The 58,911-nt window shown below is 30.1% G+C and overlaps 5 protein-coding genes across 5 annotated transcripts; 1 reads left to right on the plus strand and 4 right to left on the minus strand.

The window, feature by feature from the left end:
• Positions 1-9,678: 9,678 nt before the first annotated feature.
• LOC100778775 (protein JINGUBANG) lies at positions 9,679-11,354 on the minus strand. The gene has a single exon (XM_003517696.5). It carries the CDS (start codon positions 11,153-11,155, stop codon positions 9,854-9,856), a length of 1,302 nt encoding a protein of 433 aa, XP_003517744.1. The 5' UTR covers positions 11,156-11,354; the 3' UTR covers positions 9,679-9,853.
• A 4,239-nt stretch (positions 11,355-15,593) lies between these two features.
• Positions 15,594-16,903, minus strand: MMP2 (matrix metalloproteinase MMP2). The gene has a single exon (NM_001250301.2). The coding sequence runs from the start codon at positions 16,849-16,851 to the stop codon at positions 15,778-15,780; it is 1,074 nt and encodes a 357-aa protein (NP_001237230.2). The 5' UTR covers positions 16,852-16,903; the 3' UTR covers positions 15,594-15,777.
• Positions 16,904-25,184: 8,281 nt separating this feature from the next.
• LOC100779298 (metalloendoproteinase 5-MMP) lies at positions 25,185-26,451 on the plus strand. Its single transcript, XM_006573885.3, has one exon. The coding sequence runs from the start codon at positions 25,311-25,313 to the stop codon at positions 26,331-26,333; it is 1,023 nt and encodes a 340-aa protein (XP_006573948.1). The 5' UTR covers positions 25,185-25,310; the 3' UTR covers positions 26,334-26,451.
• A 13,242-nt stretch (positions 26,452-39,693) lies between these two features.
• LOC100803218 (metalloendoproteinase 5-MMP) lies at positions 39,694-41,519 on the minus strand. Its single transcript, XM_003517814.4, has one exon. The coding sequence runs from the start codon at positions 41,032-41,034 to the stop codon at positions 39,895-39,897; it is 1,140 nt and encodes a 379-aa protein (XP_003517862.1). The 5' UTR covers positions 41,035-41,519; the 3' UTR covers positions 39,694-39,894.
• Positions 41,520-51,195: 9,676 nt separating this feature from the next.
• On the minus strand, positions 51,196-55,885 carry LOC100805887 (uncharacterized). Its single transcript, XM_003517817.5, has 7 exons — positions 55,399-55,885; positions 54,148-54,288; positions 53,682-54,047; positions 53,185-53,427; positions 52,601-52,693; positions 51,878-52,078; positions 51,196-51,793 (listed from the first exon to the last, which is right to left on the minus strand). The coding sequence occupies exons 1-7, from the start codon at positions 55,696-55,698 to the stop codon at positions 51,581-51,583; spliced, it is 1,557 nt and encodes a 518-aa protein (XP_003517865.1). The 5' UTR covers positions 55,699-55,885; the 3' UTR covers positions 51,196-51,580.
• Between the last annotated feature and the right edge of the window lie 3,026 nt (positions 55,886-58,911).

The raw sequence follows: 58,911 nt of genomic DNA on the forward strand, positions 1-58,911 counted from the left end.
CTTGCTGCATTGAGGACTGGAAATGCGTACTCTAAGCAGTCAATAGAGTGAGAATATCGCAAATAATACGATATCTTATTAGGGTTTAATATAGATTCTCTAGCTGTTGATAAAAGTCTTCCTCCTCTTATTTCATGGCAGATCACCACCATATAAATTTTATTATTTTTCAAGTGTCATCACTATTTTGAAGGTTTAAGGAGTCTTAGAAGAATAAAAAAAATTATGTATAGAGATAATATTCGCTTTATTTGTCAAGAGTCAACATTATTTAATCAAAGTTATGCATCATGATCTCCTGTTTTTACTTGTTTTTTTTTGCATGACCCACAATAACTACACAACTACTTCACTTGTATATTTTATGCCTACAAGTATATATAAATCTAAGCTCACTTATATATTTTTTATACTCACTAACTTTAACATCGGTCTTAAGAGTGTCTAAAATTCAAGCTGATCCACAATAAAAATTAAAAACACTTAAAAAATTAAAAAAACAAATCAAATCAATATTTTTTTATTTGTTGGATTGATTTTTGAATAAGTCGATCGGTTTGATTCGGATTGCCCTTAATTCATTTTTTTTTTTACATGTACAACATAAATATATACCATTGAATTATATAAAATTCATTTTAAGTATAATTTGAGCTTAATTATACTTGTGAGTATTGATTAGAGTATTAGTTTCTAGCTTCTATTTCATAAAATTTATATACAAGACGTCAAAACACATTATATTTTTAAATGTATATGAACCTATGAGCTGCTCTTGGACCATATTATCTAAATAAGAATTTGAATGTTTGACAAGGTTGGTGTCAATTTTTTATAATTAAATTAAATATTTTTAAAACCATATAATTATAAAATTAAAAATATTTTAAAGTAAAAATAGATCCAAACTAAATCACAAAAGACTGGCTTGAATTTAATATTATATTCAAACCAAATCAAAGCGTACCACACATTAATTTTTATATTTGATGTTGATGATTTTCTAATAAAAAAAATTGAATCAAACTATGCCGCAAACATCCCTAATCAAAGTGTTTATGAAGTTTTCACTCCTCATCAGAGACCACCGTGGCTTGCTGGAATCCTTATCAGAATCACCTACGCATCCATCATTCTCAGAAACACTATCAATGATGATAAATACATTAGTGTTTTTCACCCTTATTAAGCTATGCTTTTGCAAAACTTAACTAATCGATGATAAATACGATTTTAATAAAGTCCAACTCACAAAACTTTACATGTAACATATAAACAATAATAATACTGGCAAAGACGGGAAAGATTGTAGGAAAAGAAAAAGGAAATTCTTGCAATCATGTGGACCCGTTGCGTTATTTGGGGGAATGGGTCCCTATATTCATAACGAGGAATTTACGCAGGGACGAGAATGTTGGTTAAGGTTAGTAAGACGAAAACGTAGCGCAAGTATGATAAGTCAATGCACTTTAGTTGACTTATGCTACACATGTGCTTCCTTTTGTTATGTTGATATCTACTCTTATCTAATTGGGTTCTGCCTGGACCAACCCTGTGCAACCAATTAACATGTTAGCTTGGATTATTTAAAATGAAGTTCACGAAAAAATTATTTTTAATTAAATATATTTTCATAAATATATAATAATCTGAGAAAGATAAAAAGGGAATCTCATCAAGCCTACAACTCAATACATGCTTCCTCAAACAACCACAGGAAATTCATATGGATACTTACCAAGTTGCCCTTGTGAAATTCACCTTCAAAGTCTAACACCACCCTAAACAATTGGAGGATAGTCTTAGGGTGTGTTTGCATATCATTTTTAAAAATTGTTTTTAGTTTTCAAAAACTAAAAAACAGAAAAAGTTGTTTGATTGGTGACTTAAGCTTTTTAGTTAAGTTAGAATGGAAATAGCTACTGGTTTTCAATTGTGGCCTCCACAGCTTATACCTGTATAACCCTTTGTTTGAACAACCTTCCTGTCAATACCATTTTTCTTTCTTTGTATGTACTTTTATCTCCTACTTTTGCCTTGAGAACATAACGTGTTTGCTATTTTAACCAGTAAATGTATTAACCTATATGTTGCTATTGATAATCGAAAAGGAAAACTTCTTTAAGCTGTTTCTGTTTTTAGAAGACCTTTTTTTTAAAATAGATTTTAAAATTCAATAGATTTTAGATGATAAACGTATTGAGAAGTAAAGGAAAATTGTTTTGAAAACAGTTTTTGAAACAAAAAATGAAAAGTAAATCAAACAAAACAGTTTTTGAAACAAAAAAATGAAAAGTAAATCAAACAAGCTCCTACTAACCCAAAGGAAGCGTTTGTTTTATAGAATCTTATTGGTTTCCTGAAATTATGGAGATGAAAATATATATATATTTTCATGTTTGTTAGAAGGTAACTTAAAAAGATTCTCAAGTATGTTTTATTTTATAAGAAAATAAGACTCTCATGCTTACATTGATTTTATATTGGTTTTATTCTATGAAAGGAGGATGAGAATGTAAAATTCTGTGTAGTAATTAAGAATTGTATTCATTGTGTAAAAATTCTAATTTATAATTAAATCGGATTTCTCTTCGATACAAGTGTGTTAAGAGGGTATTTTAAAAAACTGTAAGTAGTTGGTGACGTGACATCATAGGTTTTGCCTATCACATAGCAACACATATGAAATTAACTCTTGCCTATAAAAAAATAATCGTTGTGTTGTGATGAGTTGGCACTATGCAAAAAATGCTACTTAACATCAGTTTTTTAACGTCCGTTTTTAAAATCGCCGTTAAATTCATTTAAAAATTGTATTTAGTGTCGGTTTTTAACGTTGGTTTCTAAAGTTATTGGCCATTCTCATTCTAACAATGCAATTGCTGTTTTGCTTTGCTCTGATTTTTATTTCTAATACAGTGTGCTACTCAATCTGGTGATGCGTGGAACGAAATTCCCTTGCTATCTCTGGTTGTTTTTCTAATAGTAATTTCACTTAAATTTTCATGGATTTGTGAAATTTCTAATTGAACCTCATATAGTGAACTTCAGAGTAAGAACTGCACTGCATTACGTATTGTTTTGCTCAATGTTTTGATTATTTTACATTTTCAAAATGAATTTGGCTAGTGGTTAGGAAATATGCTATGAAAAGCTTTAAATGAATAATAGTACAAGGTATAATTAATAGAAGTTTTAAATTTTAGCGAGATAAAGATAAGAAGGGGGACAAAATTTGCACATGCTCCACTATATCAGAAGCCGTGACTTGCTTGCCTTATTCCAACAAGTTTCATTTAAGTTATTTATAACAGTTGAAAAGTTTCATTTGAAGCAAAACTGAATTACTTATTCAAACGCAAATTTGAAGTTTTCTATACCAGGAATTCAACTTTTGATAGCTTCCCAAAACACCTTTTCGACAAATAGATTTCTAAATCAAAGCTTATGAACACTTATAAATTATTCTTAAAGCTTGTTCAAGTAGAAGATTTTTCTTTGCTCCTGATAGTTAAAGATATTTTTCTAATCCCATCATATGATGTTGGATACATGGATAATGTATATTAGCTGTATTTATCTCTAGAAACATAGGGATTAGGATGTTTGAGTATGTTAATATGTGGGTAAATCTTAGAACTATTTGCACTCTTAGAATAAAAAAATGAAGTTTAAGTAAAAGAATTTTGAACTCTTTGAATGGTGACTGCAGGAGCTTGCAATCTCTTTTCAAATGTAGTTTGTAATTTATCAGTGTCACTTAAGCCAATTTCATTTTGCACATTAAATCTAACTGTGCTAGTAGATGGATCTTCTTGCATTTGCTGATTTGTATGCAAAAGAACATCTTGGCTTTGATACTCATCCATTTGGGTTTGTCATAATTCTAGTTGCCAGGTTGTTTGGAGGTGCCTTAAGTACATCCCTCACAGGTATGATGTATTCAGGTTAAATGTAATTTTGTTGGCTAAACAAAGAGCATTCATTGTTTTTTTTCCTTTTTTTTTTGGCATGTAAATGTTTGCATCCTCTTGCTTGAATTTGTATTTTAGTGGTGTGACTTGTGAGTGATACAAGATCTTTGTTCCTCTACACTTATTATGCAGAGTTTTGATCTAGACTGTCTCCAAACATAAATTTTGAATGAATATTAACTTCAGGTTTCCTTGGCCATTAGGGTAGTGTAAGTGTAAATATCTTAGGATTGTGAAATTGGATAGGGAAATTGTGCTTGTCTAAGATAACAAATCTAATTGAGAGCTCAATTTAATCACCTTCACTCTCCTAATAATAAAAAAGACAAGAACCAAATAACTAATTAAACCTTTATGGAAATCTGTCAATAAATTTGTTTAATGGAAATTAACTCTGTGACAGCAAAAGGATTACCAACAAATTCTATTGTGTTATTGTTAGGCACTCCTATATGGCTATATGGGTAAGGGCAAGCAAAGCAGGGATTCATGTAAGCTAGCTATCACAAACTGAATATAGGGCAACAAGTGTGAAAAGCATTGTGGCTAAGTTAAAGGTTGTGCGAGATACAAGGGGAAAGAGGAAATGAGATAGGTTGGTAATAATTTTTTGGGTGGTTATTGCCACAGGGCAAAGAAGTTTTCCTTCTCTGATCTGTTTCTTTTTCATTCTCAATTTCCAAACTTTCTATGTATTACCTTTGTAATCAGATCATTGTCCACAAGAAATTCAGTTCCTTTCCTATCACATAATCACAACCTAATTTTTTAAAGTACAATAGTCATTTCTTTGAACGAATAGTTTCTCATTGGAAAATGATTTACTTAAAATCAGATTGATAAATAAATTTCAAATTTTTTAGGATATATATCTAGAATTTGTAAAGGAGTAGACAATTAAGAAAGTATAGAATTGCTTGTAGGATATTATAAGAGAATCTTACTAATGGAACTTAATTAAACATGATATATCCAGTTCATTCTATCATTAACATGATTTTTTCACCATCATTTATTTATTTCCTTCATATGGAATGAATTCGATAATGATAAAAATAGTTAAATGCTTGCACCACTAACTCTACGTTAACCATGTTAGCCCAGAACTTTCTAGTTTTCCCTATACTTAGTTAGAGCTCTAAATCTAATGTTGTTTTATAGACAAGACAAGATTTTCACTAAAATTTTCTTTTTAAATCTTTTCCCAATTCAAATAAAAATTAGTGGCAGCTTTTGAACCCCCTCCAAAATAACTAATATGTGATGTTTGCTCAAGATCTGTCATGCATTTACAACCTATCATTAATCTACTCTATTAGTAATTCACACAAGTTAATATCGAAATACACACATAGGTATGTTGACCCAATAGAAAATACTAGGTTGGAAATAGAGTACAAGAGATTTTGTTAGACCATATTGACCATGTTCTGAACTCGATTTGAATTGCCCTAGGAAGTTAAATTTGTAAATACTCATATTATAGGTAACAACAAATCAGATTTATGTCACTAGTATATGTTTAAATTCATTTTTGTTGCAGCCTTCAGGTTGAGATTCTTGTTATTACCATTGAGACTCTAGCTCTAGCTCCTTCTCCTTAGTCAGGCAAGGTAACGCCTTTCACATATTCTGCCTTTTCTTTTACAACATCATATTGATAAAGTATCAAAATACATAATTTATGTCATGTTTTCTCTCTCATTTTAGACAAGTAAAGGAAATCCAATTTTGTTGTGACTATGTCTTCCACATGTAATGTTGTTTAAATTTATTTTCTTATGTTAATTATAAGGTAGATGAATGTTAACTTCATAGTTGCCTTTTCCTCCGTTTATGTTTTATATACTGAAGTTTGTGCACTTGCTTGCATGTAGATATGGATAAATCTTGGATCAAGTTTCCACGCAATACACCAAAATATTTGGTGATTGAATAACTTTTTAGATTTTACCTTTCAACATAGCGCTAGTGTAGGTACAATAATACGTCCATGCGATCAACGTGGCTTTAGGAAGTGGAGAACTTGTCAAGAAGTGTATGACCACTCGGTCTGTAAACTATTTCCTAAAAGTTACACATTTTGGTGTCGTCATGGAGAGAGAGTATCAAGGGAACTTGTTCTTTCCCAACCTGTAATTCAAGACATATTTGAAGCCGTGACTTGCTTGCCTTATTCCAACAAGTTTCATTTAAGTTATTTATAACGGTTGAAAATTTTCATTTGAAGCAAAACTGAATTACTTATTCAAACGCAAATTTGAAGTTTTCTGTACAAGGAATTCAACTTTTGATAGCTTCCCAAAACACCTTTTCGACAAATAGATTTCTAAATCAAAGCTTATGAACACTTATAAATTATTCTTAAAGCTTGTTCAAGTAGAAGATTTTTCTTTGCTCCTGATAATTAAAGATATTTTTCTAATCCCATCATATGGTGTTGGATACATGGATAATGTATATTAGCTGTATTTATCTCTAGAAACATAGGGATTAGGATGTTTGAGTATGTTAATATGTGGATAAATCTTAGAACTATTTGAACTCTAAGAATAAAAAAATGAAGTTTAAGTAAAAGAATTTTGAACTCTTTGAATGGTGACTGCAGGAGCTTGCAATCTCTTTTCAAATGTAGTTTGTAATTTATCAGTGTCACTTAAGCCAATTTCATTTTGCACATTAAATCTAACTGTGCTAGTAGATGGATCTTCTTGCATTTGTTGATTTGTAGGGGGGACACACTCATTTTTATTATTAAAAAAATCACACAACAAAAAATAAGAGACAATATTATAAACAAAATAGAAAAAGATCACAAATTTATTTAACATAGTTTGAACTTTCATCCTTACATCTACGATCTCCTCACAACAAGTTTTTAGGACAAGCTGGACAGACTTGTAAACTTTCCTTAACATGACCCCCTCTCTCACTTAGGGTGATGACCCCCTCTTCAAGCTGGGTTATTCTTCTCATCTTAAGAACCTCTATATATAGATCTAACATTATAATCTTAAAAGAGAAAATAAATATCTAATTTACAGAATATATCTTTAATTCTAAACAATATTATAGAAATAAAACAATATCCTTTTTTAAAATTTAAACAATATCCTCCATTGGAACATGACACTTTGACTATCACATTGCCAAGTACACTTTCGACACAAGGATCTTACACAGATCCCGCGTTAGTTTTCTCAAACTTCTTCAATACTCTTATCTCTTTGGTGACCAAGTCGCAAGATCATCTAGCTCTGAAACTAATTGTTGGGAGGAAATAAAATGCATTCATATATTTATTACTCAAAAATTACATAACTAAGAACAAGAGACAACACCATAAACAAAATAAAAAAAGATCACAAATTTGTTTAATGTAATTCGGGTTCTCACTCCTTCATTCACAACCTTAACCTCAATTTCTTTAATGTGATTTAAACTTTCATCTTTACATTCACGATCTCCTCACAATAAGTTTTTAGGATAAAATAAATAAATTTGCAAATATTCCTTGAACATGACCTCTCTCTCACCTAGAATGGTAATCCCATCTGCAGGCTAAGTAATTCTTCACATCTTAATAGAACCTCTATATATAAACATATTATCATCATAATTTTAAAAGAGGAAATAAATATCTAATTTATAGAATGTATTTTTTAATTCTAAACAACATTGTAGAAATAATATCTTTTTTTAAATCTAAACAATATTTTAAAGATTTAAAATTATAAATTTAAATTATTTTTAAAAAGACGGTAACAAAGTGACTTATTTATGTAAATCAATTCACGAAATGTGTGGGGACAAGGGCAACGGGTGATATGAGTAGTATGGTAATGGGAAGGATGCATTATTCCCCATAGCTTTCCTATAATTTGAACTGCTGTTATTTATGACTGTAGTTTAACCTCAGTTTGATATCTCTTATATCAAATTCAGTCTTGTATTAATATATATAATCAATTCTTTGCAGTGAATATATATATATATATATAGTCTTGTCAATTTTTAATATAATTGTAGGTTAAAATTTAATTACTTTTGTTTTATCCTTGTATGTTTTCTGTATTCATCTCTGAAATTAAGAGTGTTATGGCAAGGATGTTAAGCTAGCCGTGTATATAAGGCGAATCCTCTTTAACCAACCAGATCCTGATTATATGGGGTTCGTGTGGACTGGTATCCTCCAGAACAAATTAAATTATCCAATTGATTATATTCTGCATTAGTTATATTGCTCTTGGAGATAATAAAATGATATATTGGTCCCACGTTACCGGACCGATTCATGCATAATTAATAAACAAGCAGCAAGTTAAAAAATTAATTAGCACTTAGAAATTTATATATTAACTATATACGAAATTAAATTTGAACAAAGTATCTAGTATCCAACTGTGTACATTAATAGTTCCGACAAAAATTAATTATTATTTTTGATAGAAATTGTCTCATTTTAATATCATATGATCAGATAAAAAAAGTAGGAGAGATTTTTTTAATGTTTGTACTTGTGGGCAAATCATGTAGATATAAATAGTTGTGAACTATTCAAAGCTTGTTGTAGTGCGCTACAGCCTACACATAAACAAAATCAAAGAATGGGGGTAAGGCAGTGGAAGTATGGAACGTCTTGGATAAGTCCATTTCCCTGACGTTAGGTATATATATATGAAAGCAGAAAGTTTTTTAGATACCATTATTTGTGGTCCCAGAAAATATTTTACACGTTAAGGTTTTCTTACTTTTGAAGCTATGTTTGGTATTAAATTCTTCTGTAATTTTCATATCTCAAGAATTTTGAATGAAAAAGTTAGTCATAAGTTTCTAGATAATGCAACTTGCGCTTTGAAGTCTCCCGTACAACAAGAAAGGACAGGTAACCATTCTCTTTTGCGAATAACCTCCAACGTCATATTTTTGTCTCCTTTTCAAGTCAAAAGAAGAACGGAGAATAACATATCTCAAGAAAGAAATAAGGAAATTGCTAGAAAATTTACAAAACCGTATACTACAAGCGCACTTGGTACTTTTTTTTATCAATAAATATTATTTTTTTAATTTTATTAAAAATATTAATAATTTAAATCTAAAAAAATATAATTGATGGTTGATCTATCCAAGAAATATAATGAAATATGGTGTTATATATTTAAATATTATAAAATGTTTAAATAGTAATATTTTAGAGTAGTACTACTAGTACACATTATTTTTAACATAATTTTACTTATCAATAACAATTTATTAATTAAAAGTTATAAAATCATGATTGAAAATCATAAATTATAAGATCCAAAAAAATTTATATTTTTTAATAAAATTCATAGAATATTTAAGAGTGTGTTTAATATTAGTGAGTTTAATCCGTAGCTCATTCTCTAGAAAGGATGTTTAAATTCTATACTATACTAGTTCACAACATTTTGATTATCTACCTGATTGTTATAATAATGATACGAGCCCTTTTTGGTAAAAAAAGAATCCTTAGAAAGTATATTACGAACATTTCTTAATTTTAATATTAAATAAAAAAAACCGTATAATTTTCTTGTACTGTACACTAAAAATATACTGAGATATAAAAGGTTTCCTAAAACTAAATTTTAACTAAAGTCATTCTCATCCCCACAGTGTCCAATTATCTAAAGCAAATAATCCAAGTACGTATGACGTACACAGAAAAACCAAATCAAACTTGGTGGTATGAATCCATCTCCAAATCTTCTTTATTTTTTCAGTCAAATTAGTAGTAAAAATACCACTACACCGAAAAAAAGAAGCCAAGTTACACATCAAAATAACAAAAAAAATTCTGATCCTATTTACAAATCCAATGAAGGGAGCAAAAAATTGTAGTAACAAAAAAAGAATCACAACGACAGCGAAGGAACGCGTATTTGCCACACTTTAATCTCACAATCTAAACCTGCACTGTAAACCAGATAAGAGCTACTATTATGATCATCCTCACGAGGACCACCACTGTTGGAGTCAACAGCCATAGCCAAACACTTCACGGGTCGTCGATGACCTTCAAACACCGCCAAACACGAATAACTCTTCTCAGCACCTCTCCTCCATACCCTAACACTGTTATCAGCAGATCCACTACACACCAAATCCGCCACCACCACCAAACACAGTATCGCTTTTGTGTGCCCCCTCAAAGCACCCACCAACACCATGGTGTTATTATTTTCATTTTGATCACTCTCCCACACTAAAATTGACCTATCACACGCACCTGAATATAACACTGATCCATCGGAGTTAAGAGCAAGAGCGTTAACAGCGGATTTATGCTTCTCCAAGGTTCCTATTAGAGAATGCTTTTTCTCTCCCTCTAACTTCTTCCACATCTTTATTCTAGTGTCCGCGGAACCTGTGTAGACAAAACCGTTATTCGACAAAACTAAGGAATTAATTGCGTCCTCGTGCGCGTTTTTAACTGACTCCAGACACTTGAAATCCGAGGTTCGCCAGATCTTGAATGTTCGGTCCCATGAAGCGGAGTAGAGGAGGGACCCGTCTCGGGAAAGCGCGAGGGCGGAGACGGTGTCCACGTGATGCACCCACGTGCGCTTCTTGTGGCGGCGAATCTCGACGTAGTTCTTGGAGGAGAAGAGTTTGGAGATACGGTCGTGGAGGGTGGGAAGCGTGGCGACGCATTTGTAGTAGTTCGGGTTGTTGTTGTTGTTGTTACCGGGTTGGTCGGTTGTTGTTTTCCAGACACGGATTTTGTGGTCTTGGTGAGCAGTGAATAACTTGTCGTGGGATACGATGAGGGACTTGATTGGCGCGTTGCTGGTCGCGACAACAGTGTTGGTGTTGACATTACTTATATATTTTAATGTGATTATATCATTAGCCGATGTGGGATTTCTATTGCATGCTCTTATTTCGCCGCCGGAGGAGGCGCTATAGAGGGACTTGCCGTGGAGGGCGAGGGAGAAGATTGGTGAGGTGTGGCCCTTGACGGCGGTGATGAGTCTGTGGTGGGTGGTTTGGGGTTGTTCTTCGAGGAAATGCGGTTTTTGTGGGGTGAGGGAGGGGACAGAAGGGAGGCTTGGTTGTGAAGAGAGGGAGGATGAAGTTGATGACTCGGAATGAAGGTGATGATGGGATTGTGGTTGTTGTGTGTGGCAACACAAGGGACGTTGAAGAAGTCCCATTTTTGTTTGAGTTTTGTTGTGTGTTGGCTTTTGGCTCTTGTTTGTGTGGGAGTTTTGAGGTGAGGTGGGTTTTATAGAGACATGTTCGTGTTAGCAATTTTTAAGGTGGGAAACGGTGCATGTTAGCAGTTTGCAATTAGGCATGACTAATGGCCAATGTGTCGCCCCGTTGACCCCTTCACAATTTAATGACTTGTTTATTAATCCATGTTTGGCTACAACTTAATTTTGTGGATAGAAAATAACTGTTTTTATAATTAGTTTTTTTTAAAAAAAAATAATTCATAATATATACTGTGAAAAAACAATTCTACTTTCCGTCAATAATTTTTTTATTGATATAATTTTTAAAATAATCATCATAAAATTCAATAAACTAATATAAGATATAGTTTAAGAAGTGGTTGGTTTTATAGAGACACGTTGCCAATTTAAAGCTGGAGAACGGAGCATGTTAGCAATCTGCAATTAATTAGGCATGACCAAGGTGTCGCAGTTGAGACTTCATATTGTCCTCCTCACACTAAACTTCTTTATTATTATTATTATTTGACTTAATATATAATTTTAATTTCTTTATTTTTAAATAAAAATATTTTATCTTTCTATTTTAAAAAATTCATCATCATAATCTTTTATTTTAAAATTGAAACATTCAGTTTCGTTTATTTTAGTTAAAATTTTAATTTTGTCAATGTTTTATTTATTTTATTTTGATTCAATATTGAACCTTATATTTAATATTTTCATTTAAGGTATTGTAAAAAAAATGATTTAATTAATTACAATGTAAGATATGAAACATTGGAAAAAAATTAAAATTATGAATGTTTTAAAATGTGAGATCAAAATTACATATTTTAAAAATATGGAGATCAAATATCTCTATTTTAAAACCGAAGATCAAAATTATGGATTTTTTAAAATCAAAGGACCAAATTTCTTTATTTTAAAATAAGAAAATCGAAATTGTAGATTAAACGAAATGAAAAGAAATCAAAATTATATTTAAGTCTTTTATTTTATATAGGTGCAAAGTATTTTAGTAATGTTGTTGATGATTAATTTATGTAAAGAAACTTAACTTGTCACATTTTCACACTTTGATGTGATATTATTTTGGGACTCATAAATAAAAATGACTAATTTCATATCAATTATAAGAAATTAAGTTGGTTAACACACAAAGTTGTTAGTCTAAGTAGTATTGAATTCAATTCTCTTAAAGCAAGGTTTCAAGTTTGAATTCTGTGGATGAAGAAAACATGGTTGGGAGGGTAGATCCCACCAGTTTTTCTAACAAAAATTAGTCATCGACAATAAATACTACATATCAATAATATGGTAGCAAAAAAAGTTAGTTAATACCATTTAATTTTAATTATCAATTTATAAATATTTTTTAAAATGTATTTCTTTGAAATTTGATATGAATGAAAAAGAAGTCATTAAAATTAAAATCATAATTAAATGAATGATACATATTTTAGAAATGATATTATTAAATAAGATGAAATTAATTAGTTTGATTTACTTATATTTTAAATTCATTATACATGACAATTTTTTTTCTTATATTTGAGTGTAAAGTACTAAGTAATTTTTTTGAAGTTGATTGTTCTTTTAAAATGTCATAAATTAAATATACTTAGAGTAATAAAATTCATTTTTAAATATTCGGCTCGAACTTAAATATAAACAAAATTAACTAATTTTATTAATTTTTTTATTTACTTATATTTAAATTCATCAAACTTTTTTTTTCTTACAAATGAGTTTTACATGTTACTTTTTTCACATATATTTCTATCTTTGGATTCCTTACATTTTAACTATATGTTGTATCATTTTTTTTAAATCATAAATATTTTTGACTGAAAATAAGAACTTTTAATTATATAAGTATAGACACAATTTATTGCAAAGTATCAAATACTTTTTATCCGATTATTAAGTAAGGAATGAAAAGTTGTTGAGACATGACACATTTTTATTATATGCTTACGTACGTAGTCGAAATTTTGGATTAAAAAGTATTTAATGGCCAATGGGCCATTTAATTCGAAGGAAAGAGGAAGTGATAAAGAGAGATAACTTTATTAGCTTATCCAAAATTTAAAAAAAGAGACATACTTCATTAAATTCAAAGGGATGTGCTTCATTAAGACTTTGATGCATGAATTATTATTTCTCTTGCACAGTGGAGTAGGAGTATTTGATTTTAGTCTTCCTCCAACAAATTTCAGCATGAAACAGTGCAAGTGGCTGTTTAGATTCCTCGACCATATAATCAATAAGAAGAGAAAGTCAAATCAAATTGTGGAAAAAAAAATACATTAATTGAGTCAACAAGTTAATTAATACTATGACAAAGTGGACTGTATGGACCATATGAACAGCTAGGGATATCCCTATTCCATTTCCCTATGTGAATATTATCCAAAATTTAGGGGAATTAATGGACCAATTCTTCCACACTGCTGGCCCCAGGAGCAAGTTGGGTTATCTTTCCAGCACACAAGATTGGTGATCCTTCTGTGTGGCTTTGCGGTGCCACTAGCTGATTTTCATGAGATCAAATGATCAATCGAGATGATTCCACTAAAGAGGTTTCGATGCAAGTTGGGAAATTTCCCCACTTTTCTATCCCTCTTTCTTTTTCTTTTTAGTTAGTAATTTATGGTTCTGGTGACACGGATTATGGTAGCTGCTAAAAACCAATCATATATGTATGGATATAAAAGGCTATATGGGGCTAGTGCACGACTCATTACCAATGTTTTTATATATTGGTTCTCTATAAATCTATATCTGGTAGGGAACCCAGAGCCAGAGGGGTTTCATATATTTTTTAAACCTTTTTCATGACGCGTAGTCGCGTATGATTGAGGCTCCACCACTTGCACAATTAAACTTTACAGTAGACAACGTGGATATTTGTTATATGGTATACAGTGTATGGTGTACATGAATCGTTAATTAGACTGTGATATGCATACTTCAAGCGGCAAAACAATCCTTTAGGATTAATTTTTTTTCCGAAATTATTAGATGGGAGTACATTCTAAATAAAAAGTGAGGTAAATCATAAGATATTTAATGACGTCTGAATTTAAAATTATAAATCATTTTACAATTTTTTAAAATTGTAAAAAAATTTATGATTTTTAATTATTTTTAAACACAAATTTAAAGTCATAAATAATTTTATTTAAATTAATATTTCCATTTTTAGTTTTATTTAATATTTTTATATTTTATATATTATTTTACTTAATACTTTTTATATTTTTTTATATTATTTTATTTAATAAATTTCCTATAAATGAAATACAAATAAAACAAAATTATAATTATATATACCAATTTAAATTCGAACTCATTAGAATCTACTACAATTAAAAAAAATATGCAAAAATATAAAATAAAATAATATATAAAAATATAGAAATATTAAATAAAACTGAAACTAAAAATATTAATTCAAATAAAATTATTTATAACTTTCAAGTCGTAAATTACATTTAAAAAAATTAAGAAGTTGTCAATTTTGCAAGACTTTAATAGAAAAAGAAAAAAAATAAAAATTATAAAATGATTTACGATTTTAAATTTAAAAGTCGTAAGATTTACTGTATAATTAATATTTATTTAAAATGTATCTCATTTGATAATTAAAAAAAAATCCCTAAAAAGTCATTTCAGCTTTGTCTCTGATATTTTTTTGGCAAGGTTTTATATCTCTAATACCTGTATGCGGCACACTTTTTTTTTATATTAATTTTTAAATATTAAAAATTATAAAATAAGAACACTTTCAAACAATACAAAAGTACTTAGCATAAACGACAGAATAATTAATCAACCAATATCACATCATAGATCTTCACTGACGACTATTTTTAATAATATATCCGACAGTCATTTTCACTGCCTCACCCATGTACCCCTAAACAAACTACTTTGTGGCAACGATGAGCATGACTTTGTGGCAAGGGCATTATATATATCACTTCTGAATCACCTCCACACAAAGGTTCATGTTCTCTGGACCGTGCCAATGCATTAAAACTTTGTGGAATGGGAATAATTATTAAAAAAAATTCCAGTTAAATAAAAAGTATTTTAAAAATGATATAATTAAATAAAATAAAATTACTTGAAATTAATTTATACTTCAAATCAACATATATATATTTTCCCAACGGATTAATAATATATTATAACAATAGACAATAGTATAGCTGGTAGCTACTACCACTATAAATTATTAAATTTATTAATTTTAATAATAACTACTTTAAAAATTATATCTTAATTTCAAATTAGATGACACATAAAATTTTTTATATCCGCCGTGCACATATCTATTAACCTCATTCATTAATAAATATTGCCTATATATATATATTAAGTAAAATCTCACACATTATTAATGAAATAAAAAAACAACAATCTTTTATTTATTAAGATATACAAGATGTCCAAAGACCAATAAGAAACAACGACACGTACGAGTAAAACAAAAAGAAATCATGCGCGGGGGAACATGCACTGATGCACATTCAACAATCATAAAATTATTACAACCAAGGTAAAGCGTGACGCACGAGTAGACCTAATTAATACAAAAGGAGAAGTAAGTAAGCGAATCCAAGAGACAAAGTGGTAATTAAACTCACTCCCAAACGCCCTACGTGGCCTGCAGAGTCCTCTACGTTAGCAAACTGATGCTGAACGTTGGTCTTATCAGATTTCGAGAGCTGCACCTTTCGTTGGTGTGAAGGCAATATGCAAGGGTACATAACAGAGTCCTCTTTGTTAGAGTGGTCAAGCCCTAGTAAATGCCCTATCTCGTGCATTGCCGCACTCTCCAAGTCCAAAACTCCTTCCTCCCACGACAACCTACCGTTTTCACTGGGAAGAGCCCACAACTTATTGGTACCGTCGAGAAGTATAACCCCTTTCTTGGTAGAATCGGGTTGCAAAAATATAAGGCTGCCACCATACACCTCGATATCAATTCCTAAGTAAGTGAAGTTGTAGAACCCTACTTGGATGTCGGCGTTGTCGTAGGTTGTCTCGGTGAGATTCAAAACCCCAGAGGCCTGGGCCCACCGAGCGAAGGAATCTCTAAACACCTTGGTCATGTTGGCTGGGATTTGGTTTTCAGGAAGAAAACCGTATGTGAGGTTTGTGTGGGGGAACCACCGGTGACCGGCTTTCGGATATGACATGTTGTCGTCGGTGAAGTTGTAGTCAATGTTAATGTCGGGGACGCCACATCGTAGGAACGACATTTGCTGAAGAGTCTCGTTGTTTAGTTTGCCGGTGGGTTGCAAACTGAAATATTGCTGGTAGGTCTTAATGGCTGATATTATTGTTTCTTGGTCCATCGAATTGCTCAATGGCCCAGAGGATTCAATGTAGCCGTAGTTTGATAAGTAATCTTTGATGAGAGACACCGGTGGTGCGCTTCTCTCTTCGGAAGAGAAGATTTCTGTGAAATTCAACGTATAATAAATATCCCCTATAGTGGTGGGTTTCAGGAAATCTTTTAGGGTGGGACTCTTCTCCAGCTTCTGTTTTAATTGCTTTAGGAATGAAGAGAATGAAACTCCATCCGAAGGGGATAGGGCAGTAAGGAGAAAGAACAATAGGAATATTGCAGAAAGATGTGAAGAAGATTTCATCATAATTAATGGGTATACGTATATAATTTCTTGGTTTATTCCCTAGAGCTTGTGTGAGTCTAAATAAAAGAGCTGAGGAGTAATATATATAGAGGAAAATCGATGAGGGTCGTTGCAAATTCCTCGCTGGAAGGGACTGAGTAAGTTCATGAGTTTGATGAAGTTTTGTGACTTGTAAGGTAGCGCACACACGGGTTGAAGGGTCTTCATCCACTAGTTGCATGCCCATCACTAGGGATAATTGATTAATTCAAACCACTGATTCATGAGTGGCTTTTCCAGCAGCTGTTGGAGTTAATTGATAGAGATTATCTGATGCAGAAAATTGACTACACGCGTATTGTGTGGTCATTCTTATCCGCGGGGACAAGTTCATTCTGTTACATTGTGATCAATTGAATGAATGTTAAAAAGCTAGTAGAGAAAGTTTGTGTACTTTTACAAAAATGATATATTAATGTAATTTATTCATTATTATATTTGTAATATGATACAAGTATAATTAAAATAAAGCTAGCTAAAAGCATTTGGAAATTAAAACTATGAAAACTTTTAAAATTAATTAATTGATAGAAAGTTATTTAAATCGTGATTCATAAATGTACTATTATACTTTTCATCGATTTGTTGCTGATCTGTGGGTGACCATAAACCGTGGTGCGTCTTTTTGTAAACTGCATATATAACTAGGGACTGGTTTTGAGTTGCTCGATGCGTTTGGGGCTTCGAGTCATTTGCCACTTGTCGTGGGGACAACTTGTTGATAGAAGTTCATGCACGCACGTGATTGGGATATTCGGGGTCAGTAGTGGTGTGCTGGTATTTATTTCCATTTGGTGGTCATTTTTGTCTTCTTTTTTTTGTGTTAATTATTCAATTTTTGTTCACCTACTAGTTTCTTTTTTGTCTTGTAAGAGATATTAGATTTGCCTTACTTGAATTTTGAATTTAGAACAAGTTTTACATAGATTTTTATTATTATTGTGGATTTTATCTTTTATGTTTTGTTTTAATTAATTAATTTAAATTTCAAATAAAAATGATAGAAGATTCGGTTGTTTAGCATATTCAGATTGGTCGTAAGCCTATAGGCTTTCTCATTGGGTGTTGCTAGGTGCATATTGCTGATGCACCCAACATTTTTTTTTTCAATTTTGTCCTTCATGTTTTTTCTGTAAGAGTGTTATAAAAGAGATTTTTCCATAAGAGTTATGAAAATTTTACGAAATAAATTCTTCCTTAAAAGTCTTACGGATGGAAGAAACTTCTTTCATAGGATCTTACAAAAAAAGCGTGAAGGACAAAATTGAAAAAAAAGAGAAATACTGGATGCACCAATAATACTGGTGGTGCACCTAACAACACCCTTTCTCATTTTATAAAGACGTTACAAAAATTACAACGGGCCCAAACCAAACTCATAATAGAAGAGCATATTTGAACCTTAAATTAGCTACATATTGTGAGCAAAAGCTTCCTTCAATAAAAAAAAGATCCCGCACCAAACAAAATCCAGAATACTGAAAACTAAGATCATATGAGGCTAGATTGTTTGCACAATTATTATCCTCACGATATATTTGATCAACCAAAAAACTTTACCAATTGAATAAACTATTAATGCTTCTAATATAATATACCGACTAATTGAAATTACGTTATGATGTAATATACTTTTTTTAAAAGAAATATATATATATATATATATATATATATATATATATATATATATATATATATATATATATATATATATATATATATATATATATATATATATATATATTAGGCCATTTGTACGTATCTTATTGAATTTTATTTGTATATAAAGATTATAATTACTTGCACGAGAGAAGAGTGTTGCCCGACTAATAACTTGTTTGAGTAATTTAGGAATACTTAATTTGATAAAGAAATAAGAAGAAAAAGTAAAATATATTTCTTCTAAATTAATATTAACTTATTCACAAGTTAATTTATAAAAAATTTCTTGTATTATTTCCTTAAAAGACAAAAGAATACTTCTACAAATTATCCTATGCATACATTAATTTAAACTTATAGAAAAACTTATTTTTTTAAGTGTTTCTAGATAAGTTCATTTGAACATGCTCTAATTCAATTTTACATAATTTTTGGAAACAAAATTTAAACACATCAACGTATTAATATTTTTAACGGAATCTGATTTTTTTTTTTTTTTGCAATATAAGATTTTTAATACAACCCTAATTACACTATTTAATTTTTGGCCTGATTTTACTTTTTATTTTTTTTGTAAATTTTATCCTTAATAATTAATTTGCGAATTTTACTACAATTTTTTTATGAAAAAAAACTTGTAAATTTTTATCTTTTTTATTGAGCTAACTTGTCACACTAAAATAATTCCATTTTTTATCGTCAAATTTTATTTCAAATTTTTCACATTTTAGTGAGTTTTATCTAAAGTTTTTTTTTAAAATTTTTTTTGGAGAATTTAACCTTTAATATTTATGTTTATGTCAACATAGTACTTCAACTCAATAACAAGAGTAAAATAGCTTAGAGTGTGTTTGGATAAAGAATTTTAAGTGAAGAAAATAATTTATCCAAGAATTTAAATTTTTTTAATCTAAAATTTATTATTTGGATGTTTCTTATGAAGAATTTAAATTTTTAGAATTTTAAAATAGAATTTTAAACAACTAAAAATGTAAAATTTTAATTTCTTTCTAAAAGATGAGAAATTAAAATTCTTTTCTCGATAGAAGAATCTTCCAAAGCGTTCGTATATTTTCTTTATCACTTTCATCATCTCTTCTACCTAAAAGTTCAAGAAGTACTATCTGAGCTACCGGAGCGTCCATTGAGTGTAGGCATAGGGAGACAAGTTGAACTGCATCTGTCATGTCGTCGCTGCCCATCATGCGGCGAAAGTGCTCGCCGGCACGGAGAGCCTGGACCATGCCTTGTGCCGTTAACTAAATATTGTGGTCGGGTGTGGTGGTGTACACCATTGTGTCTCGACTCTCCATGCCGCATCAATATTTTTCTCTTTGGAAGTATACCAATCATATCTTTTCTTTTTGCATTCATTTTCTTTCCCTCTCACAATTTTAATTTTTTTTTATCCAAACACAATTTTAAAAATAAAAGAATTTCAATTGAAGTATTTAAAATTCTTAAAATTTTAAATTTTTCATAAATTTAGATTCTCTCATCTAAACACTCTAAATTAATTGTTGATAGCAAAATTCATCAAAATATAAAAATACTAGAACAATTAAACCTTAACTTTTTTAATAATCTGATCAACTAGGCAAGATGTACTTGATTTTAAACATCTCTAAGCAGTGTTTGGTTGTGATTCGAAAGGACAAAAATAGGAAGAAAAAAAATTGTATTTGGCATGTGAAACCCACACTCTTTATCCTCTATTTTAATTAAAAAATAATTCCATTTTCATTAATCAATGCATTTGTCTTTTGCCTTATTCGGAATAATGTGGTTCATAATTTGGAATATGTATTGGCATTCCAAAGGCTGTAGAATTGTACTACTGTATTCTAATAATTTAACTAATTAATTGAGCATATCCGTTAAAATTTAAAACTGCAAAACCTTGAGCATATATGAACCATAATATTGTAAACTCATATATACCTTATTGTATCATAGTAGGAGTATTAATTATTGGGCTACGTACATAGGCGTTACCATTGCCGGCCATGAAACGAGGAAATACTCTCATCACCATGTTAAGACACAGTAACCATTGTAATTAATTGTATCTTTAAATATCAGATTGACTCTTTATAAACCCAGAAAGTTAACACATACTAAGCCAACCCGCACTCTCCTCCCTCTTGGAATTATATTGCTCGCAAGTTAACCCTCACTTTCCTCTATATATTACTATTTCTCAATACTTAGACTCAATTTCTCAGGAACCAAAAAATTATATCCATATTAATTAAGATGAAATCATACCTTTCTGCATTCCTATTATTCCTTCTCCTCCTTAAGCTTGTTGATAAATCCATCTCTGCACGTGTTCCTCCTTCTTCAACCAAAGTAATATTCAAGAAGATTGGTGAGAATTCATTGGACAATGTCAAACAAAAGTTCTCTCCCCAACAGCCAAACTCACCACCGAAGCAAATCGAAGGCCTATCTTTCTTCAAAGGGTACTTATCTAACTTCGGCTACCTCCAATCCTCCGAGCCATTCAACGATTATTTGGACGAGGAAACCATAACAGCTATTAAGACCTACCAGCAATATTTCAATCCTCAACCTACTGTTGACATAAACAACGAGACACTTCATTAAATCATACTACCACGATGTGCTGTTCCCGACATGAACATCCTCAAGTTTCTATTACTAAGAAGAATAAGGCCAAGCAAGTATTAAAAGTGTGAGAAAAGTCTCTATTTTCTAAAATTAAGGATTCTGGTTCAATAGTCAATTTTAGGATGTTGACCAATAATAAGAAAAAATGTTAATACTTACTTTTCCTTTTTGAAACAACTTTGGTCACCTTCACCAAGATGTTAAGTCTGAGGTAGTGTCACTGAAAACCAAAGTGCAGAAATTAGACAACAGTAACACTACATTGTAGAAGATCATATTAAATTCTCGATCATCAAATATTAAAATAATTTTCTTAACAGAAATTAGAACACTAATTTGACATAACTTATAATGATCATATCAAACTCTTTTTGAGATAACTTATATGATCATATCAAATTAATTAATCATTTGATTATATCAAACTCTTTTTGAGATAACTTATAATGACTCATGAAACTTATTTCTTCTTTCATTTAATTTTCCTGTACAAGATATAATTTTATTCATAGAACTCAAACATAATACCAAGGGTTAATGGATTCCTGTTTGATTAATCATTAATTTTACAGGTATTTAATCATATTCAATATTCATTCAACAAGTGTTTTAAAACATTAGATGTCCGAAATCAAAACATAACAAATAACCTATTAATTATTATGACAATTTTAGGTCAAAAAAAACTATTAAACCTCTTCTTGAGAATTTTCTATTAACTTTATAGTAAATTTAATCATTAAAAAATTTCAATTGAATCGGTTCAATGATTCATTCATATGTAACTCATTTATATATATAAATTAATAAATGAGATCTATTAATATTTATCCAATAAATACTATCACATAAATATTAATATATTTGAGTTATTGATGTCTTATATATAATAGTTCTATGATTAAGAATAATTTATATTAAAATTAAAAAAAAAACTTATTTCTTATTATTATAATCTTTATTATAATGATACGTTTTTAATTTTAATTAAAGACATTATCAAATAAACTATTTAATCAAATGGTAAAATATAATAATATTATATTATTAAAATTAGAATTAATTGATGACGTGGGACGTAGAAAATTGATTACACGTGTACCGTGTGATTGTAGTTATCGGCGGAGACAAGTTCATTCTGTTACACTGTCCGGGATGAATTAAATGTTAAAAAGTACAGAAAGTTTGTGTACTTATACAAAATTGACATATTAATGTAATTTATTCATTATTATATTTGTAATATGATACAAGTATATAATTAAAATAAAACTAGCTAATAGCAATATTTGAAAATTAAAACCATGAAAACTTTTAAAATTAAAACTTATTGTAAACTGCTTATATAACTAGCTAGGGACTGGTTTTGTGTTGCTCGCTTCGTTTTGGGCTTGGAGTCATTTGCCACTTGCAGGCTGCAGCTGTTGATAGAAGTTCATGCACGTACGTCATTGGGATATTCGGGGTCAGTAGTGGTGTGCTGGTATTTGTTTCCAATTGGTCATTTTTGTCTTTTTTTATTTTGTTAATTATTCAATTTTTGTTCACCTACTAGTTTCTTTTTTGTCTTGTAAGAGATATTATATTTGCCTTACTTGAATTTTGAATTTAGAACAAGTTTTACATAGAGTTTTATTATTGTTGTGGATTTTATCTTCTATGTTTTGTTTTAATTAATTAATTTATATTTCAAATAAAAAAGATAAAAGATTCGGTTGTTTAGCATATTCAGATTGGTCGTAAGCCTATTGGCTTTCTCATTTTATGAATTTTAATGGTTATTCTTTTCATTGTTAATTTCGCTATTTTCTCTGTAAGTTCTTTCTATTTTTATATTTTATTTTATAAAATATTTCGAACTGTATCTAGAGTTTGATTCTTAAATTGAGATTTTTTTTTTATTGAGTGTTAAATACAGTGAGGTTGAGTGCAAACACTGATTTATTTGTGTGGTAAAAATATGTCTTATCTCCAACAATATATTATGATTAAAATAATATTTATCAATTCTTTTAGAAGGCCCAAAGATATGCTACTGCATGACGAAAATAGAAGTGATTCCAACAAAGTGAACATCACAAATGTTAATTAACAACCGCACACCAATATATATTGAAAGAAAAGGATGTTACATAAATTACAACGGGCCCAAACAAAACTCATGATAGAAGAGCCTATTTGAACCTTAAATTAGCTATATATTGTGAGCAAAAGCTTCCTTCAATAAAACAAGATCCCGCACCAAACAAAATCCTGAATAATTAAAACTAATATCATGTGAGGCTAGATTGTTTACACAATTATTACCCTCACGATATATGTGATCAACCAAAAATCTTTACAAATTGAATAAACTAATGCTTCATATATAATATACCGACTTGAAATTACATTATCATGTAATATACGTTTTTCTTTATAAGATGATAGATATATATATATATATATATATATATATATATATATATATATATATATATTATTAAATTCTATTTGTATATAAAGATTATAATTACTTGGACCAGAGAAGAGTGTTGCCCGACTAATAACTTGTTTGAGTAAGCATATTTAGGAATACTTAATTTGATAAAGAAATAAGAAGAAAAATGAAAGAAATTTCTTCTAAATTAATATTAACTTATTAATTTATAAAAAATTTCTTGTATAATTTCCTTTAAAAGATAAAAAAAATATTTCTATAAATTATTTTATGCATAAATTAATTTGAACTTGTAGAAAAACTCATTTTATTTTTTATTCTTATTTTCTTTTTTGTAAAAGTATTTCTAGATAAGCTCATTCGAACATGTCCTAATCCATTTTTACATACATTTTTGGAAACAGAATTTGGCATACATAATTTAAACACATCAATGTATTAAAATTTCTAACGGTATCTGATTTCATTTTTTTTTGTTGCCATATATGATTGTTAATAGAATTTTAATTACACCATTTAATTTTTGGCCTAATTGTTCTTTTATTTTTTTGGTAAATTTTATCCTTAATAATTAATTTTGCGTATTTTATCACTAATTTTTTTATAAAAAAAAACTTGAAATTTTTTATCTTTTGTCATTGAATTGACCTGACACTCTAAAATAATTGAATTTTTTATACTCAACTTTTTACTTTTTTGATGAATTTTATTCCAATTTTTTTCACTTTTTAGTGAGTTTTATCTTAAGGTTTTTTTTAAAAAAAAAAATTGGAGAATTTTACGTTTAATATTTATGCTTATATCAACATGTCAAGTGAGCTCAATGAAGAGAGAAAATTAGCAAGTTTTATAGAATGTTGACTAAAATACGTCAAATAAATTGTTGATAGCAAAATTCACCAAAATGTAAGAAGTACTTAAGGCTAAAACAACAATTAAACCTTAATTTTATTATAATTTGATCAACCAGGCAAGATTTACTGATTTTAAACATCTCTAAGGGTGTGTTTGGTTGTGTTTAGAAGGAGAAAAATAGGAAAAAAAAAATTGTAATTCGCATGTGAAACGCACACTCTTTATCCTCTATTTTAATTTAAAAAAATATTCTATTTTCATTAATTCTATTTCCATCCTCTTCCAAACGAAACATACCGTAAGATTTTGAACTCAGATATTGCATATAGAGGGCACCGCCATTAATCAATGCATTTGTCTTTTACCTTATTCGGAATAATGTGGTTCATAATTGAGTATATTTATTGGCATTTCAAAGGCTGTAGAATTGTACTACTGTATTCTAATAATTTAACTAATTAATTGAGCATATCCGTTAAAATTTAAAACTCCAAAACCTTGAGCATATATGAACCATAATATTGTAAAGTCACATATACCTTATTGTATCATAGTGGGAGTATTAATTATTGGGCTAGGTACGTAGGCGTTACCATTGCCGGCCATGAAACGAGGAAATACTCTCATCACCATGTTAAGACACAATAACCATTGTAATTAATTGTATCTTAAATATTAGATTGACTCTTTATAAACCCAGAAAGTTAATACATACTCAACCAACCCGCACTCTCCTCCCTCTTGGAATTATATTGCTCGCAAGTTAACCCTCACTTTCCTCTATATATTACTATTTCTCAATACTTAGACTCAATTTCTCAGAATTAAGATGAAATCATACCTTTCTGCATTCCTATTATTCCTTCTCCTCCTTAAGCTTGTTGATAAATCCATCTCTTCACGTGTCCCTCCTTCTTCAACCAAAGTAATATTCAAGAAGATTGGTGAGAATTCATTGGACAATGCCAAACAAAAGTTCTCTCCCCAACAGCCAAACTCACCACCGAAGCAAATCGAAGGCCTATCTTTCTTGAAAGACTACTTATCTAACTTCGGCTACCTTCAATCCTCCGAGCCATTCAACGATTATTTGGACGAGGAAACCATAACAGCTATTAAGACCTACCAGCAATATTTCAATCTTCAACCTACTGGTAACATAAACAACGAGACACTTCATCAAATCTTACTACCACGATGTGCTGTTCCCGACATGAATTTCTACTACAACTTCACCGACCTCAAGTCGTGGCCCAAAGCCGGGAACCAGTGGTTCCCCATGGGCAAGAGCCTCCTCACCTACGGTTTTCAACCCATGAATGAAATGACAGCCGAAATGAAGAAGGTGTTCACAGATGCCTTCACGCGCTGGGTGCGTGCCACAGCTGGAGTTTTGAAACTCACGGAGACAACCTATGACAACGCCGACATCAAGGTTGGGTTCTATAGATTCGATGGCCGCTTTAAGAATTTGTTGTTTGGTGGCAGCGTTATCAGATATCAACCTGATTCTAATGTCACCACAGGTGAGATTCGTCTCGACCTTACCGATTTATGGGCCCTGCCTAGAGAGGAGGATATGCTGTCACAGGATGGTGTTTTGGACTTGGAGAGTGCGGCGATGCATCAGATAGGGCATCTTCTAGGGCTTGACCACTCTAACAAAGAGGACTCTGTTATGTACCCTTACATGTTGCCCTCACAGAAACGGAAGGTGGAGCTTTCGGTTTCTGACAAGGACAACATTCTACAACAGTATGCTAATGGCAACTCAGGCCACGGTGGGCGCTGGGGAGTGCTTTTATTTACCATTTTGTCTCTTGGATTTGCTTTTTTTGTATTAGGCTATTAGGAACATCAACATGTTTGGATTTTGTTTTGGTGTTTCAAACTCAGTTTGGAGCATAAACTCATTTTCATTTCGTATGGTATGTTATAATTATCTTTGAAAGTATGTTTGCATGCTTATATATTTTATCCGAAATCAAATTTCCAAAAGAAGCAAGGCCAAAGTCCTTCTTGAAGTTATAAAATTAAAATTATCAACTTTAATCTAAATATACACCAAGTCTACTCTTATGTTTGGCTTGTTCCACATAAAAATGAATTATATAGTAGTAAAAAATTGTTGGATGTTAAGTTATTGGTTAAATGTCTCCTTTGATCTTTTATATTTTATTTATTTATTTGTTTTGAAACATTGAGTTTAAGTTTTATTTTATTTCTTTGTGTTTTTGAAAGTTTTATTTTGATATTTTTTTTTGTTTTTTATTAAAAATGTTAGTTTTTTTTGTTAACTTTTGAAATAATTAATTTAAAATAAGTTTCTTATATAACTTTTTTTTAACAATGATTGTGTCCAAAACCACCTGGTTACACTAAGTAAATAGCTTTCTTAGTTTGACAATTAGTTTTTTTATTACCGTAATGGTTAAAAAAAAACCCGTAGAAACGAGTTTCTTTATATGCTCTCACTCCTTAAGTAATTACTGAACTTAATTGGTAATAATGTTGTGTTATTGATTTAGAAAGTTTAAGTTGTTAAAAGAAATATTCATATTTTAAATTTTGTGGAGATTATTGATGGTTGACACTATTTTACTACTTTTAAAATCATGATATATATATATATATATATATTACCCTTTGGCTTGTGTGTTAATCGAATTTAGTCTTTTAAAGTTTTTTGTGTTATGACACTTGAGGCTAATCATGAGGAGATATATATGTATCATCTTCATTGTGCGTCGATTGAATTTAATTAGTCTTTTAAGTATCCTCACAAGCAATTGTGTTTGTAGATGAGGGGCTTTGTATCATCTCGCTTTTATATCGATTGAGTTGCTTGATAGTCAGGTCCATAAGGTACTCGATAATTAACCAATATTGAATCCTAAATATTATTTTATGAATTTAGAACCTAAAAAATTTAACAATTATATAACACCGATTGAGTTGGACCAAACAAAACCTAAGGTTATTTCAGTCCCCTAACCTAAAATTATAATTTAATTATTTTTATTAAATTTTCTTAACTTAATTATAACTCAATTATATTTATTAATTTTTAAATTTTTTATAACTTTATCAATATAATATTTAATAATTATTTTTGTACAAGATAATTAAAAAATTGAGCTTAAAATGTATTATATGAAATTAAAAATTAAACTTGACTCTTTTAAATAATCAAGTGAGAGTGGTATCTCAAAAAAAGAAAAAATAAGTGGTTAAGTTGTGCATCAAACATGCACTAGTAACTTTTAATTAATTGTTAAGCTTTGGTTATTGTATTTTTTTGGCCTAAAGTCATATATTAGGCCTTGATTGGGCCTTATTAGGTTTCAATCAATTATTAGTGCATATGTTACCCTAATGACATATATTGGGCCTAGATTAGGTTTCAATCAATCATTAGTGCATGTGTTACACTAAAGTGATACTGAGCCTTGATTGGACCATCATTAGTGCATATGGATATGTTACACTAATATACTTGGGTCTTATTGAGTTTCAATTACACTAAAGTGATATTAGGCTTTGATTGAGTCTTATTGGGTTTCAATCAATCATTAGTGCATATGTTACACTAAAGTCATATTGGAAAGTGGTGAATGCATAAGTTACACATTGAAGGCAATTGTTTCGTGCACCTAACATTTTTCTTGTGCACCCAGTAAATTATTGTAAAGTCCAAAAGCACCACTGCTAATAAACATACGAATTCGTAATCCGTCAGAGTAAGCTTACGGATTCGTAATTCGAAAGAGACTTACAAATTCATAATCCATAACACGTAATCCGTTTACGAATTGATAATCTGTATGTTCATACGGATTATAGTTTCTTTTAAAGAAATTTTTTTAAAAAAATATTTTACAAATTAATTTAAAATTAATGGCCCATACAGGATTCGAACATATGACTTTTACATTATTAGCACAACAATCTAACCAACTAAGGTAATAGGATAATCATGTTATAAAAAAATTAATGTCGCTATATATAACACTAAAATTTTTAATGTATATTAAATGCACATGTAAATTTACATAATAAATTTTGCGACAATTAATTTTTTATCTAATAATTAATTTATTTACCTATATAATTTGCTGACAATTAATTTTGATCTAATAATTAATTAGAGTAAGCTTATCGATTCGTAATCCGTATGTTTTTTAGCAAGGGTACTTTTAGAATTTAAAAAAATTGTTGGGTGCACAAGAAAAATGTTGAATGCACGAAGCAATTGCTCACATTAAACCTTAATAAATCATTATTGGACATTGGTTGATGAATATGTTAATTGAAGACTTAATTACAAAATTCCTTATTTCACCAAATTAGTCCCCCTACCTATATTTCAAAATTTACTATCTTAGTTCTCATTTTAACTGTTGATTAACCATTCATTATTAAATTTTAAACGTTGACTGTACTAGAAAGTTGACCAATATTCTCTTAAATGTTGACTATACTAGAAAGTTGACAAATATTTTCTTAAAAAATAAGAAATTTAAAAAAATGCTTGAAAGGACTAGAACCATGGTCCTTGGAGTGAATGACACACTCTTTTATCATTAGAACCATGTAACCATTTGAATATTTGGTGTAAAATATATTACTAATATAAGTTTTATGCTAAAATAATTTAAAATTTAGTTTATTCTATTTTTATACTCTTATATATTATCTTTAAAATATGATATATAATACTAAATTTTATTTTTACATAAATTGAAATATGTATACTTATATAAGCTTTATTTTATATTATATTTTAAATGATAATATATAAGACTGTAAAAATATAATAAATTAAAAAGAATAAACTTTAAATTTTGAATTATTTTCGCATAAAACTTATATTAATACTATATTTTGTGCCAAACATTCAAATAAGTATTTGGGTGTAGTGTAAATGAGTGTGTTTCGTCCTTCAAGAACTATGGTTCTAGTCCTTCTTCAAACTTTACCTATTTTTTTTGTAATTTAGCCTTAAATTAAAGTCAATTTGGACTTTTAGTGAATGCATAAATTACCCATTGCATCTTATTAGGTCTTCATTAATGCATAAATTTTCACTTACATCATATTGAACCTTAATGAATTATTAGTGCTACACTTATGCTTAGTAATTTAAAATACTTAATTTCACAAAATTTGATTATGACATATTTTCATAATATAAAGGATATATATTTATTATAATTATTAAATAATTATAAAAAAATAAAATTATTTTGTACAAAGCACAAATTATAAGACTAATGATAACCATGATTTATTTATCTTAATCAAATAATGTAAATATTGGTCTTTTAATTTTATTATAAATCATCAAAGCATAATTTAAAATATTATATAATTATTATGATTTACAAAATAATGAAAATATTGATTTGTTAATTTAAAAATATTACTAATATATTAATTTCAATACTTTTCAATTATAAAACATATTTAAGAATATTATATATTTATTATGATTTATAAAAAATTAAAAATTAAGCTTAATTTTTCTAGAAAAATACATTCGGTGGCTAGTCTCAAAATAAATGTCTAATAGCGACCGAAAAATTTTGTCGCTATTGGTATAGTATAGCGACCGAATACTATGCGATCGCTAACTTCAAGTCCACTTCGGTTGGTAAATCCGTGTCTACAGTGCTTTTGCATTGATGTAAGTATCGCGATCGAAGTAGCGATCGTGTTTCGGTGACGCTTCATTTTGGTTGCGCAAGCGATCGCTGAAGCAATTCGATCGCAAATGACGTCGCAATTAGCGACAAACTTTTCGGTCCCTAATAACAATTGAATATTTTCGGTTGATACTTTTTGTTGCTAAATTGTCTTTTCCTAGGAGTGCTTGTACTTGTTTAGTTCATATAAATGGTTGTCTTATATATTGTACCCTTTAGGTTGTGTGCTAATCAAATTTAGTCTTTTAACCCTTTTTGCACTACCACACTTGAGGTTGAGGAGCTATATATGTACCAACTTGGTCGTGTGTCAATTGAATTTAATTAGTCTTTTAAGTCTCCTCAAACTATCACTCTTGAAGACGAGAGACTATGTACCTTCTCAATCATATATTTACTGAGTTGTTTGATTGTTGACCAATTAGGCACTCGATAATTTACCAACTTTTCTAGAATAATAATGGTCAACTTGAGACAATGCTCTAGTTGTGCCACAAGGTCAATTAAATCACATGTTGCATGTGCAATTGCCTAGGGTGTACATATTTTTGGAGATGTCGACTAAGGGATAATATTGGGAAACTACACTTCAATAATATCATAGTCACACATTTGGCATGAATGAATATATGTCGATTAAAGGAGGAGTTTGCAAACAATAACACACTTGAATAATTATGTTTAGGTCTTCCAAGTCCTAGGAAAAACCTATATCGAAACCTATATACATGTGTATGTGTGTGTTATACTAAAAGTTACTCTCTTAAGATTGAAAGAGTTAAGAGCGTTGACGTCATACATTAACTATTTAAAAAATAAATAAATAAACATGCAAACCTCAAATGGTTAGGGAACGAATTTGTCTTTTTTGTAAAATGTAAATTATGTAATGACTCTTTAATTACTATTCTTACTTGTCCAAAAGCACCCACTCCAAGTAATTTTTTTTGTTTTGTATTTTAGTTTGGTAATTAGTTTTTATTTATTACCATAATGGTTAAAAGGTCTCGTTTTCATCAAGTGTAAATAAGAATATGCTTATTCGAAAGAATGCATGATATTTAGAGATGTAATACACATACAATAATTTATATATAATATTATATTTTGTATTTACATTTCTTTCTACTCTAGCTAGTTGATGTAATACACATACAATAATTTATATATAATATTATATTTTGTATTTACATTTCTTTCTACTCTAGCTAGTTGTACATTTTGTTGCACAATTTATTATTAAAGTATCATTTTTTTAGTATTTAAACTTTATTGATTTCAATCACTTGCAAAAATCAATTTATGAAAATCTTTTGAACTTCAATCAAATAGGTCAATAACAAATCCTCTTACAATCTTAGCTCACATTTATTCCTTTCATTTTTTATTACAATACTAATTTGATGAAATTACCTTTTAATTTCTTAACAAAAATTATTATTCTAAAACTAGAGTACATATCCATCGTAAACTACTCATTTATTCCCTAAATAAACATCGTACACTGATCATTATTATTCTAAAACTAGAGTACATATCCATCGTAAACTAGACAAGAACACATAACAATACATACTAAAGTCTCGTGACAAACATAATGGTCTTGATTTTATCTTATCCTAACCACAAGATTTTTCAAAAAGATTTTGATGATTAAGATTTTATAGTTTTGATTTATAGCATATCAATTCATAATATTTTAAAGGATTTTATAAGATTTAGAAGGATTACAAGATTTTAAATAACTCCATAACTTTTGTTAGTAAACATTTAAAATTATAAGAATTAATAATAAAAAACAAATAAATGATAAGGTTTGAATAAAGAAACTTAAAATCAAGATCAATGCAATTTTTTAATATTTTAATAATGAATTGATTCTAATTTTATGTTCTCTTATAACTTTTTTAATATATTTAAAAAGACTTTTTATGAGTTATAAAAAAATCTTAATGGAATACCAACAAATTTTATTGTACTCCTTAAAAAAAAATCCTGAAAATCTTAATCCAATGACTTATGTCTATCAATTAAAAGTCTTGAATGAATAACATAATATTTTTTTGGGGTCAATTAAGTTTTTAGACCCTGAATTTTTCTAAATTTCAAATTTTAGTCCCTAAATTTTTTTTATATAATTTTTATTCATTCATTAATTTTATGTCAATAATTTTAGTCATTCTAAAATTTTTAGTTCCTTTTTTTTGTTTTTATTGCTCAAAATTATTTATTATTTTATAAATTTTTATTTTCTTATTTATTTTATATTTGGAACTGTTTTTTAGCAATAAAAACAAATAAGGAAGTAAAAATGGACAAAAAAATTTAGAAAAACAAAAAATAATGACGAAAAATTAATGAATGACTAAAATTTATAAAAAAAAAATGAGAGACTGAAAATCATAATATAAAAAAATTGAAGAATTAAAAACTTAATTAGCCCTAATTTTTTATAGTCACTCCACTTGAAAAAAAAATGATATAGAGATTAAAAATTCTCTTTCAAAGGGGTTAGATGATGAGGGAAGAGAAAAAGTTAGATAGAGAGAAGGAGAAACATGGTGAGGATGAGGGATGGAAGGTGTTTAGGAAACAGAGGGATAGACAGGATCCAAGTTGTGAACAAACTACAACATTTTATTTTTCCAACTTTCCACATAACTTTCACCACAAAAATTACTTGATGTAGTTGGAGAGCACAAAACCTTGTAAACCCCACACTAAAATCTCATACTTCCAGGGTGGGACTCAAGCATCATACCTTACAATTGGATACTAACACATGATATGGACCGATCTAGATTAATGAGAAAACAACAAGAACTTAAACGAAATTCCTTATCATCAAACTCAATCAGGAATAAAATCTTAGACACAACTATAAAACCAGCAGTAGGTGCACTTTGTGATAGTAATGAGATGAGCACCCAAAGGCTGACACTAGCAGTTGGTTGCAAAGCTAAAAATTATGGTAAGGTGACGGATAACACATTTTTATTACTGAAAAGCCAAATGCTAGAGTAACAATACAAATCATATCTTACCCTATGTTAGCTTAGCTTGAATGTAAACACAATGTCAATACACAAGATGCTTAACAATGCTCATAGAGATTCTTATCAGCAAATTCACAAACATGCATTCACATTTACCTCGTTCCTTAGCAATATATGTTCTACTGGAATTCAAGCTCCTTAGTCTCTGCAAGATCTCATCATTTATGTTATGTTTCAAATGCCAGGACAACTTAACCGCCACAGTTTCACTCGAAAACTTCCCTTCTAAAGCCTTCACCTATATTAGAATAACGGTTTCACAACATTAACTTCAGCAAGTGACTAACGGAAGCAGATACAATACAAACGCAACTCAGTCTTCAGAGGTTATGAGAGTGTTGTTCGAGACACGTGACTATAATGTTGTACCAACGACAACGGTGTTCACCAAACCAACGTCATCGAAGTAATGTTTCCAAAATTCAAAGACAGATATCCAAACCACTGTCTTTGTTTGCTAACTTTATAATTACCAAATTGTCACTGCTTATTATACCACATCAGTTTAGGAGAACCGATGTGGTTAGTGTGTCGTAAAAACCAATATTTTTAGTAGTGACAACAGAATATATTGAGAATCTTTGCAAGATGGAGAAAAAAAATGAAGTCTTTATTGCACCAAGGAAGAGCAAGAGTTGGGTGAGATATGGCTTCGTGAGATTTACAAGAGTACAAGACTCAGAATGGTTGGAGAGGGAACTGGACAACATTTTTATAGGTTCATGAAGCTGCACGTCAATTTTCCTAGGTTTCAAAGGTCAAGAAAGTTTGAAGATCATAGGGCTATAGGGAGTCAACGAAGTCACCATGAGGTCGGTACGAGACAAACAAACGAATATGCAGAAGGTAAAGAAATGAGACAACACTCTTCATATTCTCACATGGTAAGAGTATAAATGTTCCTAGGGGGAAATAGTGGATAAAAGAACAAGGTAAGGGTGGGGATGAGGGGTGGAATGGCCAGGAGATAAAAGTGAATCAATATAATATGGAGTGGCAAGGATTCGTGATCTCAGCTTGGTTCCAACTATTCTAAGGAGTGGTTTAAGGAAGTCTTTGATTCCATTGAACAGTGGTCACTGGATTTATTTTCAAGCAATAGGTTAGTTTGGGTTAAAATTGAAGGGCTACCTCTACATGTTTGGCACAAGGAATGTTTTGAGAGTACACATGTTGTGTCAATGTTTATTAGGATAAATGTTTGGCACAAAAAGTGTTTAGGAGACTCAAAGAAATTATGAAAAGAAGGAATGTTGAAGAAGATAACATGAAGACTACAATTTACAAGAAGCGAGACTAATGGTGTGAATGATGGGCACATATAAGGTGGTAGTTTTTTTTTTATTGCACATTAAACAAGTGGATTCATGTACGAGAGGATTTTTGTTACTATGGATTTTCATGTTTCTTTATATGTTCCCTTGTATCTTTTTTGTCAAACTTCGACACTTATATGCCATTTGGTCTTTATTAATTTATTTCTTTTTTTATTAAAAAAATAATATTCTTTTATAGAAAATCTTTTAAAATTCTTTGAAATCCTAATGAAATATACTCCTAAATTTTTTGAAACTCACATAGACAATAAAAATATTAAAGTTGAAGAAAATAACAATTGAAATTTAAAGAATAAGAATGTCTATGCATAAATTTTTTTTAGTACTTATCAAACATTTAAGTTTAGCAATTTCTGACAATTTTAGAACGGTCAAAAAAATAATTGTCACAAAATATGAATGACACATCATAGTTTAGTGTTGCTCTTTATCATTATTCATACACATTAAATCCAAGTCATAAAATAATAAAAATTATGACAAATAATCAAATATCAAGAAGCTCAAACCATATATTATTTAAAATTATAATAGAAAATAAGGGTAAAGCAAAAAATTAATATTTATAAAATATAGAACAATAAAAAAATTACGGCTTGATCGACAGAAAAATTGTTTATGCATATGTATAACATGTAATGAAAATTAAGAGTAATCACGTATTTTTTTTAAAAGAAATTTGTCTTAATAATTTATATTTTCAAACAAACTCAAATTACTCAAAAAAAAACCCATCAATTTTTAAGGTTTTCTATAGGAAATAGAGAATAAGTAATAATAAGTTCAAAATATAGCTTAAACTTATTGTATTAACACCTTAAAAGTCAGTTTAAACTTTCATATTTTACGTTTTTACCAGTTGTCTCGACTAACGCATACTCTACCCTTCTAGTGTTCAGTTTGAATATTTGTTCTAGCTTTTATAGCAACAGATTACCATTAAATATTTAGCTGGTGATCCTTTTGTTACTTCACTTGCCTTGGAGCATGCAGCATACACGTACATGTTGCTAGGATTGACATTTAAGCAATGGGAAAATTCAATAGGTTAAGAAGTGACATGAGGGAAGAAATAAAAATTGTAAAAAATGAAGTTTTTTGGTTCAGCACAGGAATCCTTCCTTACAAAAAAAAAATCATATCCAAGACATTATATAAGTGAGACACTAAATATGTGGACACTTCTTCTAACGAGTATTGTCACATATTAGATATGTAAATACATATATTTTAGTGAAGATTTGTATCTTGATATATGTTATATTCTAGGAGACTAATTTCTTTTATTAAATCCAAACTCCTTGGTTGTAAATAAATGAACTAATGTGGTTGAAATGTTGAATTAATTAAATCTTTCAGGAAAAAAATACTTAACATATTTTATATTAAAGATGAGACGAAATTAATCGGTAAGGTAAAATTATAGCTAGAGTAATAATGAATACGTTTAATGTTATTAATAATCTAAAATGAGAATAATTTGAAACAAAATATAGCTTAAAAATGAGAGATATTATACGTCGTGGCTCATCCCCGCCCTAAAACTTTCCAATAATCATCGAGAAAACTGAACAACAATAATAATAAAAAAGAAAAGCTGATAATGAGACATACTAATATAAATTCCCTCAATGCTATCAAGCTTGTGAAGGAGGGTGTGAGTGATTGTCATAAGCATGCTTCCATTGTTAGGAGCATCTGGGATTTCATGCTGGAAGAGCTGAAGTTTGTTCACTCCTTTAGAGAGGGAAATATATACTTAATTGTACAGATTTCCTGGTGAATGGTTTGGTTTGTCGAGTTACAGCAACCACCTAGAGATGCATCAGCTTCTTCTTGCGGATGTTATGAAGGGCCCTTTAATGAGATTGTAATTTGCTTTTCTTGCTTTGTTTTTCTCTCCATTACCAAAAAAAAAAAGTGAAGAATGATGCTGCGGTATACCTAATATCGATTGTCTATTCATCAATAAGGTGCCTCCATCTATTTCATTTGGCAATTTCTATAGGAAAAACACAGATTCCATTTTGTTGGGAGTGGGACTTTTGTTTTGTTGCTGATGTTACACTTTGGATTTCTGTGAGTTTTATTTCAACATTGTCTACTTGCAAAGTCATGCATTCATGAAAATTAAAAAAATGGGGTGGGTTATTTATGTTACTGTTGGCCGGTGCAATTTGTATGAATCAAAACATTCATTTGGGTTTTGAGTGGGCATATCTTGTACTTAAATTTAAGCCTGATTTTCTTATTGGCAAAGTTATTTTAGCTTATATAAAAAATATTATCATTGGGCATAGTTGATTCGCTATTAAAAAACACACTAGAAGTTATTCAAGTGATTTTATACTGATTAATGTGCAAAAAGTAATTCAATTTTTGACAAAAATAATTATTAATTGAATTTTATATATTTATTTTTCGATCAAACTAAATTAATTAGAATATCTTTCTTTCTTCAGAATATTAAAACAAAAAAAAAAATACTTTGATAGTTGAACATGACCTCCTTCACAGCGACATTGCCGCTGGTGATTAAAAAAGTTAAAATTTGGAATTAAATGATCAGAAATTGAAGAGATAATTAAACGTAGAAACTTTCTTAGTTTTGAAATATCAAAGGTGATAGTGGGAAGCATTTCGAATCAGATTGGTGAGACGTATCATTTATTATTTCTTAATTTTTATTTTTTTTTGGTCTGGTTTGTCATAAACTGCTAACCAAGTACTCTGTTGTTCATTACTTCATTTCAGCCAGAGAAAAAAAATTTGTGGTGCTTAATTTCTTAGAATGGAACACTTGAATCATCTTTTAATTATCTTTTTAGGATTTAGTTATAGTGAGAGAATGAGTAAAAAAAATATTAAAAAGATAAGTGTTTTTATTATCGATTTCAGTTAAAGTATTTCATAAATAAAATTTATTTTGAATTAATGGCTTTGTAGATTTTTTATTTTTTTTCAAAACTATGTAAATTTAAATTTAAATATCTCCCCTTCTGACAAACTTGAACTTAAAAAAGAAAAAAACTTGAACTTGTTTTTTAACAAGCAATAGTGGCCATACCCTAACTCGATAATACGACTGAATAGTTTTTTTTTTTAACTTGAAGATTAATATGGATATTTGCATTTGATATAGTTATTTATGTTTCATAAATCAAAATCAGTCAACACTCACATATCGAAAAGCTAATAATCAATACAAATAAATAATTTAAAATAATTAAGTCTCTTAATAAATAAAATTAGTGTTCAATAATATAGAAAATCATTAAAGAAAATAATCAAATACTTAAAATTTGATTAGACCTTGATGAATGTTATTTATATACTGTACACGTAAATTGATCCAAATTTACAACAAATGGGACTAAATTATTTTTTAAAAAAGATAAAGGACCACATTGAATCTAAAAATAAGATAAGAAAAAACCAAATGTACAATTTGGATTATTTTTAATATAATTTTATTATTTTATTATTTTCAATAATATTAATAAATTCATAAAAATGATTTTCATTTTATTATTGTTTATGACTAAAAGAAGTTTTGGGCTTATCATCATATTAATAAGTTGTCCCAAAAAGTTTTAAAGATAAAAAAACGTCGGACCTAGTTGACCCTTTTATTGAAAATTTATTTCTTCATTATTATTAATTATTGGGTTTTGATCAATTGTGAAATATTTTATTTTACATTTTTATATGGATTATCTTAGAATTAGTACGTTTAACATAAATTTGGATTATGTATACAGATTTAAAATATTTTGATTTCTTTTGTTTATTATTTTTTATTTTATCAATCAAATTTTTATTTTACTATTTTATTCTATTTTCCTTGTTTGTTAATTATATTGCAACAGTCAAACAAAAATCCTTTCCACTTAAAAAAAAAAATCTCACATGATCGTACACTAATAATCTTATAAGCGCCAACCCAATGTTCTGACTTCTGAGTTCAACTCCGAATGCTCAAGTATCTCATGGGCCATATAATAATGAGCCCATAATTGGATTCATGCAGCCTAGTTTGGATAACTTTTATAGCTAATGCTATTTGTACTTCCCAAATTGTTAGATATACCTCTTTTTATATTTCTATTACACAAATGCACTTTCACATAAAAACATAAACCCTGCTTTTGTAATTTACTTTTATAGCTCTCTAAATTCTAAACCTTTGCACCTATTTTCTCTCCCCTCCTTTTTTCCCAATCAAGAAGCATCCCCTCAAATAAGTTTCATGCTATTTGGAATTCCTTCCAATAGGTTTAATGTAGCTTTTTTTATCAACAAATGTTAGTCACTTAATCGTATGATAACTTGAATGAGGACCAGCTGCTCACCAATCGGCAACAATACATTGACCTTATATTGTAAACACGAATGTGTGCTATCCAATACTTAGACAGAGAAAATAATAGAACGAAAATATAAGTATGATAAAATTTATGATATAAGAGATAAAAAAAATGAAAAATGTAGGTAGAATGTTTAAAATAAAGAGTGATTTACTATCATTATTCTATTAAAGTATCCAAATATTAACTTTGTGTTTGTTTTCCTTTGGATTATTTTTTTTTTCATTTTCTCGTTGTAATTGGATTTATGCATCCTAGTTTTGGATAATTTTTATGGCAAATGTTATTTGTGCCTCCCATAATTGCTAGATATACCTCTTTTTATATTTTTATTACACAAATGCACTTTTATATAAAAACATAAACCATGTTTTTGCAATTCATTTTTATAATTCTCTAAATCTTAAGCATCTATTTTTTCTCCCTTCTTTTTTTTTCAATCAAGAAGCATTCCCTCTAATAAGTTTCTAAAGATCATGTATTTAAGGGATAAAATTATTTATCAATTATGTCACATCATATTGGTGAATCAAAGAGTTCTAGGAAAGTTTTCTTTATTTTAAGAAATATTTTTTAATTAGACGTGTAAAAAGAAATTAGTTTCAGGCTACCGAATAAGAGCATAACAAAGAAAATGCACAAATTAAAATACAACGGTAGAGATAGGGAACAACCATTCAAAGGAGGTGATAAAATAAAGTTATCTTCCACAATAAAATGCTAGATTCATTTAGTTTCAAAGAATTATTTTTGGAACTGTATATTATTATTCTTTAATAGACCATCACGCAAAAAGAATGCTAAGGAATGATGGTACAAAGCGTACCGTATCGGACCAAAACGAAATCCTATACACTACGTATCCGTATACCCGCGTGCGTATCAGAAACGCCCCCCCTGTACAAAACTCCCAAACAACCAAAAAAAAAAAACCCGTCCTACAAAAACTCACACGTGCAATCCAAACACAACGAAGAACAAAAGAGAGAAGAACACACCGCACGTGGCTCCCACGTGCCGAACACCACCATCGCTCGTGTCGCTCTCACGCGAAGAGGTAGCAGGAGTCCCAGTGAAATTAGGGTTGGAACCGTAGAGAACCTGAATCCCTTGTATATCATCTTCGTTGAGCTCCACCTTCCTCGTCCTCGCGGTAATCGTAGGGTACATAATAGCATCTTCAACCGAAGAGTGCCCTAACCCTAGCAAGTGCCCAATCTCATGCACCGCCACGGATTCAAGATCCACCGCGTTCGACAGCGACGCCTTCGTCACGTCGCCGGAGGCCACCCAGTCCTCCGCCGAGTCCAGGTGGAACATCCCGTTCGTCGGCGAGAACGCGTGCGCCAACGTCCCCAACACGCCATCAAAAGGTTCGCCGTCGCCGTGGTCCCCACCGTAAAACCCTATTCTTATGTCCGCAGCCACATACGACGCCGTTTCGCGGAAAGAAATCGTGGTCACCTCTGACCATCTGCTAAACGCGTTGCCAAACACGGTCTTAATCACGTCGTCGAGAGCGTTATCGGGATCGAAGGCGTAGGTTAGTTCTTGTGTCCCCACCGGCCACCGCGGCTGGCCGTCAAAGAAAGAATAATGCGCTACCGTGTGGAACGTCGGTGAATCCGTGGTGTTTGTCTTGCCGGAGTTCATTGTTGTGGTTCCGTTGATGATGTCAGCCACGCCGCAGCGTGGCTTGACGATTTGGTTCATCGTGGGGTCGTCGAGCTCCCCTGTGATGTTGAGGTTGAAGTTCTTCTGGTAGGCTCTAACGGCTGCCTCCAACGCATCATCGAAATCGTCGCTAAAATTCGACGACTTCGAGGACACGTTGGAGATGTAGCCAAAATAATGAAAGTAGTTTTTCAGATTCGAAAGACCGTTATATGTTTTTCCCGGGCGGCACCCAGTGAAATTGCGATACGCGTTCCACGCGCTATCAGGTGGCGCGTGGGATGTGTTCCACCTTGGGATGGAGGAAACGTTGGGGAACAAACGAGCCGAAACTGGTGTAGTGTTGAAGCTGAAGAAAACTATTAACGTAGTGAAAGCGAAGAGGAGATAACGTTGTTGATGAGAAGTGCTCATCGTTTTTTATTTGGTTAATTAATGAAACAAAATGGAATGAATGGGAGTAATCTAGAGATTAGCGAAGAAGTGAAAGATTAAGATTTAAGAAACTGAGAGACACATTTATTAGATACATATAGTATGATGATATATATATATATGGTCGATGTGAAATTGTGAATCTTGAAGTATTCGCCAACCGATGTTGTTTGATGCTGATGTGTTGAAAAGTTCTGAGTCGTGTGAATGATTCCCTCGGAATGGAAAGAACATGGAAGAATCCATCATTAGAAACGTCGTCGTAGGCCTTGGTGGTGTTCGTTGAGGACAAGAAATGTAGGATTAATTAGTCGTAGTTGTTACTAGTATTAAATAAATGGGATTAATAGTATAGTTTATTTCTTGCAAGGACCAACGTGCTGTGTGATATGTCTATATTGAATAACGAAAACAAGGAGTTTGACTTTGATAGATTTCCAATATATTGGTTCAATTTGGATGCCAACAAATGTCAAAGAATCATTATTTTATTTTCCTGTAACAGGTTAAAGTAATACTACAAATTAATTAATTTTAGCGTAAGGGTATAGGTATAGGATACTCTCTAATTAAAACGATAGGAGAAAATAAAGATGAATAAAAAAGAGAGAAGAATTTGTTGCCTCCATCATATTGTGTTTTTTTTTCTCAATATCATTTATGAATTAATTTATTTTAAAAGTTGAAATATGAAAGGTCTTTTAATTTTGAAATAGGTTAATTTAAACATGTCTTTCTAAGTTCAATAGATATTTAAATTCGACTAACCTGGTTTTTTTAGAAGAAAAATAATAATTTATTTCACATGTAATTTACCTCGAATATTCGGGCTAAGCCAAGTGTAATTTAATTCGATATTGATCTTGTTGTAGAGTTGTATTTTGTTGATTTTCCTCAACTTTTAGTTCAGTCTCTAGAAGATTTGGTGAATACTTTTATTTTCATAAGTTTCAAAATTGATTTATATATATTTTATGTAATGTCTTTACTTTTAATTTAATTTTCAATAGTCAATTATACCTCATCTTGAAGAAAATAAAAGAAAATATATCAATTTAATTTGCATAATAGCTCATAACGAACAAAAAATTAGAAAACAACACCGACGCGGCAGCCCCACTAGACCAATCTTTGACTGCAGTTGGCGAGGGGTGCTTTAGCAATGGTTCTAGAAGCTAATCACATATTTAGAATACCAACAGTTGCTAATCACATATTTTCTGACATATTTATTATAATAATATTTTATTATTAATTAAAATTTATTAAAAACTATAGAATCATTAAAAAAAATGTACTATTAATATTTCTCAGTTTTAAATCTAGTTAAACTATCGGACACTTAAATTAACTAACACGAGCTTGTTTTGATTTAATTAATTATAATTTTAAATATATACTTATGTTAAATATTCAATGAGCATTTTTTAGTATTCATATAATGATTCCATCTTATTCGAATAGGATTACTTTTGATAGAAGATCATTGTATTATGTAAAAAAATGGGTTGTTAATGGTTCAATTATTGTTAACAAAAGGATATATAAAATTCATATATAAACAAACATGACTCAGTGGATATATGGAAGAGTGTCTCTTTTTCTTTGTTGTTGTTGAGGGATTATATTGGAAGAAAGTTTAATGACGTTTCTATGTGTAATTTATATAATTTTAATTAATTTTCTCTTTAATTCATGATAGAATATTTTGATAAAAATAATTGAAAAACTACTTCAAAGCTTAAAAACTAAATGATAACATGAAAACTAATAAATATTAAATAACATATTGAATTATTATTATTTGATAAAATTATTGGTTGAAGTAATTATAAATATAAGATGACATAAATAAATATGATTATATGATATTTTTATATGAATTTTATTTATTTATCAATAAAAATATATTAGAGCCCATAAAGATAAAGATACATGTTAATAATAACTGTTTTATAAGATTTATAAGTTTGTATTTTTTTTCAATTTTAATTCATGTAAGTATTAACTTATGGAGATTATAAATAAAAAATTAGAATCTTACCAGAATTAAAATTAAAAAATATAAACTTATCGGGAATAAAAATAAATAAAATATCTTATAAAAATTAAAATTAAAAAACATCAACTTACAAATATTTAAATTAAAAAAATAAAATGATAAAAATGAAAAAAGAAATACTAACTTACAACATATTTAAACCTTTTGAACCTGTACAATAATTTTTTAGGTGTGTTATTTTTATAACAACTCCAATATGTCATTCACATCATGTCCCATGGTATTAGGAATACCTTCCCATGTTACTACTTTTTAACCAATCATATTATAACATCATATTTAAAAAACTGTATAGGAAAATCACGAATTATTTTTAAAAATATGGACGAGGAACAGACTCAAACTCTCAGATTTTTCTCGATTTAATTTTCTTTTTTCAACCATCTTTGAAATTTTTCCATAATTTTATTCTCCATATTGTTCCCTCTGCAACGTACATCCTTCATCTTAAAATAAATTTAATTACAATAGTATTTGCGGTGGAAAGTCATATATGCCAGACATCATGATCATGTGCATTTCAATTTTCTATAAATAAAACAGGTATTCTTTCAATGACATCAGGTCATTAAATATAAAACAATTGATTCGGAACACTATAATAATAATAATAATAATATATTTAAATTAAAGTATATTTTATTTATTCATCGTTTTATTTAACTCAAACAGACTTATTTCTAATAAAAAAATATATGTGTAGTCTAGACCAAAAAGTATATATATATTTCATTTTACAATAATTTAATACTCCAAATAATTTAATATTTTTGTGATCCTATCATTTGCTAAATTACGTGGAATCATATACGTCGTCAATTGAAGTGGCCGAGAATTTCTTTATGCTTTTGCTACAAGCATCATGTCTTACGTCCGTTAGGAATTAGAAATCAGAATGTTCGATGGGGATACATTTCGGTAGTGCCAAATGGTCAAAATTAGCAATTTGAAAACTTTATTTCTTATACAAAGAGGAAGCATGGTTTTTCCTCTCATTTAACATTATACCTTAAGCAAGCATTCATGCATGGCCCATGTCATTTTTTTTTTCTTTTAATTATAATAAAAGTACCATTTTTTTAAATGGATCCAAATAGCAAGAGTATATCTTGAATTCACCAAAATATTATAGTAAAAGGGTCAAATCAAGAGAAGTTTATCCTTTCATAAGGTTAAGAAACATTATTAGTATTAAGGTTAAAGTAAAATACACTAATTACTCTTGAAATTTCATAAAATTATACAATTTCTTTCTATTTATTTTTTAAAACATTTACAACCAATGGTGGATTCAGAAATTTTTTTAGTCAGAGCAAAAAATAACCTAATATTTTGTCAAACAAAAATCATATAAACTTTTTTAAAAAGGTAATAACAAATTAAAAATGATAAAATTTAATATATTCAAGTAAAAACAATTATCTTATACAACTATTTACATTCGTGTCTTATTAAAAAATCATGTGGAAACAAGATTTGTTTTTTATGGAGAAAAACATATTTATTTAATATATTCAAGTAAAAAAAATTATTTTGTGGGGACAACCGTTCCCATTAGCCTCCATATGGATCCACCGGTGATTATAATAACCTCTTTTATATGGGATCATGATGTAATATTTTTTTAACAATTAAAGAAGATTAGTGTACTGTATAAAAAAAGTGTCAGATTATATTTTTCAAAAATTAAACGAGATTAATGTATGAGTAGACAAAAGTTGAAAAGTGTGTGTAATTTCATAAAACTCAAGGGTAGTTAAACCAGTATTATGAACCTCAACATGTTACTCACAACCACATGACAACACTTGTTATTTGGACATAAACAACTAGTATTATCAACTTCTTCAGGTTATGTCATTATTATTGGAAATTGACTGTAGAACCGATGTCAAAAAATCAAAATAATCGATATAGAATGTCTCTCATGGTGTGATCATAGAAAGAAAATAAAAATGAATGGTTGTATGACAAAAATTAACTAATTTTCACACTCATACAAGATATGTTCCGATCCATATGTCACTACTAGAAAAATGGTTTTTTAAGACATGTGATTTACGACGGTTATTTGAGGAATCACTTTAGAAAGTGGTGCGGTGACATTTTTGTAATTATTGTGTAACAAATTGCATTTTACGACGCACTTTCTAAGGCGGTTATTGAAAACCGCCTTAGAATGTTATGTTTTAAAAAATTTATGCCGGTATTTAGAAAAAAAAAACCGTCGTAATTCTTAAAATAAAAAAGCCAAACTGCTTGCAATTGCTCCTTCGTTTGAACCTGTACCTTTCTGCTACCTTTCTCCTTGCTTTGAACCCTAGCCTAGACCTTTCTGCTTGCTCCTTCGTTTGAACCCTCGCGTGTTTGTTCACCTTGCACCATGCTCCTTCGTTTCTCCTTGCTTTGAACCCTAGACCTTTCACCTTGCTCCTTTCTTTGACATTGACCTCAACTCTTTGACATTGAAGCCCTACCCCTTCTTTCATTGAAGCTCCTTTCTTTGACATTGACCTCACCTCTTCGACTTCATCGCTCCAACTTCTCGGCTCGAAGTTTCGTGAAGACAGAGATTGGTTAGTCAGTTACTAACTTTGTTAGGTTAAGCTTATTTTAACCTTGTTTTAGGTTAACTGGTTCGTGTACTGTTGAAGAAAGGTCGCGGGTTCCATGTAATTTCTTTTAATGGTGATGTTTGGTAATTGTGGTTGCAGGGAAGACACGCGCATGTCATCGATGACTTGTTGATGAAGAAGCTGATGCATTTTTGAGTGGGCTGCAAACGGGTCAGTGGCTATTTCTTATTGAAGCTCTGGTTGATGTTCGTATGGTGTTTTATTAGTAAACTATATTTATATTGATATATTGGTTGTTTTTTTAATTTGATATTTTGTTGATATGTTCAACTTTGTTCATATACAATTGAATCTTAATTTGTTGGTCTTTAATCCCTTCCAGAAGTTAGTGTAGAATCCTAATTTTAGTGAAATTTAAATTAAAATGGTTGATTGAAGTCATCAACTTCATTCCTTTTGTGCAATTTCGCTCCCTTGTTTGTGCATTGCTCAACACTGATGCATTTCCACACACAAGACAAACAAAGCAGTACATCCATTTAAGCAAAAGAAATGAATTAAATTCAAATCTACTAAAACTTAGAATGGAAAAATAGAATAGCGGTTGCTCACCATAGCATGCTAATGCTCCTCCCAACAAAAGCATCCCAATAGCATAAAGATATAAATATACCTGCATGATAATTTTGGTCACCAAACCATGATTTTCAAAATCATTTTCAAAAGACTAAGAAAACAAGCATGATTCATTAACATGTGCATAGATGTGTTTGTGACACTCATGAATCATATATATCATGATGAGTACTGCTATCTAATTATTAGTTGAAGTCCTTGTAAACATACATACATCTCATTCTCTTATTAGTTATTACTCATTTTTAACACCCCCCCCCCCCCATATTTTTATCTCTTATTCTTTATCTCTACATTTTTCATCATATTATATACCATATCTATAATTTTTCTCTCCATTTCTTCCTCCCACCAACCCAAACCCATCCCAAATATGGTGGACATTTTACGATTTCTCTTAATTGAAATACTACAGCTATTTTCCAAGTGTTACTGTTGAACAAAATATCATATTTTATTATTTATTATTTTAAAAGTTCAACACAATATTAATTCACATTATTCTAATTAATTATACCTTTGTTTTGAAAGAAAAAACAAAATTTAACATTAATTATTGTTGGTTCACGCAGAATTATTTAGATGAGGAGTAAATAAATATTCTTAAAATCTTTGACATTTTTCAAAACCCTTTTGCACATCCTCTTAGATTGGATCGTTTGTTAACCAAATGGAATCCGTAAATCAAAGTTATAAGATGAAAAGACCCTTGAAAAACCTATTTTAATTTTATGATGCAAAATCAATTGAACAAATATTTAATTGCACATAGTTCACACAACATCAATGGAGTTTAAGATAGAAAGATATATTACAGAAACAATTTATACTGGTTTAGTCATTTTTTACCTACATTCAATTAGACTTGATAATCCTAGTCAAACCTTTCCACTAAAATTTCTTTTAGTTACAACCATATTCACACACAAGCCAAAAATTCAACCCATCGTTGCACCCTACAACAATGTGAGTGAAAAACAAACCCTACCCCACAACAAGTTCCTAAAAAATCCTTTTTCAGAAATCAATTACTAATCAAAAAGAGAGTAAAAGGAAAGAGATCACTAAATCACGAGGATTCAAATCAATTTAGCACATGCATGGTTGAACACATGCAAGCCATAGTCTTGTCTTCAATATTTCTAATCAAAGATGTGAATCTTGTTGATCACCATCACTTTAGCACGAAAACCCTTTTTTCAATGAGTCTCAATGTTAGAAAATGACTTGAAAGCTTAAGGACTCAATGGTGGGTCAATTATTTATAAAGGTTTTATTAAATAAACTTTCATTAATTAAAACTAGTTTGTAATTGATTAAACTATTCTTATCAAACGAGGATTATCAATGAAGAACAAATTAATCGATTATAATTTCTTGTAATCCATTAAATTGATCTTACAGAGCCATCAATGAAATTTTGGAAGCAATGTAATTGATTATGAAAAATCTGTAATCGATTAATTAAATCGACATTACAAAGTCTTTCTTCTAAAAGAACAAATATTATAATCGATTATTAGAAACCTATAATCGATTAAATCGAAAAGTTTGGCTCCATTAGAAATAAGTCTCTTGAATCAATATTGTCTTGTGTAATCGGTTACACACAAATTGTAATCAATTACGAAGTATTAATTGTTCAATAGAATTCTAAAATTCAAAGACAACTAAATTGATTAATCTGGTGATCAATCAAACCAAACATGAACTAAATCAATTATTAGTTCTAATCACATATGCCTAATTCTAAAACAATTAATACTATGTCACATCCATAAAAAGTGTTTTGACATGTAAAACAATCAAAACCAAAATACTATGTCACACCCATAAAACATGTTTTGACATTTAAAACAATCAAAACCAAAACGTAATTCTAAGATGTTGAAACCTTCAATCAACAGTTACTATTTTTGAATATTGCTAACACCCTAGTATTCTTATTAAATTAATGAGAAAAAAACATTTATTAAAAATTAGTTACCTTGGGATGTATTGAAAATCATGAAAAAAGTGCATTAATAATAATTTTCAATAAAAGATTTTTACTTCGATTCTTTAATATGTCATGTTACTTTGTCATTTTTTTAATCAGCCAATTGTCATTTCTACTTATCTGTTCATTTTAGAAAACAATACAAAGATTAATATATATATATATATATATATATATATATATATATATATATATATATAACTAATATTTATATTTATTTATATTAAAAAATAATGTTATAATATGGCATTTATGTGTAAACTATTATTTTCTCCATTTACAATTAATTCATTTGCAGTTCGATGATTTGGTCTAAAATATCCCAAATGTGTTTGTTTTTGGCTTTGCATGTTTATCATATGTATCATTTAGTACACGTGGATTTTTATTTTTTGTGTGGCGTGGTACAAGGCTAAAGGGGAATACTGATCAATGGGAGTTGCGGTCAGGCATGTATGTGGGTGGACAATAAGGGGTACTCAAATTGGATTATGTGGTTGGAGGACTATCGGTATGCCATGCTAATGCTTCAAGAGTAATTATATGTAAATGTTCATTTATTTTATATATTTTATCAATATTTTTATTTTTATTTTTCTTCTTATCATATTATAAATTTTATAATACTTATATTTTTTTTCTTTTTTCTCTCTCTAAGTATCTTATAATATAATAGGTGTGCTTTTTCATGTTAATTTCAAAGCTAGAAAGTTTCAGGTTTATCTTCTGGGGTGGGTGCTAGCTCTTATCTTTTTTATGCAAATGTGTCCGGTTTAGTTTTTATGTTTATTTTTATCAAACTCTATGTCTCACCTTTGGCATACCTTGTGCTATACAATTGGAGACAATTTATTAATAAAATATCTTGACTTATTAAAAATATTAATAAAATACCTAAATTTCATATTGGTTGTCTTATTTTTTAGAGTGTAACTTATATATATATCTATTGAACAATTTTATTTAATGTTAATTAATTTTAAGATGAAATCTTGTTACTGACAATTCTTCTATGATATGAAAGCTCATCCTTTCCCCCAAAAGTTTGACCACAAGGACCCCCTTCCACTGTTGGCACCACCCTAGAAATTCTTCATCAAATATCTCAATTTTTGGAAATTCTGCCTTTTCCTCATCAGAAGCTTGTGGGGCCTTGTCTAAGCAATTTTTTAACCATAGTTCATCATAACCAATGCCATCACAACCGACAAATCGGCCACATGGGCTAATTAATTTCTTCATTTATTATGCGTCCCTCATGCATCTATATAGTTGTATCACTTGGTTTATCATTATGCATGCTCTTTAATTTGCTGATCTAAAAGAAATTACTTATGCTCTTTGAGGAACATATAGTTAGGTACCATAGAGGTAGTGAATCCCTAGTTACCATCTTGCGTTAAGATCCACAAACGGAATCTTAATGTTGACCCCATTAAACGACGCCGTTTACTAGCTCTTTCCCAACGAGAGAGCTTAACTTTTGAAGTACAATTTCAAGGATAGCATCTTCTAAGTTCAACTCTAACTCACAAAATGAAAATGCAAGAGTGCTTTTATGGTTCAGTAATGGAAATGCAATGCTATGATAAAGTGATAAGATTAAAAAGTAGAGAAGACGTGTTTTGCGAAGACTTGGGAAGTTGCAAGTATTAACTGGGAAGTTGCAAGTCTCTCACCTAATTGACTCGTGATACTTTACGGCCAATGTCTTGTTTCCACAATTAATTATTGAAATTTCATAGAAGCAACAAGTAATTGGAAGGAAAACTAATTAAGAACGGAATAAATGTATTAAATGGGACATCCATATTCATTTTAAATACCGTACCAATAACATCTCTTATTTTTTTTAATCTCTTTTTTTATATCATATCATAAATCCTATTATACTTATATTTTTTCTCTTTCTGTGTAAGATAACATATAACATTTTACCAAAGAAACCCGATCTTAATGTCCAGTATCCTACATCCATCTATGAGAGAATCATTATAACAACTCTTTACCTGCTGACAACAACTATGAATCAATATATATATATATATATATATATATATATATATATATATAGTTTCCCACCAAAAAACTTTATTCCTATAATCAACGATTCTCCAACTACGAAAAGTTTATTCACATGGACAACATTGAACAAAAGTTTCCCCTACAATTACATTCAAACGCATCACTAAGGCAAATCAAAGGCTTATCTCTCATCAAAGACTACTTCTCCAATTACGGCTACATTAACAATGAATCCTCTGCACCATTCAACGATTCTCTTGACCAACAAACAATATCAGCCATCAAGACCTACCATCAATATTTCAATCTTCAAATTACTGGTAACCTTAACAACGAAACTATTCAGCAACTCTCGCTGCTACGATGCAGCGTCCCCGACATTAATTTTACTATTATTTAAATTATTTTGCTTTAAAGTTTTATTTAATTTTCATATATTAATTTTTAATTTTAGAAACAAAGACAAAAATATGTTATAATAGAAATAGGAGTAGGGTAAAATAAAATGGTTATAGTAATTATCTACAATAGTAGTTTTAATTTAAATGATCTAATATAATATTAAAAAGAGTTATAACTCAACAATGCCATATGTCTATCAACTTACGTACAAAACAGGAAAGTTTAGTGTTTTATGTTCCTTCCATAACTAACATGCGCTATAATTCATGTTTTTGTAAGATGTGGCATAGTTCATGTATAATGTTGTATAATTCATTGGAAGCATTTCAAGACACATAATTCATTTAGTTCTTAAAGCTTTGTGATGTCAGCAAGGCCTCATGCTATCAAGGTGGCATGAATCTCCTGAACATCTTGTTATTTTGTTTTACCAAATCATATGCGATAATCAAATTTTATTTCCAAACAGTGAATACAAAAGGTCTCTCCAACTCCAATTCAGAACGAAGATTTCAAGCCATAATTACAATGATCTTTACTGACATGTTTCCTTCATTGAGATAGTAGAACATAAATCATCACGAAGCATAGGTAATTATCCTCTTATAATTGATAATTTAAGTCAATAAAACATCACACTATCCCACCAATATAAATTTCTTATATACAATGCCCCTTAGTCAACTTGAGAAGGCTAAGGTGAAGTTCCGTACTGCACTTTCTCCCTCGGTTTGTAGACAATTCCACAACAGCAAACTATTAGGTGCCATGAGATCACGGATAACAGACAAATCAGAAAATGGTAATGCCGGAGAAGAGACGTATCTAACATTTCAATGGCCTATCATAAGTTGGAGGAAGGGAAGGACAGTGCTCGTTCATATTGGCATATGGATCCAAGGTGTTATAGCCAGGCAATTCCATCCTATATTCACCAAGAATCTGGCAGAATGGAAGCCGATCGTTCTCATTGTTGCACCATCTTGGTAGACGTGTTTGGTTATCCTCAAAAATCCTAAGCATGTATGCATCACGAATCTGCAGATAACGACATAGAAACATAAGAAAAAGCAATTATAACTATCAGAGGTTGGTTATAAGCACTAAGGAAGCTTGGCTTACTGTGAATTCAGTTACTTGAATGGAGCTAGAAATAGGGCCGAATATTCCAGCCGCTTTATACATTGAAAGAATAAAGGCAACACATGTTGTTGATTTCCCATCACTGTATACCCATTCATCTTGTTCAGGAATTGTAAGTAATTGATCAAAAGCTATCCCACGCTTCTCAGTCTCAATTAGAATGTCGTGCAAATCCAAATCCTGAAAGCCCAAATAAAAGAGATCTCAATAACAAAAAAATAATCAGCAGTGCTTCGTAAATGTATTCAATCGATTTTGTAATGACTAATGAGAAACTATTTAAACATATGATGCTGGGTGAAAGCAATACAAAAACATTGAAAATTGTATAAAAGCTAGAATATTGTATATATCATATAGATATACGGCTAAAAATTAAGCCTAACAAAGAAAAAAATTCACATTTGACTAAAGCACTTCCATTTTGAAACAAAATCAAGCTTTTCCCCAAGTCCTCATAAACCAATTTTGCGTTGTAGAATGGAATTTCTGTCTTGAATCTTTTGTAGTTTGTCTTGCCATGAATATTAAAAAGTACAGAATAGCACCAGAATATTTGGTCATTAGAAAGCTAAATCTCAAAGTACATGAGACGCCCACTTCTTGTTTTGACCGTGAAATATTACACATAAAGAGTAAAAGAAGTCATAGGACAGTATATTCATGTAAGCACATCTACTGTAGACCAACATCAAGATATACCTCAGTCCCTAACCGCTTGTTCAGCGCTTCATTCCACATGTTTGCAGCATAAGCTGGCTGCATTCTTGTCCACATAGACATGACAGAAATTACCTGCACACAACATGCCATTCAGAAACAGACTTCCATTGCTCTTGGAACCAGAACCTACAATATTAATAGGAAAAAACTATAAAGTAGATGTTTCTTTTGTATTTGGGAACCAAAGGGCAAAGGCAGGGTAAGTTCAGCATTACAGCTTTTCTTGTAACAGAAAGAGAATAAAAATATATATATCACCACCAAAGCAGCAAGAAAAACATCACCTAATACTTGAAGTCTAAATACTCCTTCCATCCCATGGTCATTCCATTATGTGTCTCTTAACAATAAGTTGCTTCTGAAAGGCCTAAGTACTAAATTTTCCTTCCACAGACTGTGCAAATCCAATCAAGATTCAAATTTTCTTCTTAAAAATCAGTTGGCACTTACCCCCTTAGTATAAAATAATACAGTAGCCTCCTCGTAATACAAGCATATTCTAAGTACAAACGCTGGTCCAATCACATATGTTAATGTTATACAAATAAGAAAAAGATTAATACCAAGTGAGCATCAAGAGGTGGAGGATAGTTGTCAGCTACTGTGTCAATCCAACTGAATATCATATTATGATAACCATATGGCTTGCCAGACATGCTCCGTGCATATTCCCATGCAGCAGTCGAGTTGAATCTTGCACGCAGCTCTGGATGCAGGGGAAGCAAGGCTATCTGTGGGTTGGAATTATCTTTAAGAGCTAATGTCCACCATTCATGCCAGGGAATTACCACTATTATTTCTTCACCCTGCACAAAGACATACCATCAACATAACATAACCCTGTTTTATGTAAATATAATCAATAAAAACATAATGGAGGTTAGTCACTATCCTTGGCAACTACAAATCAATTACAAAATTCATTATTCAACAGGATGACAATATGAAGTTATGAACAAGAAAATGAAATTTGACGTATCTATAATATGTATAAATATATGTTTGTGTGTGTTAGTGTTGTGCTGTACACAGACAAGGTAAAATCTTCCACATCTTATACCTTTTCATTCTCATGCCCAGATTCACCAACCCATAAATTTCCAATTTCATCCTTCAAGCAAACTGCTGTATGACCAGCAAATGCACCAGTTACCCACTTTTCTAGTGTCTCAAAACCTCCCCACCTACCACGGATCTTTGACACAGCTAAAAAATCTCCAGAATGAACATCTGCAGGATCAATAGTTGCACGCCAAGGCTGATTGCGCTTCTCAAATGTAGCTCCCATGTGTTTCTTTAGGAAATCTAAGTTGGCATTCTGACCCCATGCAGTGTTAGAGAATAGAGGCAAAACATCAACTAGAGAAAGGAGCGTTCCCAGCATCCCAGATGGCATGAGAAACACAGAAACCCCATGCAGCTTTACCTGATAATTTATTAAGAATATTACCTTGCCGAAGTTGCTACTCCACATTAAAAAAAATTAAAACAGAATAGAAAACAAAAAAAAAGAAAAGGGAAAATACATATTCCAACTCTGCAGGCTCTTCCCATGAATCAAACTGCAAAGTATGTTCTCGCGCAGAGAAATAGTAGTCCCATGTAATCCTATAAGGTGTTGCAAAAACATACAGATCCATGCAGGTCCAACTGTGTGCAGCTTCTGTCTGTAAAAGGCCAATGTTAAAATTCACATTATAAAGAGGGAGCAGAAAGGGACAAATAAGGACAGATACTTAAATTTCTCATCAAACAATCCAACCAAAAGCTGCACCCAATACCCAATAGTACCAACCTATCAAGTATTGCTCAGAAAGAGAGTGAAGAAAACAAATGTTTGTACCGAATTTACAGTTACACAAAAGTCATGCAGATACCAGCAGTTACACTAATAAGAATTCATCACAAACACAAAGTAATAGCAGTTAAACTGATACTTGAACCCAAATCCATCCTATTCTAAACTACTATCCTGACTACCAATTTCTCTCATTTGTTGCGAGTGATACATATGTCTACCAATCCGTCTCCCCTCTAAAGTGAGATCTTTATTTTAGAGCATAAAGTAACTAATATCAGTCACTGATTAAAACAAAAATCAACTGTCAATTTTAGGTGCATATGCATAACAAATCATGCATGTGTTTGAATATGAATCATTGATTTTGTCATCAATGACTGACGGTGTGTTCGGAAACCTATTTCATTAGCGTTGAATGAAGATTTTACACTGAAGCAATGTGAGAGTTGGATCAATGTTGAACATGCGTTTCGTTTGACGGAACTAATATCCAAACACATACTAAGATTATTTACTTTACCTTTACTCATTTTAGAAATATTAAATCCTTTAACCAACCACTGATGATACTGTCAGTGAATCCACCACGAAACAAGAACAGAACAGAATAACGTTTCACAGTCTTTCAAACAAAATAAAAAAAATAATCCCGATCCTGAATGTCACATTTTCCATTCACAGACAAACAAACAAAGACTTCACACAGAATGACGAAACGATAGTCTCAATTTCACAAACAACACACAGTTGAACACCGACCAACACAGTCACAGACACTATACTAGACAGGTTCAAACATCAACAACAGCAATCACGACATCCAATCATTGAATCTAATTAAAAAAATTATACGCACTGAGATCAAAACTAACACGGTCATCCTACCCTAATAATAATTTCCTTATCAGTCAGAGAGTAAAATTGTTTACTAAACAGCGCATAGAAATTAAACACATTAAAACCAACAAACTCAAACCTTGAGATGGAGCACGGCGCCGCCGGGGGCGGTGAACTCGAGGGAGGCTTGATTATCGTAAAAGCAGGCGCCCTTCCACTGAAGGGAACCGTTGTCGGGCGTGACGGCGCCGACGAAGGAAGGGAGCAAGTCGACGGCGCTGTGGAGGTTGTTGAGGAGGGGCCAGGAGATTCCGTGGGGGAGAACGGGGAGAACATCGTTGACTCGGAAGGGGAGTTTAAGGGCGTGTGTGGAAGGAGATAACAACAAGCGTAGTAGGAAGAGAATGGTGGAGAGCGCGTGGAGAGAAGAGCGAGCCATGGATTCGGAATTGGGAGAAGGATGTTTAGGGGATTTGGTCCATTAATGGTGGAGGCCACGGCGGAGAGTGGTTACGGCGCCGGTGGGGACTCACGGACACACGTGGAATGCACCGGATGATAATGGGAACACTTCACTACGGACATCTTATTAACTCAAATGAAATGAAATTATTTACATAGAATAGAATATGAATGTCTTAAAGTTAAAATTTTATTATATTTTCTATAGGATTTGAATTTTATTATTAAAATGAATAATTTTTTAATTATATTTTACTTATTTTTTTAATCAATTTTAAATTAATTAAAATTTATTTCTTTTTATGAATAAAAAATTAAGGAAAAATAAAATAAAACAAATGCAATGATTTCTTGAATTTTCCTCTTTCCTCCTTCAACCGCTGATGCACTGCATTAGACCACTAGTGCCGTTCTACAAGTACAAGTACTAGTTACATTCGCACTCATTTACTTAAAAAAAATCATAATAATTTATATCCATCATATTCTTCTATAATAATCATAAAATAATAACTTATCATTGTTAATGCACGTACTCATAATTTTTAAAATAATTATTATAAAAAGTTTACAAATTTATTATTAAATATGATAAACTTTGATTACATTGATGTAAAACTGTTTTATAGTATCAGCATGCATAACCTATTTTCTCATAATGTATTTTGATTTCTAATTTTTCCTCTTTTATCTTTTATTTAAATATTATTATTACATGTCATTTATGTAAAAATAAATTGAATGTTTTTTAGTCTTAATTATAAAAATATAAATAACGTATTATTGTAAAAATCTATAAATAAAACAAATAACTAATACATTCCCTTAAACAAATGGAGCCAAAAGGAAAAACCATAGGTGCATAGAAATAACTTTTAGCAGAAAGCCTCACAAAAATACATGTCAACAATTGTTTGGATTCAGTACATAAAATGATGGGTATGGGTAAAGACTTTCGTCCATTGATTTAGTGTGTAATTAAATTAGTTTTGTGAAAAAAATATTGTAATAAATATTTACATTTATGTTACATAAAAAATAATTTAAAGATATATGAATCATCTAAACATATTACTTTTTTATTAAATTAAAAATATATAAATATTTTAATAGTTAGCTTTCTATTGAAAATGATCAATAGATTATTAGGACAAAGAGAGATAAAAAAAAATAGCAAAAAAATTATATAATATTTCAAATTGTAATCTCAAAAATTATGATTATGATAAATAAAAAAAGTTCTTTTATGTAGAAAAAAAGAATATCACTTTGATAATTTCACCAAATATACAAGCTTTTTAATAAACAGCTTTTTGTTCTTAAAAATAAACACACTTAAACTACTTTAAACTGTCCTCCTTAACAAATCGATCATTTCTTTAGACATCAATTACAAATTTAAATTATGTAATTAGCTGCTCATGATAATAAAAAGATTGATAGTGACCATATTTTAAAAGCATAAACATATAGATTTGATATGGAATGAAAGGAAGAATCCAGCAGACAGTGGTCAGTGTCTCATTTGAGCCATATTAGCTTGTTTCATTAAATAAAGTGTGCTTAATCTATCCCACAACCAGCTCATCTATATATTGCCACATATAGAGAAGCTTCCTTCATTGAAAAAAAGTGCTTCAATATAGCAAACACATGGGGATATTAAAATGGTCTAGTGTGTTAATTTGTTTACGCATAATAATACATATGCAGTTTTTCGAGTTAAAGTAGAAGCTTCGAGTTCAAGCTTTTTTTAATACCATTTCAGCCAATCTTGACGTGCATCACTATGAAAATACAATAGTTTTTCTAAAAAAGAAATCACTATGAAACTACAGTAGTTATATTTGCATTTTTTGTACAAATTAACGTGGAGTACGTGCATCTGAGACTTGGAACCAGACAAACATTACGTCTTTAACCAAGTTGACATGATTTTATGAGTAAGAGTCTAAGACGCATAGTTCCAAATAATAGAGCATACCAACCTGTTAATCTGAAAATTGAATTAATAAATATTGTTTAACTATCTTTAATTGATTGCTTTAATTTTTACAAAATGGTAAGATTGCTCTGCATTACTTGTTTTAATATATAGAGATTAAGTGTGTGTTTTTCTCTATAAAAAAAAAGTGTGTTTATTTTTCACAAATCACACATCCCAATATCCCATGACATGTTGTAAGAGGAAGTTTTGACATTCAACGTAGTTGAAGTGAACGTCAAATAAAATGCAGCCTAATTCGATTAATGATTCAAAAGAAAGAACAATCAAACTTAATGATAATAACCAACCATTATGTTTGAATGTCATTATTTCAAATGAAGAAAATAATGAGATGAGGATAATTTTTAATGTTTTATTGCTTTTGGTCTTGATTATAGGAAAAAAAGATATATTTTATATTTATTAAAAAATTAATTAATTTTATTAAATTATGTTATTTTTAATTAAAAAATAAATGTTTTTAAATTATTTTTTATTGGGACTTAATATCAAATATAAAAAAGTTTTTAGAATTATTAAATGAGAGATATTTAGAAGAGAATCCTATTAAATAAGATATACATAATTAAAATTTATTTATATTTGAGATAATAAAAAAATAAGAGACTTTTGTTACTAATATTTAAGATAAGAGATTCGTATGTTAATACGAATTTTTATGTTCTTTATTTATTTTTTATTTTTTTGTGTGATAAATCCTATTCTTTTTTTACGTATATTGAGTTCTTATGTAGGAAGAGGGTCACTGTCCACAAGGTAAGCACAAAAGGGGAGAGTAGGGTTGGTGGGAGAAAAAAGGGTGTGTGGTGAGCAAATTGTGGAGTTATTATCAGGATGGAGGAGAAACAGGGTCGGACGAAAGTTCATGAGGGGGACAAGGAGGAGGTGGAACATGGAAAAGTTGTGTTAGAAGATATAGAAGGTGACAAATTATATAGTGGGTCTGAATAAACGAGTAGCATATATATTTTACTTTTAATTTTCATCATATAAATATGGTTTAATGGTCTACATTAACATTTCTCAATAATATAAAAGAGAGAGGGGGTGCATTTTTCTTTTTTTTTTAAATGAAAAAAATACTTTTAGTATCTTATACTTTTAGTCAAATATAATCAAGGTCTCTTTGCATATGGGATGAATTTGATTTTCCAACTTTTATATATATATATATATATATAT

This window comes from Glycine max, chromosome 1 (genome assembly GCF_000004515.6).
Source record: "Glycine max cultivar Williams 82 chromosome 1, Glycine_max_v4.0, whole genome shotgun sequence".
NCBI classification, from domain to species: domain Eukaryota; kingdom Viridiplantae; phylum Streptophyta; class Magnoliopsida; order Fabales; family Fabaceae; genus Glycine; species Glycine max.

What these genes read in the sequence shown, in the direction of transcription:
- LOC100778775 (XM_003517696.5), bottom strand. Translation starts at nt 11,155, where the DNA reads ATGGGACTTCTTCAACGTCCCTTGTGTTGCCACACACAACAACCACAA.
- MMP2 (NM_001250301.2), bottom strand. Translation starts at nt 16,851, where the DNA reads ATGATGAAATCTTCTTCACATCTTTCTGCAATATTCCTATTGTTCTTT.
- LOC100779298 (XM_006573885.3), top strand. Translation starts at nt 25,311, where the DNA reads ATGAAATCATACCTTTCTGCATTCCTATTATTCCTTCTCCTCCTTAAG.
- LOC100803218 (XM_003517814.4), bottom strand. Translation starts at nt 41,034, where the DNA reads ATGAGCACTTCTCATCAACAACGTTATCTCCTCTTCGCTTTCACTACG.
- LOC100805887 (XM_003517817.5), bottom strand. Translation starts at nt 55,698, where the DNA reads ATGGCTCGCTCTTCTCTCCACGCGCTCTCCACCATTCTCTTCCTACTA. An exon ending in CTGGGCATGAGAATGAAAAG is followed by an intron (nt 53,428 to 53,681) that starts GTATAAGATGTG and finishes GTCTTTGTGCAG; the next exon opens with GGTGAAGAAATAATAGTGGT. An exon ending in ACAAGCGGTTAGGGACTGAG is followed by an intron (nt 52,079 to 52,600) that starts GTATATCTTGAT and finishes TTGGGCTTTCAG; the next exon opens with GATTTGGATTTGCACGACAT.